This window comes from Pleurodeles waltl, chromosome 9 (genome assembly GCF_031143425.1).
Source record: "Pleurodeles waltl isolate 20211129_DDA chromosome 9, aPleWal1.hap1.20221129, whole genome shotgun sequence".
NCBI lineage: Eukaryota > Metazoa > Chordata > Amphibia > Caudata > Salamandridae > Pleurodeles > Pleurodeles waltl.
In genome coordinates, this window is record NC_090448.1 from 1,002,075,234 (window position 1) to 1,002,147,322 (window position 72,089).

General features: G+C 43.4%; 1 protein-coding gene across 1 annotated transcript; it reads right to left on the minus strand.

Annotated features, from left to right (window-relative positions):
- Window positions 1-20,780: 20,780 nt before the first annotated feature.
- On the minus strand, window positions 20,781-38,136 carry LOC138260263 (nipped-B-like protein B). The gene is made up of 3 exons (XM_069208588.1): window positions 38,063-38,136; window positions 33,722-33,738; window positions 20,781-21,967 (listed from the first exon to the last, which is right to left on the minus strand). Exons 1-3 carry the CDS (start codon window positions 38,070-38,072, stop codon window positions 20,993-20,995), a joined length of 1,002 nt encoding a protein of 333 aa, XP_069064689.1. The 5' UTR covers window positions 38,073-38,136; the 3' UTR covers window positions 20,781-20,992.
- Window positions 38,137-72,089: the final 33,953 nt, after the last annotated feature.

Sequence of the window (72,089 nt, forward strand, 5' to 3'; positions counted from 1 at the left end):
GCTAATTAATTCACTAGGCCTTAGTAAGCATGAGTCGAGGCCTAGCTGTCTGGTTTCATATTAAATGTGTTTTTCTAACATGCAGTGTGCTGACTTGCTGAAGGACATGTAGTTGTACTTTTCCAGAAGCTAGAAGATGAGTGTAACTGTAGTAGATTCATTCTCATGAAACTCGACTTGCTCAAGGAGACATTCTTGCCGAATGCAACAGTGTAAACTTGCAACAGGTACAAGGTTGCCTAAACTGGTATAGACCGTGGAACTACTGACTGAGTCTGTGAGAGGACCACAAGAACATAAAATCATACCGGACATTTTACCCGCTGGAGACGTCAATCACAGGAGCCAATAAACTACGTGAGAACTGTTATGAGGAGACAAATTTGATGGGGCAATCAGTAAACTATTGGATGGAGATGATGGTGCGCTAAAACTTGCCCAATTGGAAATTAGGGGACTGTACCACAAGATTGATATAAAAATGATGGACACAAGGGATTACCAGCCATTACAAGCCATTCAAAGCCAATCCATGCCGCCCTTTTGCCCTAGCCATTACGAGCTAATTTGCCATTGCATGCTGTCACTTTGTTACTCTGCCTAAAGACTTTGCTGATGATTCCTCAAACCATCCTTACTTTGCCTTGCCCGATTCTATACGTTTCCTCTTTATGAGGGAAGTATTCCCTTTTTCCCGATCTTGCTGAACTTTGCTGTGTTTCCTGGCCGATGGCGAATCAACTGCTGTCCTGAGGACGAAGACTGACTCTGTATGCTGACCCATTACGAGGGTAACTATATGATGATGAAATTATGATTGTCTATTTGCCTTTTCTTTCTAGGTTAAATTCATGTTGCCAAAATTGTTTTGCATGAAGCCTAACATGCTAATGCTAATTCGAGGTTAGTTAAGAGGGGTGCACGAAACAGACGCAAATAGACAAATGACTGAATCTATGCTTTGTTGAATAATGTACTAATGATACTCTGCTAAAATTAATCCATGTTGACGTTGTGCTATGTTCTAATATTCATGATTTTTGCTTTGCTGAAATCTTATTCGAGTTGCCATATTATGACAATGTTGATGTGCTTCTTGGTTTTGAGACTAATAAACTTGCTAGTAGGGGGTAATCAATAGGGAATAAACATCATAAACTTGCTCAAATCTGGCGTGGTTATTCATGCCTGAAAGGTCATGGTGGTGTTCGAGTCTTAATAATGTCATTGATTAATTTGATTGAATTGCTGCTGTGATTATTGATGAGGTTATTGATTATTAATTGGCATGTTGACTAGTTATCTCGTCTTAAGGAGGCTTCATTTAGGGTCAAAAGATTCATCGGCCTAAAATGAGTCCCAGAGTGAATAAATTATCTAGATTGGGACGCGTTAGCAGATCTGGTAGCAGAGGACAGTTTCGGCCCTTTGGGGCCCTAGGACGAGGGACCATTGTTTAAAATTGTTTTTGAGATAATGCAAATTGGAGGTATGATGTGCCCCTAAGTACCCAAATGACTTTTCCGGAATCTCTGAGCTTGCCTAAGTGAGTTGGGTATGTTCTCGGCGTTCTAGTGATAGTATGAGTGAAGTAGAAATTTGCGCTTGCTCTGCTTATGCATATTGCAGGTGAATTGTGAGGTATGTGAGAAATTAGGCCAGGCAATGTTTTAGTAGGAATGTGAGTACTCCGCAGTATGAGAGTAGGGAAGTCGGCGAACTTCATGTGATTGTGGCGCTTTGTGCTCGAAAAATTGTCCACGTGGTTGTTGGTGATGTACGGACCCGGCGTGGTCCAAGACTCCGGAGTATATTGATAAGTGTACGAGACACTTGGTTTATGTTGTAATTTGTGCAGTTTAATAGGTCAATCGGGCGTGGTTGACGAGTCGAGTTTGAGTCAAGAGGTGTGAGCGAAACTTTCGATGGAGATTTGGCAAGTTCTAAAGTGCTCTAGAACGAACCATTGACAAGTCGAGAGTAGGATTTGAGGGTCGAATTCTGCTTGCGAGTGAGGGATCTCAGAAGGAGAGAGTAGTGGCCGAGGCTTCAAGTGAAACCTCTGTAAAGTTCTGAAGCGATTGTGTTCCCCTTAATGTAGTAAACCGGCAAATTTGGTTTGTTGTTAAGGTGCTCGCCATATTGCATTAGTTTGTGTGTGAATATAAAGCAAGGAAGACAAGCCGCAAGACTTTGTCAGCTACATGAGTGTGACGTCATTGGAGCCGCGCTGGGATAGGTCAGTTGCCGAGAGGGGTCGCGTATGGATTGGCAGCCGTCCGTGAGAGGCAATTGGTTGAGAACGTAGGCGAAGAGTGTTCTGGGAATTAAAGTCACTTCCTGATTAGATTCTAAACAAAATAAAAGATGCAAAAATTAAGTTTTTCAGGGCGCTAAAGATTGCTTTGAGGGGAGATACATACATTGCAGCAAGTGTGGGGGAGCCTACACCGCCAGAGGATACTCCAGCTTATGTCGTCATGGAGAAGAAGGGAGTCGCGTCTTGTCTTTGGCTAAAACAGTGGTGCAAAGTCACAGAAAAGGAGCACGGAACGTTCAATATAAGGATCCTGGAAAATTTGTGGAGGGTGTTAAGTGTGCAGAAGCCGCCTCCGAGACCAGCCCTGTTTGAGGAGTTAGCAATTTCGGAACTGGCGGCAATTCAGAAAGAGCGACAAAAATCTGAGAGGAGAATGAAGAAAGCAGAGAAGACTCTAGTGGAGGCTAGATGGGATAGTGAGACCAGGATGTGGGGAAGGGAAATAATAGACGGAGTTAGGATGTTTCCGGCAATAACTCAAGAAGCCAAAACACAAGGGAGAAAGGCAACTTGTATAACAGACAAGGGGTCAAGTAAGCAAAAGGAGACTCAGAAATCTTGGGCAGATGCAGATGATGCAGATGACGATGAGTTTCTAAATCAATTGTTACATGATCGACCGCCACCATATGCCATAAATGACAATAGACCGAGTACTAGTACAGGTCCTGTAAATACGACACAGAATCAGGGAACTACAAGCGCAGCACAGCCAAATAATGTTACCGCATCAGCTCCGATACAGAATGGTGCTAGCGTATCCACTGCACCGGAGACACAGATACAGTTGCAGCCACCACCAATTCAGAGGCTCTACCCCGATGTCCCAGTACTAGAGACAACTACGAGTTTGACGGTGTCGCCTGATCCGGTATACACAAGATCAAATTTAGTGCAGATTGAGCCAACTCCGCAATTGTTGCCCCAGGCGCAGCAAAAGACAGTCCCGAATTATGCTCTGGTCACGGGACCGCAGTCAGTTACAGCACCCGTAATGAATCAAGCTATGGGAGTTAATGCTCCACCGGGATTGGGAAACGGACAGGCACCAGCTGCTATATCATTGCTGATTACTGTTGGTCCGCCAGTACCGCTATTTGTGCAGGCAAAACTTACTGTGTTCGATCAGGGAGTAATGACTCAAGGTGTGATAAGAGGAGGGTCTACGGGAAGTCCCCAAGGGATGACACAAGGAGAACAGACAGTCGAGGGATCTAGGTCGTTTTTAGACTTCAGTCCGATTGGGGTTCCTTTAGAGACAATGAGACAAGCAGGTTTGGGTATGCTGACTCCACAGGTAGTGAGTGCAAATACATCACAGACACCAACGATGCAGGCTGGAAATATCTTGTGGCAAGGCTTAACAGCGCAACAGTTGACTGAGTGGTTAGACAAACTTACACTCCGCAGACTACTCCTGTGACAACCGAGCGGTCAGAGAGAAAGGAATACCTGAATTTTGTAAGGTTGGGGGTGGAAGCAGCAGAGCTAGTTGAAGGGACCATGGGGGTGAACAGATTAGAATCATACACTGAAGCAGAATTGAGGTTTCTGTGCCCGAAAATAACCAAAGAAGTGAGTAAGGTACACCAGAGGTTAGCAAACGCAGCAAACAAATACGGCATAGACTTGGATAATACTAAGCATTTGAAGCGGAGTTATAGGTTAGACTTCGAACCTAAAGATTTTGACCATATGAGGACTACTGGGTTGAAGGCACACCTCAAAGAGATACTACAGAGTGCCCACGTTTGGGGAGCATGAGAGAAGTGGGAGGTAGATGGGCAAAGAAGAGAGATAAAGAGAAAGGTGTCTGCTCGGAAACCAAGCAGGCGAAAGCTGCACCAGACACGAGAACCATAAAAATGTTACCAATGAAAGAAACAGCTGGAGGAGTTTTAGTTCATGTACCATGGTCTAGAGGTGACATTTTGTCATTCACAAATGATTATCCCAGGTTGAGGGAAAAGCCAATAGAGTGGTATCAGCAGATGGACAGGTTTGTGAAGCTTGCAAAATGCCTTTGGGAAGACTTGAACACATTGTTTGAGATTATAGTTCCAGCTTATTTGTGGCTTGAATGCAAAAGGGGTGTGGACTGGCCGACAGAGTGAATTAATTATCTAGATTGGGACATGTTAGCACATGTCTAGGTGCAGCAGCCTATGGCAAGATAAGAACACAACTCTGGTAACTCAGTGGCTGTAGTGCAGTCCAACACTCTTTCAAGCAAGTATTCACCCACAGCACAGCATGCTATCTTGCTGATTATGCAATTCAACATCTTGTCTGGGAGATAGATAGAATATTGGATAAATGCAACCACAATTTGACAGGACTCCACATTTATAATGCAGCCTATTTCTGATCTATTTATCTATTTGTGAACGTTACAGAGTGCATGATTACCATATGATGTGTCATATTGAAGAGCCAAGTCTTTAATGCTTTAGGGGACTGAAGATGGCTGGGTGCTCAGTGAATGAATATATTTGGAAAGAGAAGTCTTGGTCTGGCAAGTCCGACAGGAGAAGGAATCACCACTCTATCAGACGTTCCTGATCCTATAAACTGTAATTGTGAAATAATTGGCAGAATGAAGCAACTAAGAAGATTGATTGAACTGAAAAAGACCAGCTATGAATTCTGGGCCAGAGCCATGTCGTGTTTTATGACCAGCACATAAACATTTGTCCGCCACTTTCTTCAATAGTAGTCAATGCAGAGTATGTAGGAGACCAGTGTGGTACATGAAGCAGAAGTCATGTGACACAGGTTTGGATGAGCTGCAGGCAGTAGTGGTTGAGACATTTTGATAACTAAGATATAAACAATTACAATAAACAATCCTGGATCTGACTGTGGCTTAGATAACAGTAACATGCGTGTCTTTTGGTAGAAAAGGCAAAACCTCCCTGAGTGTTTCTGAAGTAAAAAGCATCAGGAGGCAGTTTTTACCAGGTATGAGCTGCAAAAGAAAGTGAATCATTGAGGATGACACCCAGATTGTGAGTAGATCTGGTGGGATAATTTTCCCAACTCACAAGGCCACTGGGTATTTGACCGGCCTGAGAGTTAATCTGAATAACAGAACCTCTGTCTTGTTAGAAATGCCCTAAAAATGTAACCATCTTAACAGCTCTTCCATTTTGTGACAGAAAACATGCAGTTCTGAAAGTCAGACTTGAGAAATGACTCATTCTCATCAGTTTGTAGCACAATATGAATGTCATATGCATGGCATCTGAGAAAAATCTGAAGGAATGAATATGCTTTGTCATAGGTGCTACACTTAAGAGGAGCCCTGAGGAACCCAGCAGGTAAAAGCTCTGTATGAAGTGAAGTGAGAAATTATAACAGTCTGAATAAGACCTGCCAAAAATCTATGCTCTAGTCTATCCCTCGGCTTTTACAGGTGTTTCCACCTACATCCCACATTGTAGGATATCAATCCTTCCCCTCCATTTCCTTCAAACCTCAGAGGAACGACATCCCATGGGAACAGTGGAGGGAGAAGTTAAACCCTTATCTGAAGGCCATTGGTATCAAAGAAGAACGGTCTATTGATGCATTGACAGGGATCTGAAGGGCATAATATTTGTAAATATTTTACTCAGGTTTGAATGAGAAAGGGGGGATTGTGACTAACTATGATGATGAAGCTGTGAAGAGCTCTGTGCCACTTTTTTATAACCAAAATTTGCCTTGTTCCTGTGCATTACTCATTTTATGTTGGCTACCTGTGCAAAGGGAAACCAACACATGAATATATGCTTTCCCTACACCCATTGGCAGTGACTTGTCAATGTGGGCGATTTCTCCTTCAATTGATGGCCAAGGTGAACAACAGTAACGTGCAAGGGCTTTTGTGTTTTGCCAGTATTTCCACTGTACTGCAGAGTGTCACCATTGCACATGCTAAAGAACACTTTGTGTGTCTGTGAAGTTTTTTATTAGCATAAACAAGAATATGAGGCAGACCTACCTGCTATGCATAGAAATGTAAGCAAATATGGAGTGAATTGAAAAGGGTTAGAGTTTACAAATTGGTGATGAAACCCAATGCTGCTAAAAAGGAATGGTGTGGTAGTACAGGTCACCCTCCATGGCGCAGTGTCTTGCCAGAAAAGGAACTCAATGTTTTGCCACAAAGAGACACTATGAACACAGTTCACAAAGGTAACTTGCACTTTTGAGTAAGTTTACTAGTTTTCTGTATTCACAAACTACACTTTTGTAGTAACTTACACTTTTGAAGCAACTATACATTTGTAGTTGGAAAGGAGTTAGGAACTCAGGTGGTCCATGTAAAGGAGTTGATCTTGTTTGTCCTCTCTATAAATTTGATACTGACGAGGTCGTCAGATTTGATTGCTTTCAGTTCTGGGAAATGTTTAAGCAGTCTAAGGATATTTTGGTGATTGAGGATATCATATGGCCCTTGAGAGTGCTAGGTTGGGTATAAATCAGTAACCTTAGACGCTAAAGTAATTGAACCAAACTTCATGGAAGTGCTTGGAGTGGCGGGGTGAGAATATCCCCTCAGGAGAGAAGCGGAGATTTGAGAGATGTGCCCAGATAGGGTGCTGGTAGGGGAGCTGCGAAGCCACAGGGGTCCAGAAGTTTGAGTATTACAACCTAGGGTTATAATGATTGGTGTGCTTGATGAACAATTCTGACTGCTATTCCTGACGGAAGGACCGGGCCGATCAGACTCAACTGTGTCCTCAAGTTGGCATGTGTCAGCTGGAAAGACAGCGTGAAGATTATTGCAGGAATTTAGTAAGGTTTTTAAGAAAATTGTCAGACCATCAGCAATGGTTTTGGCTGAATCTGGTATCTAGCTGGCTGGCCGAGGAATCATCTGGTTGTTTGTGTCAGTGTCAGGCAACACAGGTGAGGCATAGGAGAGAATTTACTTGGCGTGGCTAGGTCCATGGCACACTGCAGAAGGCTCGGTTGGATTGTGTAGGTAGACTGTTAGCCCAATTAGTGTTGTTTAATGGTACCATGAGGGGGCTTGAAACACTATAGCTTGCTCTGCATTGACTAGTCAAGACTTAGCGGGTGAATTTTCCTCCTGTGAAATTTTGGCACGCTCATCATTGGTCAAGATCTGCTTCAAGTTACATATTAAAAATGTCTCCCTCCCTGCTGCCTTGTGCACTGTTGAGGGACTGAGGCTTTCATTGGTAATCCTGGTATGTTTTAATTCAGTTTCCTTAACTTTTTCAGACCGCCCTTACTCATGTATGTTCGGAAAGAACCGGATTCTTGCCCTTGATCTCTGTTCTCACCAGGGTCCCTTGTGATCACATCCCTTGGTGTAGCTGTATCTTTAATTCCCGACCTGCCCTTGTATCCATCTGAGATTGTGCTTTCCAGTAAGGCGCCTGTGGTAGGTGAATTAAACTTACTTAACCAAAATTGGTGGAGTGAAGCTTGTCTTATTATTGCAAAGTGTGTTGGAGTCAGGATGGAGTGAGGCCTTGTAGTAATTGTGATAGTTTGCTGGACACCCCTACCAGAAATCAACTGTTGTTGCCGAAAAGAAGTATCTGAGTTGGTCATAATGCAATAGAATTTTGTAGGAAGCAAGTGTGTGAGGTTGGAGTAACAAGGGCTGTAGGACTGCATTGTGCGATCTGTGTTCTCCACTGCTTTAATAATTTGTTGTAGTAGAGTTAAGTCTGAGCTAATGTTTTTTTAGATGCAGAACCTGCTTCTCTAGAGATGCTGATTGGTTCCTAGTGTGTTCCCTATTTTTACCAGAGTTGATCTGATGCCCCCATAGTGCTCAAAACTGGATAGGTAGGAGGAGTAGGATCTTCCTCCTCACTGTTATAAGGTGGTAGTTGAGGCTTAAAAGGAGTGTGTGTTGAATTTGATGAAGGTGAGGCCATCCAGCTTGGTTAATAGCTCTAAATTGTCAAATGAACTAGCCATTAATTCAGTACCAGAATGTTGTTTGTAGTTGGCAGTTGGCTTTGATTTTTCAAAATGGTCTGCCTCAGTATTTTCCTAACCAGAGATAGAATCAGAGTTGGATTTTGAGTTTGAGAAGGAGCACCGCTCCATAAGCCCGGAGCTCAGTGGTTTGATTTTAGCCCTGATTGTGGTGGTTGGTAAGATTGAAGTAGGTGCAATTTTTGAGGTGAAGGCATATGAGGGACATGGCTGTTCTGCTAGCTAATAGTTGGGCACCGTCAGTGTTGCTAAAGTATTTGAAGTGGCTTTCCAAGTGATTTGTGCTTGATTTGTTGGGGTATGTTGGCTTGTTAGGCCTCCCGAATCCTTAGGAGCAGTAGTTGAAGGGACCTTATTAAACTTGTTGACCTCACAGAAGCCTGAGACTGTTCTTTCTGTTGTTAGTGTAGAGGATATGAGACATATGGGTAATGTGAAGTAACACTGTAGAAGGCTATCTCCCAAAGTTGCAAGAATGGCCCCTATCAGACCCACAGGGATTTCTGATTGTCCTACGTTAGGTTGCAGCTCCAGGGTGCCAGCTGCATTGGATATTGGCTAAGGCTCATTGTTGTTTAAGATTAAGTTTAATCTTCTGCTGTGTTGGCGTGTTTTGATGATGTGCACTGGAATCTGGTGCACCCAGGGGTTAATGCTCAACTTCCCGCTGCACCCCAGCAGAATACAGACTACTTTTCTAGCTCAGTTTTTAGCCAAGTTTAGCTTAATTTGAGACTCAATACTGGTGCAGAAGAAGGAAGATGAAATCTCTGCAACTAACTGTGCTGCTGGACCCTTTATGCCTTAGGCCTTGAGTCATCTTGAACCACCACACCATACTGCACCATTGGCCTCAAGTGTCCTCACAAAAAAGAGCTTTGACCTCTCAGTGGATAGCCACAGTCAAGGAGATGGTGATGTAGTATGTACTAAGAGAGGTGCCGATGGAGGCTTGTGCTTTCGGCCAAGTCAATCTGCTCAAATTAAGAAAAGTGGCTGGTGGCATCCTACCCATAATAAATGGTAATTTCAGGGACTTTTGTTCTCAATTTTGTCCCTCATCTGGCTATTTTTTAACAGTCTTAATAGAGGCGCTGGATAAAAAAAGACTGGTAATTATCAACTTGTATATATCCTACTGAGCAAGCTCATGGGCTGGAAACATCCTGGCAGTTTTCCATAACAATGAAGTCATTACTGATTTCTATTGCAATGTTATCATCATAAAGACAGGGGATTTTAACTAGTACCTATTAGAATTAGGGATGCCTGATATTCCCGTTGAAAACTCACCTGAGGCTGCCTTTGACTTGCCACTCACAATGTGCCTCAAGTTTAAATAGAAAAGTTCCAAAAATGTATGATACATTCTTAAGTTACTAGATGAGCTGGGCATCAGAAAACTGAACGGTCGTTTCAACCATGACCAATCAGCAAAATTTACTTTAAAGATAAAGGCTGCCAAATCAACACTCGATTTCACTTTTCTCCACCACTCAAAATTTTCTTTTTGAAGGAAATTTGAAATAATTGCTAGAAAGGAGAGTGACCATAACTTACAGCAAATTTAGCTAGATTTCCAGCTCACAAGGTATGGTCATCTTCCACAACATCTTCCAGAGACTACCATCTTTAGTAGACAAAAAAGCTGATTTGGACCCAGCAGTCTAGATCAGAAATTATAGGTGCTAGAACTACAACCATTCATCACACCCAGTTACATAAAATTATCTTACTTGACTGGAAGAAGCACAACTAGCTACTCAACAGGAAATGGCTGGTTAAAGTAGCAGAAGTCTGCCCCTGAAAAGGACAAAAACGCACAGCTTCTTAAGTAACACAAAGTGACACCACAGGAAAAATCTAAGGAAAGCATTCCTTGCCCCATGCTAAACTGAATGAGACAAGTGTATCAAACAACTAAGCTACCACTACAAGCAACACAACTACGCCTGGATAAAATTCAGGAAATTTATAGGATTGCAGGACTCAAAAGCCTTTTGGTCACTGATAGGAACTGGTACGCTGTCATGCAAAGCAGCAAGTGATTATTGTATCCTGTACAACTATTTGGAGTCACATTTCAGCGAGCTGTATAGTAGCATATCACCGCTTAATTTTAAGCTGATAAGTAAGTTGTACCTAGCCTTAATATGGCTCAACTTGATATAATCACCTTGATTAAAATGGCTAAATCCTTGTGTGCTCCGGGCCCCAATGACCTCCCGATTGCACTGCTGAAAAATGGACAGATAACCCCATTGTCTACTTCAGCAACTCCAGCCCCCACACTTCCACACCCAAGATGACCAGAGCCCCTCACTGGAGGTGGAACAAAATCTTAGAGACCAGTTAGGCAGACGCCCTCAACACCTCCAACCCCGCTACTGTCAACCTCAAATAAGGAGTGAAAAACTTCAATGCCTGGATCATCAATTGTGCCAACAACATTGTCCTCATCAAGAGTAACATCCAGAGGAAATCCTCTAAAAAGGCCAGCTGGTACACCCAAGAACTCAGAACAGCGAAACGAGACAGCAAACAGCTGGAAAGGAGATGGCGTTCCAGCAAGGACACCTCCAACAGAGCAGCCTTCAAGACCACTCTCAACCTCTACCACCGCCGGCTGAGGGGAATAAAGAAGACAGCCATTGCTGCACGCATCGAAATCAGCGGCAGCAACACCAAGGAACTTTTCAACATTCTTAGGGAATTATCCAAGCTGACTGCCAGTGAAAACAACATCACACCCTCACAGGAGCTGTGCGACAACCTTGCCCACTTCTTCCACAACAGGATTGCAACCATATATGGAAACTGTGAACCCCAAACCACACCTACGGACCTCCTTGACAGATACGTCACCACCATAACCGACACGAACCACACACTGACCACCTGGAACATCCTCTTCACCCAGGACATCACCTCCACCATGAAACCCATCGACTCAGGAACTCCCACAGACCCATGCCCGCACCACATCTTCAATCTTGGAACCCAAAGGATCGGCCTGCAACTCACCACCCTGCTCAACATCTCTATCACCACTGCAACATTTGCCGATGCCTGGAATCACGCCAAAGTCAAACCACTACTCAAAAAAACCTTCACCGACCCTGAAAAAAACCAAAACTACCATCCAATGTCTCTGCTTTCATTCCCAGCAAAGGTACTGGAAAGGATTATCAACAAGCAACTCATGACATACCTGGAGCAGAACCAGCCACTCAACATCTCCTAATCCGGCTTCCGCAGCAATCACAGCACTGAAACTTCCCTGATCACAGCCACCGACGACATCTGAACCCCTCCTCAACAGAGGAGGAACAGTAGCTTTGAACCTCCTTGACCTCTCTGTGGCCTTCAACACCATATCCCACCACATGCTGATAGAAATACTCCACCACATCGGTATCCAAGGGGACGCACTCAGATGGATTACCTCTTCATCACCGGAAGAACCCAGAGGACCCAACACCACCGTCCACCTCCACCTCCATGTCCACCTCCAAACCCAAGGAGATCATCTGCCTTATCCCCCAGGGCTCATCCCTTAGCCCAGCGCTCTTCAATGCATATAAGACCCTAATGGCCAACATTGTAAGATCCCACGGTCTCAACATAATTTCCTACATGGACAACACCCACCTCATCCTCTCACTCACCGATGACCCCTCCACCACAGGACCAACTTCACAGATGCATGACAAGCGTCACTAACTGGATGAAGAACAAGTACCTCTTGCTGAACACAGACAAGACAGAAGTACGGATCTTTGTCAACAGCAGCAAGACATGGATCGACTCCTGGTAGCCATCAGACCTAAGACCCGCACCCACTTCCTCCGACCACGCCAGAAACCTCTGAATCATCATTGACAACAAACTCACCATGAATTCACAGATCAGGGCTGTCTCCTTCGCCTTCTTCCTCAGTTTGCACATGTGATGTAAGCTCTTCAAGTGGCTACCCCTACACATGAGACACAGCATGACACAGGCCCTCATCACCAGCTTACTCGACTACGGCAATGTCCTCTATGTAAGAATCACCGCACACCCGCTACAGAGACTTCAGGCCATGCAAAATGCAGCAACCAGACTCACCTTCGGCCTTTCCTAACGAACCACCATCACAGCCCACCTAAGGCAACTCCACTGGGTACCCATACAGTGGAGATGCCAATTCAAGCTGCTGACCCACGCACGCAAGGCTCTACACAACCAAGGACCCACATACATCTACCACTACCTGAACTTCTACTAATAATCGAGAAGACTACTCGCTGCCTCCCTTTCACTTGCCCATACTCCACACATCTACCAAAGCAGAAGGGGAGGACGCTCCTTCTCTCACATTGCAGCAAAAACCTGGAATAGCCTCCCCAAGCACATCCGGAAGATCACATCACTTCCAAAATTCTGAATGGCCCTCAAGACCTGGCTATTCCAATAAACCTCCTAGACCTACAAGTGCCCGTATACTCTATCAGGTGATTAGCCGTGCTTTATAAATCCTGACTGACTGAAATCCAGGGTTGTGAGCTACACTGCTTCTCAACCTATTTACTCAAATTCACTAAACAGGCCCGAGATGTGGGTCATGGAAGGGGTCTCTAACACAGCTTATTCATAAAAAGGGTTCAGTGAGTACCCCAAAAAAGTTTCGGCCCATTGCTCTGCTCGATGCCGAAGGCAAATTGTTTGTAAAAACTACTTCTGGACGAACTTACTGATTGGAGATGGAAAACAAACTCTTGTCAGTTAATCAGACCGCCTCTCACACTCGGAGGCTCCACAGCAGACAGCATCTCAGCCTTAACCTTGTTGGTGGAAAAACCAATTAAGACAAATAAATCACTGTATGTTTGCTTATTGAGTATAGCTCGGCATTCAATAAAATGAACCTACTCTGGAACAAACTTGATGACAAAGGTATAGATTTGTCTTTACTGCACTTGGTTATACATCTACACACCGACTTTTGGGCAAGGGTCATCATGTCTAGCTTGAAAGAAGATCCCCTCAAAGTACACACTGGTAATGGTGTAAAACAAGGTTGCATATTGGCTCACCTTCTTTTTTCGCGGAACAGCGCAGATTTATCAAACTACCTGAGTCTTTCAGAAGGCCTACCACCAAAACTGTGTGGCTTCCCTACCACCTACCTTGCCTATGCTGACAATTGGGTGGTCCTTTCCTTAATGCCTTTTGAGTCTTCAGACCCTCTATCGAACCTAAATGTATTCAGTCTCGCCAATGGCCTTACCCTTAATGCCTCTAAAACTAAAATTCCAGCATTTGGGAAGAAGTAGAAGCACTTAGGATGGAATATAGGGAAACATCCAAACGAACTAGTTATTACCTATCAGCATCTTGGTGCTACAATTGATTCCAAACTAAACTAGTCTACTCAGCTTAGCCAAATAAACAATAAAGCTCTCGTAGTCACCGAAGGGGTCAGACGCATTGACAGGCATGCAATCATGCTGTCACTTCTGGCAGTGAACACTAAAGTCTTTCCAACCCTTCTTTATGCTGCAATAGTATTTCCACCCAAATTGATCACGGATCTCAATACAATTAAGATGCAAAGTGTAAGGGCTCGTACCTAATCTACTCCTCAGTCAATAATATGTTTAGAATTGAATTTAAATACTGTAAACGATCTTCATCTAGCTTCTCTTAATTATGCAAGCAACTGTCAAACTGTACACGATGGATATTTAGGGAGCTCTCTAACAACCAGACAATCTGAATCTCCATTACATTGGAAAAGTCCAGACAGTGTACAACTTGCCCTCTATCGATGGCCTATCCATCCTCCAAAGAGGGCCCCTAAAGCACTTACTAAGAGCCACTTTTTTCTCTGCTAGGGCGCGACAAAGATATTAAAACATTTGTTAATCAGAAGCACCGTTATTTCGTTTTTGACAACTTCCAAAAAGGAAAACGATCTTCTCTTGATTCGGATTTAGAGGCGGTCTAGTTTTCGAATTAAAGGGCCCCTGGAATGCCACGCTGCGACCTAATGTTGGCTTCCGGCTGTGCGGCTACAGATCTGAAACCTTGCATCACATAGATTGTGTTTGCGCTAACGTGTTGGACCTGAGAAGAAAATATCTTTGTCAAACCGTTATTGATCAGTGAAGTAAAGAACAAAGAGATGCTTCTCACTACAGGCAAACTGTTCAATCAGTAAACTGGTGAAATATGTTGCCTTTTCATAGGAGAGGCTCGCCTCTACTGATTGAGAGTTTACCTGAAGAACTTTCACACTTGATTTGTTGTCTACGGTCTCTATGTGTCATGCGTTCTTTGTTCATAGACAAGTGCACTGTTTTTAAACCCTTTGTGGATTTTATAAGTGATTTATTTTAATACAACCATTATACTATTTCGACAAACGTACTGGATGTAGGTCTAATTGCAGCTCAACCAATGTAATTTAGTTGATCACATGTCCATGTGGTCTCTGTTTGTCATGCGTTCTTTGTTTATAGACAAGTGCACAGTTTTTAAACCCACTGTGGATTTTATAATTGATTGATTTAATACAATCATTATACTATTTCGACAAACGTACTGGATGTAGGTCTGATTGCAGCTCATCCAATGTAATTTAGTTGATCACATGTCCATGTGGTATACAATATGAAACATACTTATGACAAAGATGATCACTACTTTATCACTTTTGTTTGCAGTGTTGTTTGTCCCACCATATTTGTTAATTGGGCACACTGTGTGAAGTTGACATATTTGAACAGCCTATAATATCTCCCTCCTCCATGTTTATAAGAGGCAAAACAAGGAGTAAAGGGCTGACCTTGGGTATTTTTATTAATTATATATGCCCGAGAAGAAATATCGAAGTGCTCCATCAACTGAGGATAAGCCCTTCATGGTCCATAGGGACCAGAAGGAGAGCTCCCGATGAAGCATGACACTAAGAGAGTTGGTGAGGGTCTTACTACAAACAATAAATATATGCTAGGTTTCCATCACGTCACTTGCGTTTAGCTCAAAGATACCTTCTTGAATTAAGAGTATTCAGTATGTACCAGATGTATCGATTGCTGCCAGTTAAGGTGGCTATGTACTATGAGCCGCTCTAAAGCATGACTGAGGTGGGTCTAGAAGAAGCTTAAATTCTAGATTGCTGGTCAGTTATTCATTAGTGAGTTTTGAAAGCATTTTTGCCAGATTAATTAGCCATTTAATGGGTCTGCTGAGTGTTATTATAAGAGTGGAAGAACATTAGTGTGTTTCTATACAGTGCAGAGTTCCGCAGTACACACGGGGATATTAAACAGTGTGGTAAATGTCCTGCTAGACAGCTCTACGTGTGAGGCAAAGATAAAATCGGGGCAGGGATCATCAGGGGAGCCTGATCCAACTGTTTGTACAGCTTTAGCAACTGTGGGGGAATCTAATGGGGTGAAGCGAGTAAGAGAGTACCCCGTTGGCGACATAGCCAGGATGTTGAAAAAGTTCAAATGAAAATAAATTAAGTTTATCTTCTCCTGGAAGACTGTGCCTAGAGTGGAGCAAAGGGCCAGTGAAACATGGATGGTTTGTGATCATGCGTAAGAGCGTGAGAATTTTTTAACAATCTTCAAGATTTCAAGGGACAGGTTGTGGTTCGAGTCAATCTGATTGATCAAAAAATTTGGGATGTCAAACATATTTGTTTTGGTAAATCCTAAGAACAGATTTAAAACTGATTTTATCAGAATGTAGAATAATGAGTCTCCAAGTACATTCTAAGCACTTGAAATGTTAAGTTCTTGAGTTCTGTTTTGCCGAGGAGGTTTTGCGCTTGGAGCTGTATTCTCTGAAGAGAGCAATGGAAGCAAAAGCTTTCTTGATGAGGTTCTCAAAACTAGTGACAGTAGTGGTAATGTTGGAAACTTCCTCACAGGACAAGAGATTTAAAGCGTTTGCTAGCTGGTCCTTAGTAACTCCCCTTCATGATCTGTTTTTAAGGACAACCTGTGAGGAGGTATTATTGGGTTGCAGATGGCTGCAAGGGGTAGTGAAATTGATGAGATGGTGATATGTCCAGACCATGGGGAGTGGGATGCTATTGGCTTTAGTGAAATTGGGGACCAGAATATGGCTAGCTAGGTATGTGGGGCTAATGACTTTCTGCAGCAAGTCAACTACCATGAGACCATCAAGGAGAGGTTCGGAATTTAAGTCTAAAGTGTCATCAAGCTGAAAGTTGAAATCACTAAAAAAGTAGAAAATTATCAGGTTTGAGGTTATGCGGGGTTACTAGTTTTGACAACCTTGACTGAAGTCCCTTTTGGGGTCAGTGGGTCTATGTAAGAGGGTCCCATGAACAAGGAAGTGGGCATCAACAGCACTGTGAACAATTAAGTATTTCCACCAATCAGAGCAGTGTAACCTGGTTGTGACAGCCAAAAAGGAAGGGGGATGGGGGAGGTGGAGTTAGGGTTGGTTACCTGGTCAACAAGAGATAACCGACATGAAAAACAGCAGCAGCGCTGGAGGAGGCTTTGTAGTGTCTTGAATAGTCATGCTGTAGGTTAATATATTTTTCTTAGTGTCTGGTGTTGTCCGACACAGATAGAGTTGCCTTTCATGTGCCTTCAGCTTGCCAGCAGTGCACCCACTGTGTATCTGCATTGAGGTGCCATTTTAATGCCGGGGAAGGCAGTAGCAGGTGCTGACTAACAAGAGACACATAACAAAGTCAGGTGGGGTTCAGGTTCAATAGCAGTGGTGCAATAAAGGAAATACTAGCAAATAATATTAAGAGTAAAACATGATGAGTATCTTGGGTAGGGGCACCATTTTTTCCACATTCGACCTGTGATTTGCCTACCATCATGTTTTGCTAAACCTTTTCTTGAGTCTCACTACACTTATTATCATAGCGCAGGCTGATGGACTTAGCTTCATGTCTTCCAGTTTATTCTTGGTAGTATTGTTTATGCACCATTCATTTGCAATTAGCAGCAGGTGTTTTTTTAGGATGACATCCTGATGATCATATAGTATTGAAAAGGGGGATTTGAAGGTGTGGGAATGCAGTAGTCCACATGTTTAGTCTTGAAAAGGCAGAAATGCACATTTACCACTTTGTGGCAGACCACACAGGGAAACATATTTCTAGAGAGGAATTGCAGCAGATTAAAAAGAGAATAGTACTTAGTCTGCTCTTCCTTTATTCACCTAGTTTGCAAGCTACTGTGTTGGCGGCCATGGCCATCCCCAACCCCGATTTGACTGTGGTAACTTCCTATATTTTGGCACGGTTAAGAATCTATCATTTGTGCATGACGGTTTATCTTAAAAACTCATCTGGTAGATGAATTAAAATGTGAATATGCACTCTGCAAATAAATAAATAAATAACCTAAGACCTTCACTCCTTACTTAGCCTTTGGGCTGATGTAGTTGCAAGCATCTCATACAAATGTATGCCACATAAATGCTACCCACTGTATTTTCATCATTGTTTGTCTTAACTCCAGAAGAGGCGTTGCAACATCAACTGATGAGAGGTGTTGTATCGAAATTTAAAGTTTTTCTTCCTCCCAAAGATGGGAAGAGTCCTAGATCCCCAGCTATTGCCTTTTTGGAAGAACAAATAGCTGTCCACCCATAATAGAGAGGAGCACTCACTGCCATTACAGGCTAGACAAATGCTCAAGGTATGGGGACTTGAATGGAAGACAATTGTTTATGAAAGGCTTTCCAGGAGCCAGATGCATCTGTCCCAGTGGACTAAGACTAAACCTGAAGCATCGCTATAACAGCTGTTTCATGAAAACTTTCAACATGTGCCAGTGATATTGAACGACTGTAGCTGCTTTTGAGCCTACACTCCTGCCACGGTCTGCTGCCTGGGCACCCAACTCATTGGCTATTAGTGAGCACATTTACAAATGACCTAATGGTAGACATGAGTGTGGCCTGAAGGTGGTCTGCCAAAACCCTCTTGATTTTCTGAGAGCTAATATCACTCATTACTTTGATCAAAATGAGCTGTAGGAATTTCCCCTTTCTTATCAAATACCTACTGTTTGCTGAAGCTGGTCAAGTTGAACTCAGAAACTCTGGAAGTGTATCCCTATGGCTCATGACTTCCTATATATTCCTGTTCAAAGTACCAGTTGCACCCCAGTACTAAATGTGCATGGCACGTTTCCTCCTGTGTCTGCCAACGAGTCCTTTGGGATCCCCTTGACCTGTGGTTTCCAAAGCCACAGGACAACTTTGATTGTAACCAGCAGGTACCAGGAAATAGGAGAAACACATTTGGTGCTGCCATAAGGTATCAGTCTGTCTCCTGGTACCGGGAACCTCAGAGCCTGTTTCATTTTTACAGGTGTTGACTGTGCCAACTCAGCCTCTCTCCCAAGTGATGTGACTTCATTCAGTTAATTGTTCAAATCATTAGCAGCCCACTTTTTGCTTGGATTCTCATTTCACTTTTCGGGCAGCGGCCTAGTGGGTGGTTTAGCACTGAAGTTAGATTGTATCAGTTAATCAACTGGATTGTGTGAATGATTAATACGAGAGTATGGTTTACCAAATAATGAAAGTAGCATTAATTTTACCATATATATTTCGCCTGTGTCACGATAGTTTCTAAGCCCTAAAATAACATCTGGGCCATCGTGTACCCAAAGGTGCTTGAACATTTTTTCTCTATTGTTCCTTATTTTATTTACTGTACTTTTCCAACATTAATTGTAGACCTTTCCTTAGTTTAAATAGATCTAACCGGGACATTGATTGTACCTGGGGCATTACTGTGTCATGTTGTGTGCGAATTCCAAATATACTATCACCTATTTCAGTAACTCTTGACAACTCCCTGAATGAAATGTGCATAATCGAAGTATAACTACGTTGAGAGAAGGGAACATGCTCGGTACACGGCATGAAGTTCCACTGGTCTAAATTGACATGTTTTCTACAGTGTGATGTCGTTCATGGTTTAGGAGGATATCCTGTGGTACCACGATTCTGCCGGAACTCTTTTCAGATAAACATCTGTCATGACTTGAGGCATACTTGAGAAACTCCTCTACCACCCAGATCCACCTACCACTGACCAGTTCAGCTGAATCTACCTTAAAGGCATTTCAACTTGTGCTGGTCTTTCCACATGATGCTCCACAGAACAGCGGAGGCAGTCTGGAGAGAATTCCCTTCTTGAAAAGACGATGGTGCCGGTATTGAATAGCACGTTTGAGGACAGAACACCTTTTTATCCATCCGCTTCATCGACGGCATTATGAGTGTTTCACACCACATCCCATGTTTTTAGACAGTATAGGCAGAATTTCTAAGCGGGGTCAATAGGTTGGACGTGCTCCAGGCACAAGTGTGCATGTCTAACCCATATATGTCGATATTTTCAAACTGGTACTTAGTAAATTTTGGAAACAAATCAGAGGAATGTATTTTCCCCACAGGCCAATACTGAAACAAACCCAATTTTAGGTGGGAGACACCGAAAATAAAGCCATTTTTGGCCTAAAAAATCAGAAGTTTCCAACCTAAATCAGGCCTTTTTGCGTGCCTACCTACAAATTATCTTAAAATGGCTCAGGTGCACATCATACCATATCTCATGAGTACCAAAACAGAGATGGGATGGGAGCTGTCTCCCAGGGTGTGTGGGTCATTTTGCGGTTTTCACTATCCTTCACTGCCAGGTTTCACCCAATCATGACAGACAGTGAAAACTGGACATTCAATAGCCCATTCTAAATCGGATGGGTGGTCAAATGGCTGTTGTAATGGAGTGCCAAATTCTAAATCAGCCCCCTTTAGCACAGAATATGTGTTTGGAAGTTATTTAGCAAGTCTCTGTCCACTGTTGATGTCAATAATCTATAGGTCAAACACGAGTAAATATAGTGAGAAATGCACTAGGCAGGTGCATTTCTTACACCTCGTTACCTTCTTTTCTGTTGGTTCAACTTTCCCCCTTTGTAATCATTTCTTGTTATTTTTGCACATTTCCTTACATCTACCATTTGCTACTTTGTTCCTATCTCATCGCAACCTCTCCTGTATTATATCACACAATAAAGTTTGGGTGTAGAAGTCGGGGGAGTTACGTAAGGACACGCAGGCCTGCATGGCCCATGACTTTATACTTAAAGTATACCTAACCCCTATGATGGTGCAGAGGAGGTGGCACAATTACATTTCTCTCAGATTCAAATCATTGCCTTCCCAACAGCTCGAATGCAACCATGGTGTGGATAAAACTCACCAGTGCAGATGTGGTGTTCATGGGTTTTAGTTCACTGGGCTATTTCACTGGGTTATTGAAAGGGAGTTGAGCACATCTTTAAAAACCATGTCTATCAATCATATGAATAGTGTGCCATATGTTCCATGAGCAGGCAATGCGCTTTTTTTCTCCAATGCTAAATATTTGTAGAAAAAGCCAACAAATGAAATTGTATTTTTGGGATTGAATGCACTAGACAGGTTTAAATTGATTCGTGCCTTTATTTTAAATTATTCACTGCAAGTACATCAATTCTAACAATGTCAAATCTGAATATCGAGATAGAACTTGTGTGGTTTTAAGGCTGTTTAACTGAAGACATGTTTTTTAACACAGATGTGGTACTACATGCATTAGTGCAGGAAGGTTTCTTTTTCTCGGATTCCTTATCTTGTCGCCTTCCTGAAACTGAGTTACTTTCCCTCCTTTTGTCCCTTGTTTTTACCCTGGCACGTTCCTTCATGCCCCTGTTCTTTGCCCTCTTGAAGACCTTTTCCATGTTCTTGACTCTTCCCTTTGTCCTCTGCTTGGCCCTTTCCTGGTTTTTCTCCGTGGCCTTGCCACTGGTCCTGTCCCTTGCCGCCTGCTACTGGTTTTTCTTCAGCTTTTCCCTTACCATATTCTTGGCCATGTCCCTGGTCTTTTCCCTGTTCTTTTCCCTGGTCTTTTTCTTTTCCTTGACCACATCCACAGTCTTTTCCCTGGTCTTTTCCCTTATCTTTTCCATGGTCTTTCCCTTGGTCTTTTGTGTGGTCTTTAGTGTGGTCTTTCCCCTGGTCTTTTATCTGGTCTTTCCCCTGGTCTTTCCCCTGGTCTTTCCCTTGGTCTTTCGTCTGGTCTTTTGTCTGGTCCTTTATCTGGTCTTTCCCCTGGTCTTTCTTCTGGTCTTTTGTCTGGTCCTTTATCTGGTCTTTCCCCTGGTCTTTAGTCTGGTCTTTTGTCTGGTCCTTTATCTGGTCTTTCCCCTGGTCTTTTGTCTGGTCCTTTATCTGGTCTTTCCCCTGGCATTTTCCCTGGTCTTTTCCCTGGTCTTTTTGACCCTCATATCCTAGATTTTTATCCTGGTCTTTGCCCTGCCAATATCCCTTGTCTTTTCCCTGGTCTTTTGCCTGATCTTTTCCATGGTCCTTTCCCTCTCCTTTCCCCTGGGCTTGTGCCTGGTCTTTTCCCTGGTCCTTTGCTTCACCTTTTCCCGGTGCTACTCCAAAGCATGTTCCTTGAACTCCTTGTTTCCCAGGCTCCTGGCCATGACCCTGGCTTGTCCCACAGTCTTTTCCTTTGCCAGGACTGATTCCTTGTCCTTGTTGCTGATCTTTGCCCTTGTCCTGTCCTTTGTCTTGTGCTTGGTCTTGCTTTTGAACTCCGCACGTTCCTTCACTTTCTTTTCCCTGGTGAGAAAAGAACGAAAAGAATGTGGAGAAATTATCAATTTATTGTTCGCTAAAATGATTTAAAAAATCTGTTTAATGTAAGACGCAGTTACTTAACAAATAGAAGCATCCACAAAGATAAAGAATACTCATACACAATGCACATATTCAGCATACTTATGAGGTGATTAGTGAAGGAATGAGGTGCAGAGTACAGAACCTATAAAGAAGAACCATATGTGTCTCATTTGATCCACCCTAATGTCTGTACATTTTGGTAAATCCAGTGCAGGGATTCTCAGAGCCCAAGGCAAATTCATATTTTTCCACTTCGGGTCTTCTGTAGGGAAAAAATACATTGTTGTGGCAATTTGTAACAAACCGTTTCCCTCTTGTGGCTTCTTGTGGTGGCACAGTAAGGCTGCTACTCACTATGATAGATAAAGTAAGGCCAAAGTTGTCATTTTGGACTGAAGACCTTATAAAATCTTCCCCCAACAGTTCTTTGTTTATGGTGGCTGCAGTAGCTTCTACAATTACTGGCAATTTAACATACGAATGTAAAAGTATTGCATTTGTGTCTCTTCAATGATAGCATGTAGTACAATCACATTTAGTGGGACCCATTGAAATGTTACTATAGAATGGGCTGTTTGTGGGTTTCACTTAAGAAATTACTCATGGGTGGAGAGGTCACAACCTATATCTGGCCTTAGTGACTTGATGACTGATATGGAAGTGGACATTTAGCAAACCATTGCGGATGAGGTTTCTCATGCTTTTTGTTTTACAAGAGGAAAGTAGGCATCTGGTCTGACTTCACAGCCAACTGTTGCCAGCCATTATGTGATCAACTTAAAAAGAGCTTAAAGAACCACTACCAAAAGAGAGACTTTGGCTCCACCCGGCCATGAGTACATGCTTTGATTTGGCAGACGTTTTGTGCTTACACAAAAAAAGTGCTTGGCCTTCACACAGCTGTAATCATTTTGTTTATTTATCTAGCTGCCTAAGTTTGAAATTTCTCGGTACACACAACATTGTAATGCGCTTAAAATGTCTCAGATAACTCGATAATTTATGGTGCCAGCATAGATGAGAGGAGAGCAGTCATTAATTTTGGACTTCAGAGTGCAGTTCTATGTTTGAGGACCTCGGGCCACACTAATCTACATGGATGTTTAGGTCTGGTTGACAGTACAACTGCCATTAGGCCTTAACTGATCAACAAATAAGAGCATCCATAGGTCTACTGAGCGAGAGTTTTAGGTTCCAACGACATGTTGGTTCCATTGAGGGCAGAATTTGATTGAAAACTTATTACAAGATCAGTTAGAAATGGGGTCTTTGGTTGGCAGTCAGGTTACTTCCTGTCCAAACAAGGACCCTCCCTCTAGCCAGAACAAAGGAGAAACACATACGGTTAACCCCTGCTCACCCCCTTGGTAGCTTGGCACAAGCAGAAAGGCTTAACCCAGAGACAATGTGTAAAGTATTTGTACCAACACACACAGTAATGCAGTGTAACACTACAAAATGGATTCCACACAGGTTAAGAAAAATAGCCAATATTTATAGAAACAAAACAAGATCAAAACAACAAAAATCCCGCATACAGAAGTCAAGTTATTAATTTTTAAACATTAAACTTAAATATAGTGCTTAGAAACACAAATGCTTTGGTTAGGTGATATCACAACATGATAAAGTCGTTTTCAACAATCCGATGCTAGTGCGGCTGGTCACAGAGTCACATGGACCCCCATGTACAGTACCTTGTGAAAATGAGGATTATTTAATGTGGAAAGCAAATGGTTGAGCCAGCAGGCCTCGAACAAGGGATTGTTATACCATAATATTACGGGCTGTAGAACAGTATTTGGTTACATGTAATATCACAGATTACCATAGTAAACAAGGGTTTTATATTGGTCACCCATTCTGAGGAACCCTGGGAGTAGAATTTCACTGTGATGATTATTTTTAGGCCTTACTGAGAGAAGATGTATATTGTTTTGCCAACTGTAATTCTGTACTTATTTCTAATTTTATATCTGTATGCCTGATGGTTGCCAGTTTATGTGCAGTTCAGTAGGCCTGTGTTGTACATAGTGTTAAGCCATTAGTAACGACTGGGAAAAGTTATCAGATTCCTTAGGTGTGATCTATTTATTTAAAAAAGTTATGAAATAGCAAGTAGGACTTACTTATTGCGAAAAGCATGTGTTAAAGCAATAGGCTTTTATGGGTGGATTGTTACTACACTCTGCTAAAGCCTATAGGCAGGTACTTTGTTACATGAAATCTTGCAGATTACTTTAGTGGGCAAGGGTTTAAGGGTTTTGGTTTGATCCACCTGAGCAAACCATAGGGACCGACGATTTGCACTGCGGTAATCCTTACAAGGCTTTATTAGCAGGGATTTCATATTGTTTTGACAACAGTAGTTTGTACATATTTGTAATTTTACTATAGTATACCTTATGGATGCCTTTAAGGAAAGTTTATGAACCAACACAGTATGTCTGAGTTTGTTATGGTGACAAACCAATGATAAGGGTCTGATTGTTTATGAAGAAATATTACAATAAAGGCAGGAGGCCTGACATATTGATTGTGAAAATCATTTGTTATAGTCAGTAGGCATTTCAGGGTGGATTGTTATTACTCTGTATTAAAGTCTACTGCTAGGCATTTTGTTACATGAAATGTCACAGATTACCTTTGTGTGGAATGATTGGGGTTAGTTTATACCTTTGACCAACCCTAGGTGGCCAAGATGTGCAGCGTAATAATTCTTGCTTGAATCTCTTCTGCCGGTATCTTGTAATGAGAGGATCTTGTAATAACAAATATCTATCTATCTATCTATCTATAGTAGAGGGCTTTTGGGTCAGCTCTGTTCTGCCATTGGTCTGTCTGAGTGTCATTTACACTCTGCTTCCATCAATAAGATTAGAATGATTTCATTATTTTGACTTTTAAATTAAATATGTACATTCCCTAGTGGTGGTCACCACTAGGTAGTTATAGTTAGAGCTGTATTTCCATAGAAAAGGTGTTTTTTTTTACTTGCCTATATCTTTGGATCTGTCTGATGAATCCTCACAAACCTTTCCAGAAAAAGTGTGCATGTGATTCTTCTTGTGCATGGAAATCTTCAGGGTGATCCATCAAGCGGGTGCAGAGAAAAAGGAGGGGTCAAAAAAGTTGTGTTTCCCATGTGAATTCCCCTGGGACCTTTAGACAAGACTACAGCCCGAACCACTGAATGGAATTACACCAAATTTGGCAGGAAGCTAGCTTTCGGTATTCAAATTGTGCTTTCACTTATTTGGTATAAATCCATCCATGGACATAATAAAGGTAAAATAAATTTTTATATCTCTGACCGTAATGACTTTTCGAATAAAGGTAAGCTCTTGCAGGGAACTGCGCAGCTCTGATTGGCAGCCAACACTTCAAACTAGGAAGTGTTGGCAGCCATCTTGGGACCCGGCTTCAGCCAAGTCCCACAACAGAAAATGTAAAAAAAAAAAAAAAAAGGAAAAGGGGTCAGGGTAGAGTGACCTGACCTTTTAGCTCTGGTGTTGAGAGAACCAGAGACACACCCCGGGCATAAAAACACTTTAACAAAAATTTCACCACAATTTGCGACGGATCCAGGGGAAAAAACAAAACAAAAAAAACACCGGCTCCTGCACCTGTTTTATATACCGGCCCCGGGTGGACCAGGTCTTGCAGGCATTGCCTTTTTATTTTGGGTGTGGGGGGACGTCTGGCCCTCCAGCTGCCTTAGGGATCACCACCTCACGGGACAACACAAATTATGTTTGCGGGGGCCACCAAGATCCTGAAGTCCTGGGGACTGCCACCTCCCTGGGCCTTTACAGAAATATAAAGGGAGGCCACGCAGCCTCCTCCCACAGCCCTGGGGACCACCACCTCCCTCGGGCTATAATAAAAAGAATGAAGGCTGAACGCCGTGCGCAATGTGGCAATAGTGGTGCCCTCCCCATGCACTGCTAATTATCCCACAAATTACAGCACTCATTGCATCTTTGATTACATCACTGATATTATCAATGTAATTTTTGCAGTAAATATTTGAGCAAAACACTGCTTGGTGGGGGTGCGAGTTATAGTTACCTTAGGCCACAAGTTATTGTTACTTGAGATAACTTTAACTATAACAGGTGAATTTCTATGGTTTTGTACTTTTAAAATTTGAGCCTAGCTATAACATCCCTGTAGCCTTTGTTTTTTTCAGTGAATTTCTATGGTTCTTTAAATTATATTTCCTAATTGTAACATCCCTCTAACCTTTGGTTGGTTTTTCAGTGAATATGTATATATATAAATATATATATATATATATATATATATATATATATATATATATATATATATATATATATATATATATAAATATATATGTATACATACACGTATATATATATATATATATATATATATATATATATATATATATATATATTATTATTTTTTTCCACTGAAAAAAACAAAGGTACAGGAACGTTATAGTTAGGAAATATAATTAAAAACACATAGAAATTCCCTGAAAGAGACAAAGGTTACAGGGATGGTATAGTTAGCCTCGCATTTTAAAAGTACACAATCTTTATATATATATATATATATATTTATATATATGTACACATATATATGTACACATATATATGTACATATATATATGTACATATATATATGTAGGGCAGTGGTTCCCAACATGTGGTCCGGGGACCCCTCGGAGCCTCCTCAGGGGGTCTACAACTGCTTAGAAAATTAAATAACATTAATAGATTAGGTCCCCAGCTTTCAATAGTGACTTAGTGGGGGTCCACGAATTCCACTTCCAATAATGATTCGGGGGGGGGTCCCTTGGATCCAGTAATGATAACATGGGGGGCCACAGAAGTCAAAAGGTTGTGAACCACTCATTTAAGGTTTAAATCTATACCAACTAAAAATGTAATACTTTATTATTTTACAATTTAATAGTTAACCTTTGTAAGAAAAACGTTCATTGTTATTTTAAACTTTTATTGAAAAGTACAAACAATAGTTGTCCTTTATTAAACATATAATTGTAAATTAGCTGTACTAAATATTAAACACAAATACAAATGAATACAGGATTCACCAGGGCTAGGAGGAGCCCAGCAACACAGTTGCTAGCGCTTAAATCGAACTTTCTGTCCTGCATCCACCAGGCACTACGGCCTAACAGACTATCTTTCCCAGGACTCACCAGGGCAAGGAGGAGCTCTGCAGCACAACTGCTAGCACTTAAAGCGCATCTTGTGTCCTGTAATATGGGGGGAGCCACATCCGCCAGGCACCAGGGAGTCTGGTACTATCTGTCCCAGGACTCGCCAGGGCAAGGAGGAGCCCTGCAACACGGCTGCTAGCGCTTAAAGTGTGTCTTGTGTCCCGCGGCGTGGGGGGAACCGCATCCACCAGGGCGTTTAGGACTACCCGTCCCAGGACTCACCAGCGCAAGGTACAGCCCTGCAACACAGCAGCTAGCACATAAAGCGTGTCTTGTGTCCTGTGGTGTGTGGGAGCTGCATCCAAATAGGCACCAGGGCATAAAGGACTACCTGTCCCAGGACTCACCAGGGCAAGGAGGAGCCCTGCAACACAGGTGCTAGCACTTAAAGCTCGTCTTGTGTACTGTGAGGCCCGGGGGAGGCTAGGCTGGGCCACCCCCTTTTGAACTGTGGGCCCATAAATTTCAAGCCTTGATGAATGTGGCCCTTTTACAAGCTCGATGAAGTGGAAGCAGGGTGGAGGCAGCTCCATTCTGTCACCACCTTTCAAAGTTACTTCAATAGACAGGATGATCCAGCGAGCAGTGAGTGTGATAAGAAATGAAATCAATCTCACAGAACGCAGCCTCTCACTGGTGGTTCCAGCCTCCATTTCTCCACCTGTTCCTCCGCCAAGTCCTTAAGGATGCCCGCTGATACACATGATTCCACCAGATACCAATTGTTCTACATCGCTATCACTGCCGACTTTGTATAATCCATCTGTCATCCCGCGCACATCAGTGGTGGCAAAACGCCCAAATCGAACTGCTATGCCATGGTTAATGGTGGAAGTTGGCCTTATCAAACAGCAGTCAGTGTCCCATCTACCTGAGCCCTAGGAGATGGAAAAAATGATAGCCTTGCTGCGTATAGTCCTCAGCCTGGATTGCCTAAGCCAGAACCTTACTATCTGAACCCTAAGGAGTGTGAGGGCCCCTGCTTCTCTAGATACAATTCCCATGGTCGGGACAATATTGATGAAAGAAAGGTTGATCTACCGAGCAGATTATGAGATACAAACAATGTCGACCAGAGGGATGACCAAAATGTGTTAACGCACCCAGCCATTAATTTACCCCCAGCATCGGTTTCATATGTGGTGGTCCTGTCTGGAGTACTGACATTGAGGTCGGACCAAAGGGAGTCCCAGATGGAACTATATAACAAGACTTTGAACTGGCTGGACCGATATAAGAACTTTCCTACAGCTATGGCTAGTAACATTCTTTTAACAAGAAGGATGGGCTGGATTGGGGCAGGACCCAAGAATAGAGAGGGGGATTGTATCCTTTTAAATTTTAGGTCACCTTGTGTGGTGCAATATTTGCTTTTTTGGCCAGTCAAACAACCAGTGATCTAACAGTAGCATTTCCCTACTGCCCCTGGGCTACATTTATAGACCCTCAACCCATTTTGAGGGTGAAGGATCGAGGGGTGAGTATAGGGCCAAAGGGATGAGTGTTGGCCAAAGAAGTATGATCCTGAAGTACAATCGCTATAGTACTTTGGCTAGCATAGATTGACTTACCCTGCCCAAGCTTGAGGTGCTACAGGCAGATAAAGGTGTGGGCAGGTGTCAATATAGTGTTGAGGTGGTTCCATTTAGTTGGGCTGTTTTGGTGGAAGTGTGTCCTTAACAGGGGAGGAGTCTTCCCAGTAGGTAGTGCCCAGGAATGTGAGAATGGGGCTATGGAAGGCTTGGCCCCAGTGAATTTAGATGGCGGTGGGGGTGTAAGCGCAGTAATGGCTGATTCTAACTTCACAATTAAATTGATATTCTGGAATATGGCTGGACTTACATAAAAGTTGCCCTGTCCTGAGTGGGATACATTCATAGGTGAATTTGACATATGCTTGTTTCAAGAAACCTGGTCGACCAGTCCTGTGCATCACGCAGGATTTATGTCATTCACCAAGGAGGCTGTTGCTACAGGGAGAGGTAGGCCTAGGGAAGGGCTTGGTAATTTGGGTCAAGACAACCCTCTCTTGTTGTGTTAAGAAGACAAATCTGGATTGTTCAGATCTGTTGTGTATTGCCTTGACCCCACCAGCTATGGCTACACTCTACATTTACAATTGTTATTGTAGGCCAACTGCAAATAAGGTAGAATCTAATGTAAAACAAAAGTTGTTCACCCATTTGGTGGAACTTCCAGTAGACACTATTAAGATCACTGGGGGGGAATTTAATTGCCAGTTGGGGCTCCAGTCACTTGAGGAAGATCGATTATGATCTAAACCGGTATTGAAAATGGCCCCCCATAAAAAATGGTCTCCCCTTGCTTTACAATTAAACCCTGTTGTATTAAACCGGGGGCTGAGTGCATGTAACGGTAGGTCACAGTCAGATAAAGAAGGAAAGCATGCGTTTAATCGACTGCAGAGCTCAAGTCCTGTTGATTACATCCTGCTTGATGTTCGGCTATGGCTTAAACTGGTAGACATGGTGGTACTTTCTTGCCAGGAAAGCGACCATAATGCACTTGTATTGAATTTGAGGAGCTTAGTTCCGGTAGTGCAGCTAAGCTTCAACGAGCTCTTAGTTAGAAGATTAACCTTGTTCTCTAGTAGGCGAACGATTAAATGGAGCTCAATAGATTGTTTTAGGGAATCAGTAGCTGAAGTACATGGGGTAGCCACAGATGGCATAGGGGAGATGCTGGCTTTATTAAACCCATCCAGGGAGGAGGGTATGCCACTAGCTAAAATTTGTGAAATTCACACCAGAATGTTCCAGAAGTTGAGGGGTCATTTTTTTTATGAAGGCTTTTCATAATACTAAGAGGTCAACCATGCCCTCCTGATACAGTCATCAGTGTAAGGAGGCAAGAGGGGAATTGATTGGTGCCATAAGATCAATGACAGACAGCTGATCAAGCAAGCTAGACAGGAATACAAAAATGCCATATGGGTTGCAGGGTGCAATGGGGACTCTGGGAAATGGGATAGCTTGTTAGCAGCGGCTAAAGGTGGAGTCTCAAAAACCTTTTAGAATATAATTTCCACTGGCTCCTGTGAAGGGCTTTCTTCAGCTGATAACCATATTACAATGGCTGAATGGGTTGCCCACTTTACCAGCCTACACTCACAAGAAGAGCAGATTGCAGGACTGGGATTTGTTGGCTGCAACAAGATGCTGGATAACTTAGAAGAGTTGGAAACCACAATGGGGTCGACCATTATAGGCAGTGCCCCTCCAGAAGACACAAGTTTTAACTGTGGAGAAATAGCCATAACAAAATTGTGACAAGTAAAGCCCCAAGGTTGGATAAAATACCAGGCGACCTCTTTATGGATGAGGTGGATATATGGGCACCATACTATACCGTACTATTCAATGCCGTATTGAAAGGGGCATCTGTTCCTTCTACCTGGGCAGGTGCAGAGATTGTTCCTATTTTTAAAAAAGTATCTAGAAATCTTCCCTCTAACTATAGGCCAATGTGTTTTATTGATTGCACCCAAAAACTCTTTTGCAAGGGTTATCTTGGGGCGATTGTAAGATTGGGTGTCTGCTTCCAACATTCCGACTCCCCTGCAGGCAGGGTTTAGGGAGCACATTAGCACATTAGACCATGTCTTTTGCTTACAGTTACTGTACTGGTAGTTTGTTAAGCTAGGCCGTGGACGATTGTATGTGGTAATTGTCCATTTAATGGCAGCATTCAACCTCATTCCCCGTTTCAAGCTTTGGCAAACTCTTGTGGACATGGGAGTACCTCCTTGCCTATTAACTTTGGTAGTAAGGCTTCACAATCACCATTATGCCCAAGTAAGGTGTTTGCAGATGGGGGAACTGACTGACCAGTTACCTCCTAGCAGGGGAGTCAAGGAAGGGTGCGCCTTGGCCCCCACCTTGTTATTGCTTTTTATAAATGAATTGGTAGCGTATGTGGATCATGCTGAGTTAGATGCACCTTTCCCATCAAACGTTAGGATTCCTGCCCTGATTATTGCAGATGACACGTTGCTCGTTTCTTAGTCTCCCAACAAGACTGCAAACCATCTTGGATAAGTTTGATAGCTTCTGCAATGTGAGGGGCCTCAATATTAATTTAGCAAAAACTAAATATATGGTGTTTATTCCCTGTCGCTCCACTAGATATAATCCCATGTTGAGAGGGACTTCCTTGGAGCAAGTTCAGACTTTTGAATACCTGGGTATGATCCTGAATGAGCACTTTAACTGGCAGACCCACACCACTAGGTGCAAACGTAGGTTGGAGCAGGCTACTGGGGGTCTATTAAAGGTATCTAAAGCCTCCCAATTTTGCCATATCTTGGCTGCACTGCAGGTCTACACTTGTCAATCACTTGAATCTGCACAGTATGACTCAGAGCTTTGGGGCAATGTGGAGGCCACAGCTTTAGATATTTTTGAAATTCGATTTATGAGAAAACTAATTGGCCTTCCAACTAATACACCACCGATTCCCCTTCAGCTAGATCTTGAGCAAAACAAATATTACATAGGTAGCTAGGCTACTGCCCCTCCTGTTTTAGAGTAGGCTTTGGGCAGCTCCAGAATTGAGCCTCTACATGCAGTGAATTTCCAAATTTGTGTCCCTCACAGGCACAAGCAATCTTCCTTGCATCAGGTATGTGAGAGCAACTCTGGCGGACATTGGGTTTGACTATTTGTGGATGGCTCTGGAAAAGGTGTGTGCGATTCCCAAATAGGCTTATTACATCACCACCACAAAATGGGTTCTTTGACTTCAACTTTTTCAATGCTAAAGGATGATTTCCAAAAAGAATAGTTACTGGATGAAATAGAGTCCCCAAATTCCAGCAAGCTTTACCTGCAATTTAGGTACGGGACTTTACCTCGTTTACAGCTAGCTGAGGACAAATGGAAAAATCAAAAAACAATTATTGCCCTATTTATGTGTTTTGTCCCTGACACAATCGAGCATGGCCTGTTCTTTTGCCCTGATTGTCGTGGCATAAGAAATACGTGGATTGCACCACTTTGTCGAAATATTGGTGTCAGAGACTTCGGCGAAGCATACTGGGTTATTAAGTCTGACAGCAGGCAATTTGTGGTTTTTGCAGTCTCACGATTTTTAATGGTGATGCGGAGGACCAGGTTAAGAGTGCTTTAGAAGATGGATATGTATTGTCGTTAGCTAATTGGTCTTAATCTTTTTATCAGTTTTTATTAATTATGGTTATGCTATTTTATTGTTTTACAATTTTTACCATTCTTTTTAGCTTTTCATGTGAATGTATATCTATGATCTTTGATGGTGAAGATTCGCCGAATAAAGAGAATTTGTAAACTGTACCTTTGTAAATAGGTCCCACTGTTTCCAGTGGCCACGGAATGCATTCTGGTTGCTGTAGTCTTGTTTTGCTCCCATTAAACTATTTAGACTAACATAACTCAAATCAATGATTAGTTGAAATGTTCTGCAATATAAGCAGAGTTCATAACGACCCAGAGAGAGGTAGTGAATGTTATTGAAGAAGCAGTCGCAGTGCTTAATTTGTGCTGGTTGTTTCTGGTGCTGAGCACCGGCACTTATTTTTGCGGGCCGTCGCTTAACTTTCTGCCTCAAGCACTCACTGCGAGCAAAAGACACACATGGGAAAAACGGAGGGAGAGAAAAACGAAAGTCACTATGGGAGAAAGCAGAAAGCTGCAAGAGTGAGCTGAGGGGGCAGGGAGTATGTTAAAATGGATTGAAGAGGCCCGAGATGGGTTCAGGATTAGACTGCCTCAGTATTCCATGTTCGCACATTTAATTGCAGCAGCCGCGTATTTAAGAGGAGGGCTTTGAGCACGGCACCTGTTTATTTACAAATTAAGCACTGAAGCAGTGGAATATTTTAGGTTCAGGAAGAATGGTATAAGCCAAACATCTGAGAAAAGGAAAACATGTAAAAGTACATCGAAAATGAATAATTAGTATTGTAAATACTCAGACGTTTTTTCTGGGACATTTTCGGTTCATTACTTGGAAATACCAACTGGTCATAACATGATCTTGCGAACTGTAGAAGACTTTATCTAGTAGTGGACCTTACTCTGTAGTATTTGTGCATCCTACATACCCATTAATATGACAGTCTAGTAAGTGATGTCCCAATAGGTCTTAAAACCCAAGTAAACATTATCAAAGAAAGCAACATTCTAGATCTAGATACTGTTGGTGATTGCTAGTGATGTGGGACTGGGTAAAGAGAAAAGCTTTTTTTCTCTTATGGTTAGTCTATTTAAAATATATTGCATTATCATGGTAGGTTTTATTCACAGTCTCCTACACTAATCACCTGTGATGTCGAAATCTACTTTCATTTTGGATTATTGTACACACTGTGCCAACAACGAAAATGCACTCTTTGAATCACTTGGAATGTTCATATTGAGTAATTGATTTCTGCCACCAAATGCACACCCTCTTAGAAAGCATACTACATTTAAATGTCTTACCTGCTTCTGCTTTTGTGCTGTAAAGTAAAAAGACAACGTTGAATTGAATTAATATTTGAATTAATGTTGGGTTTTAACAAAAATCAAAATTTACAACATGTGTACATAATGCAGGTTTTCTTCAGTTATTGGACTGTGGGATAGCTGAAGTATTTTTATTGATCTAAGGTCAAATAAAAACGTGGTAGTGGGGATTCGCCACACCACGTAAAATCAATATGCGTATAGTTGACCAACAGCTTTTTGTACATCTACATCATGTTTTTTTTCCATATGAATACTTCATTTCCGCTCACACCACCTTGAAACATGGCGTGGTGGGGATTCTCTGAACACGTGCACACTTGCTGAAGCATCTGGTCCAGGTAAGTTGACTTATGGGTGGTTGGGTAAAATTAATACAAATGTTTGTAAATACCCAGAAAGTTTTGACTCTGTGTGAATGTTGATCTCACTTGCATGGCCATCTCCCCTGATGTTCCCCTTGGGATATTCGCCAAAATCAACATTTGCAGAAACATTTTTAGAAGTGGCTAAACATCCTCATTTGAAAGTCACATCTCAACATCCAAAGCTACGGCAAACTTGCATTTAGGATCGCGAAGGGCATTTTCCCTACAGTTTACATTTCATACATAAATGTGAATAAGAAGTGAAATCGTTTTTGAAATGGGGACATTTGCATTTCTCTTTTCCACTGTTGGAACGACTGTTCTCACCTTCTGCATCTTTCTGCAATACTTAGAAATAAACCAAGAGACCAGGAGCCCCAAGAGAGCAGGTAGGATGGCTGGACAGGTAGTAGAGTAAAGAAACGGAAGGTGATAAGTATGGATCATCTCCTCACCACATGATGAACCTTAAGAGTTCGATAGTTCACCTGTCTCCTTTTTTATCGGAACACCTGTTTCCATGTGTAAACTGAAGAGTTTTTCAACAGATGTACATCAAAGTTTAATACATATGTGATTGTACACCTTTGGTATTGGATTAAGTGAGTCTAGGAGAACCATTTGTTTAGACCAGGGACTTCCATAATTAGGGCTGATTCCATGTCAGATATTTGCCTTTCGGGCCTATTTATGTTACTGTTATTTTATGTAAATGTATCTTATTTTTTGAAGCTGTACCTCAGACACGGATGTTGGACACTGCAGGTTACACCTTTTCATAATTTGGCAACATTTGGAAACTCAAAAACATCATTACTGAGGCTCTGGCAGAATGGTGATTGCGCTATGTGACATTTTGGTTAAATAACCTATTTTTTGTCAAGCTGCCTTTTATGAAGTTTGAGTTTATTTTTGGTCAACAAAGACGAACATCTCAGTTCTACCCTTCATTGTGGATTGTAAACACAAAGCAAGGCCTTTTTCTGAATAAAGAACTTTCCGAATGCTGTAATCGTGATACGATGTTAACTGTCTGTTATGTAAACGTCTACACGCTCCTTATTCTATCAAAATTATCAACAAAGTACTTAATACATGCAATAGTATCTTTTAAACGAATTCTTAGTTTTTGCAGTTTTGAATAACTAAAATGTTCATAGATGGTTTTCTTAGAGCACAAACTGGTGGAAAGGGGCCTCTTATGAACATATAATTCCTTTAATTTCTCTGATATATTTGTTTCTTGTGATATATTTGCTTCAAGTGGCAGACTGTCTTTGCTTATAGGAATCGTATGAATATGACACTGGATTGGAAAAATATTCATCCATCTGCTTGTTGCTTGGTGTATAAGTTACCTGAGAATTCTGTGAAATCACAAACAAGTTCCCCTCTCTGCTCTGTCATTGAACCCATCAGGTAGTGTTTTACAATCAGACAGAATATAGTCACATGTAGTGTACTGGAGGGGCAGTAGAGTGGTATAATGAATGGATAATGGATAGAAAAAGTCTTGCCGGTGGAGCCACTCCGTTTTCCTGTCCATTTGCGGATGCTCCACAGACTTTGACGTTGTCAATCGTAATGTCAAAAAGGGGAATATTGGTGATACTGAGTAAGTTCCATCTACTACATGAGGCCACAAACACACAGGCCCTCATTACGAGTCTGGCAGTGGCATGACTGCCAGACTCGTGGTGGCAGTCCCATCGCAAACAGCCTGGTAGTGGGACCGCCACATTATGACCGTGGTGGAGTAGCAACAGTCAGATCACCAACACTGCCAGGATCTTGCAAGCCGGCAGCTGGGTGGTCCCGGTGGTTTTCATCCTCCAGGCAGCACTGCTTGCAGTGCTGTCCTGGGGATTACGAGTCCTCATACCACCAGCCTTTCCATGGCAGTTTATACCATGGAAAGGCTGGTGGAATGGTGGTTTCGGGGGGCCCCTGGGGGCCCCTGCACTGCCCATGCACTTGGCATAGGCAGTGCACGGACCCCCATGCACAGCCCCATTGCGCATTCCACTGCCTGAATTATGGGCAGTGGAATGCGTGACAGGTGCGCTGCACCCGCCGCACTGCCACATTGGCGCTGGTGACACAGCAGGGCCGGCGGGCGGAAACAATGTTTTTGTGTTGTGACTCCTAATAGGGCCGGCGGAGTTCGGCCTGAAGGCGGGAAGGGTTTGGCAGCCCCTGCCCGCAAACTCATAATGAGAGCCTTAATGTGTAATGCACTGAGTTCCGGAGTGCACTGTAACAGAGGCATGAGGCAAGAATGCGGTTTTTTACCCTTGTTTCTCAACCTACACCTGCAATCGGTAACCGAATTGTCTCAAGAACCACCAAACTGTGGGTCTGTTCCTGAATGTCGACTTACTTTCAGAGAAGACACAGTGCTTTTGGATTGATCGTTAGCGAGTCTTTGCTATGGTCTCCCTACCTGCACAGCATAACTCCGTCTTTAATCTAAAATCTTAAATCTATCTAGGATTATGATCGCATGCTTTGGGAAGTCCGTTTTTAATTTCTTCAGGGCACAAACCTGTAGAGATTTTCAGATTGCAAATATCCTGGTGTTGCAGTCAAATATTAACTCGTGCTTCCGCCCAGATTATTAGACTAAAAGGGCAAATGCTAAGAATACGGCTACTGATCTCTGTAGGTTTTTGAAAAGAGGTGCAGAGGTTATGCTACGGGACTAATCCTGAAGGTTTATGTGATGAAACAAGTCCCAACCATATCTCTGCAGTTGTGGTATGGTGATCTAAAAAAATACGTTGAAAGCTGGCATTCCGGTTTACTAACACTGCCTGATTGAAAAAAAGAGCCGACTCAATCTTTGTCCAATAAGGTACCTTGCTCTTGCACGTACCAACTTTTATGTTTAGGGCATCTGGGGCCTCGGTTAAAACACCACCATGCCTGAGTTTACACAAATAAATTGAACAGATTGACCCAAAAAAATAAATGATCAATTTTACTTCTATCTGCAAGGCTCATGTTAAAGTCTTTGATAGTGTTTAATTTGTAAATAAAAACATGCGGTGCCCAAAACTCTCCTCTGAAACCCACGGCTGCTTCAATTAAATGTGCGAGCACAGAATACTGAGGAAGTGTAATGCTGAAGCCATCTGGGGCCTCTTTAATCCATTTACAGCCACTCTCTGCCCCACCAGCTCACTCTTGCAGCTTTCTGCCTTTGTAACACTTTTTTGCGTTTCTCTTCCTCCGTCTTTCCCATGTGTGTCTTTTGTCCGCAGTAAATGCTTGAAGCAGAAAAATAAGTGGTCCTCAAAATTAAGTTCCAGTGCCCGGCCCGGAAACCACCGGCTCAAAGTAAGCACTGATTGTTCTGCCATTTTTGTGATATGACTGTAACCTGCAACTATTAAAAGCTAAAATTAAAGTCTAGTTAACTCTTTTTACCAGAAATCAGGATTTTGCTCTGAAGTGCGCTTACTTCAAAGGCCTAGCAGCCTCCAGGAACATTGATGTCGACCTGAAAGTTGCTTACGTTCCTACTCCCAAGTTGGTTTGGATCCTACAAATAGGTTTGACTGTGAATGGGCTGATCTTTTATGAAAGAAACGATTTATGTAGTTTCTCCGCTATACTTGTGCGTAAACACACTTGCACCTAACACTGCACTACTCACTCTAAGCCCTAGCTTGATACATCTGATATTCTTCTGTGACTGTATTTCAGATCAGTTAAGTACTGTTAAATTCTTGCTGGATTCTGATAATATAAAGATTATTAAATTAGGTTGTGATTATTTGGAACACTGTTATATTTTGAATGCATCTCATTTGAATTATTTTATTCTGTGTAACTAATTCGTGCTAACATGGTTTATTTATGTTGACAATAAACTATCAATAACCTGAAAGAACTCAGAGGTTATGATTGTTATGACAAGTAGAAATGAAGAGCAGCGATCACTTACATTGGTCCATGGCTTGGGGGGTGTTGTGGTCTGATGTTCCCAAAGGAGAAAGAAAGGTCTGTGAAGGAAAAAAAAAGTCTATCAGAGAAGTTAACACGAGGAACAGGAAACTTGATCTTTGTTCTATGACGATCTATTTATCAGTAATAACGTGCATTACTTGAGAGTACTTGTAGACATTTGTATAAATGTGCAGAGGCAAATCAGTTTAGTGGCTGAATTATCAGGTCAGATATGATAAAACCTGAATTCATATTACAGAAAATCATCTTAATCAGATTGTGTGAAACTGGGCAGTCACTGTGTCTCACATCTTCTCGAGAAGCCAGCGTGCCTACAGAAGATCACAAAAGTATCCAGAAGTCCATCCAGGGCTGGCCTTAGGGTGGCGTGACCAATGCCTTCACACCTGGCGCCAGATGGAGGAGGTTGTCTGCATTCAGAAACATTTTATGGGTTTAAAACATCTTCTTCTGAGTTCTTTGAGTGCCTGTGTGCCAGCAATTTTCTGGTTATAATAAACCTGTCATGATAACTCTGGTGATTAATCGATCTGCTAGAGAGATCCGAGTTTTGTCTAATAGCAGGTTGACTTATTATAAAGCAGTGTAGAAGATTAATGTGCCTGCTGCAAAGCGTGTGTAACATGTAGATCACAGAATTGTATTTTATGTAGCTAGCTCAGTGGGTTTCTGCTTTTGCCACAGAGATAGTTTTGTTACTCACAATTCATAAGTTACAAACCTTCTAATATAGCACAGCGAGCTACCAACTGGCAAAAGAACACTGCATGAAAAAGTCATAGGTTTGTCCTTCTCCAGATCAAGCACTCTTAAAATATACTATCACATTGGATGACATGTGATTCCTCCACCGTGTGGACCTTATTGTCTTATGTAACCTTTCCTTCACATTGATTTACCAACTTATATGATTATTTGTCTCTGTATATTGTGTGTGATGTAGTGATGTAAAACACTGCCCCTATATTGGTTTGTGGAGAAATTCATTACATGTGGGAGAAGAGCTATGGAGAGATGAGGGCCGCCCTTGGTGATGAGGGGATCTGTGATGAAGCATTGGGGGCACCAAGAGAGGCTTTCCCAGAGGGCCCAACCAGTTCAAAATCGGGCCCTGAGTCCACCAATAATGCTAGAAGAAGCCCACTCAGAAACCATCTACCCGCTACATGGGGCCAAAGGTAAGAAAATAATGTCTTCATGCTGCAAAGAATATGGGTTCTCCGGAGTATGGAGAAGTTAGCTAATGAGATGGAGAACCAGGAAAGGTAATTTCGAAAATGCTGGAGACCGGTACTTCGGTTTTTGGCAAAGGGTTACAGTAGTGGAACATGTCAGAGGAGTTCACAAGCCCTTACATTGATAGATGGCAGGATGCAACTATACTGTACTGGGCGCTCCAGACTCTAGTGATGAGGTGAAAATCTTAGATTAAAAGAATGACCATATTTTTACAATTAATTACTGTGGCAGCGATCTTACAGCATCTGTTTTCAAATCTATATAATTGAAAATATGCCAATACAAATATTTACAACTTGAAGAGGGTTTGAAAGGGTTTATCTCACAGGACAAAGACCGTTGACCAGTTTCTCTAGCAACATACATTTTCTTTTAGATTACACACAGAGCGCTAGTATAATAAATCAATTTAGAAAATCCAGTTTGCACTGATAGATATATATCGAAAACTTGTTAACGAGTACACCTGACTCTGAAATAATATATATATATATATATACCTATATTTGTGGAATTAAATCAACACATTGAAACGCACAGCCTGCTTGAGACATGCGCCCACATCACAGAGTTTCCACCAACCCAAACCACATTCCCAAAGCTCATCTCTTACCTGAATGGACGGTCAGTCGAGAATATGATAGCACTGCGGATAGACTGCCATTTATATGCAGTGCTGGCTGCGCGCTGTGCGCCGATTGGGCAAGACCCCACCCTATCAAAAACGTATTTGGAGAAGATCAGTTTGAATCACACAGTAATTTAATGCAGTCAGGTGTTGGCACATCACATCAGTATGAGCCAGATATAAGAATTTAAATTAGTTGAACGGAGAATGCTTATAATTATTTTTAATTATAATAATTATGTTCATTTTTCTGGACCTGAGACTTGGCCACGCATAGAGAGTCCAAGTGAAAGAGCAATGAACCAGAAGCAGGAATCACAAGCTGCAGAATGTCAAGGTCGTGACCCTATGTCTCCTGTGTCAGTGCTCCTTCCATGAAATATGATGAGTGAATTGTCAATGCACTTCACAGTATTATTAAATGAGCAAATTAATGCCACTCCCTCAGTGGCAGTTTTTGAAAAGGAACTGTGCAATTATTAAAAGGGCAGAATCTACCGCCTCATGCCAACTTTCTGCTGCATTTAATCATCTACATATTTGTATTCAATGACTCAGAATATTGATTGTGTATGGATACAACACCCATTAAAAACAAAAACAAAAGCATATATATATATATATATATATATATATATATATATATATATATATATATATATATAATAATGACTAGACATTTAGATAGTTATATATTTATAGCTGGGTAACAGCAATTTATGGGGATGTTTTTCATCGAGGGGGTTTCTCAGTGACATCAAATAGATAAGAGCGAAAGTCGAGTTGTCCATGATGTCACTCAGAATACCGAGGTTAAAAACATCACCGTAATTGGCTTTTTATCCATCTATAATTTTATGCTATGTATGGCCCCCACAATCATCTGCCTCTGCTTTCCACTGATAAGTTAGGGCAAAGGATTAGTGGGGGAGCCAAACGTACATGTCCTCTCCTTTCTGTCCCAAATTAAAAAATAATACTTGACTTCCTGACACCCCGCCCCAACCACTCTCTGTGCCTTACTTTCCTTTCCCTCTAGACAGTGTGTTCCCTGCTTTCCAGCGTTGCTCTGATAGGTTCCTTGAGAGCCCACCCTAGGAGCCTGGAATTCCTTTACGATATAGCAACAGTGGGAAACAAGTTCGGTTAAGCACCATTGCTATGCTAAAGCAGTGAATAACTGGATTTAGAATCCAGCCATTCATGCTAATGACTCTCCAGAGAGCCATGCTTATCATATAGAATTATAGATGGGCAAGAGTGATTTATGGGGGTGATTTTCACTGAGGCCTGAAAGTGACATGAAATACACAAGAACAGAGCTTGAGTTGTCCTCGATGTAACTTGGAACCCCTGGGCTAAAAACATGCCAGAAGTCCTCTATTTACTCATCCATGATTTTATGTTATGTATGACCACCCAAACACCTTCTTCTACTTTCAACTGCTAGGCAGGGTCAGAGGTGTAATGGGGAAGACATACATACCATGACCCCTCCTGTCTGTCTCAAATATTAAAGAAAAAAAAATACCCGACCGCCTGTTACCAACCCCTTCAGTATATGTGCCTTCCCTTCCATCACAGAAGCCGTGCTTCCTGCTTTCCAGATCTAACAGGCTCTGTGAGAGTCCTGAAAAAGCAGCCTGAAACACTTTTACAACATAGCAACAGTGAGTAATAACTTTTGATTACAGCCTTTAGTAGGTCATAACAGTACATTTCTAGATTTAGGGCTGAATTTAGAATGTGGATTAAGGGCAGCGCTTAATTTGAGCTTGACGTTTCCGGTTTGGAGCAGAGGCACCTATTTTTGAGGGCCTGCGCTTAATTTTCCTCAAACATCTATTGCGAGCAAAAGACACATTTGGGAAAGACGGAGGAAGAGAAAAACGAAAAAGCCTCACAAAGGGAGAGCAGAAAGTTGCAGGAGTGAGCTGAAGGGGTAGGGAGTGGCTGTAAATAGATTGAAGAGGCTCATGATGACTTCAGGATTACACTGCCTCAGTATTCTGTGTTCGCACATTTAATTGCAGCAGCCGCGTATTTAAGAGGAGGGCTTTGGGCACTGGCACGTTTTTATTTACAAATTAAGCACTGAGTAAGGGCACCATTCCTCCGTCACAGAGTAATTCATCTATCATTCAGGCTGATGGTATACGGTCTGTAACATTTAGAGTGTGGCCTTAATGGCTGCCAACTGTCATAACAAAGTTGTTTCCATCATTTGGTCCTGATGACTATGTTGTTGGCTATCACTCTGTTGATGCTGGTATCGCAGATATACGTCTGCCATATTTAGCGTTGCAAACCATCACAGGTCAATAGATGGACCAGCATTACAGAGTAATTTCAGCGCTGAAGAGTGTATATTTGGCATATGCTTTCAGCAAAATGGTGGCTCAAACTTTGGTTTGCGAGCATTAATATGAGGTACCTTCTTCACTCAACACTAACACCTGATTCTCATCACCTACTGTAAATTACCTTTGCCTAAAAACATAAAATACAAGGCTCTGCCCGGACTGCTCTTCACTTACTCTACCTTCAATAATTTTGTGTAGCAGGAGCACCATTTGTGCCTAGGCCATATTTGTATTTAGTTCTGTGAAATGTTTGTTTTTGAATTAGAAATGGCAGGGAGAAAAGCCCCTAGATTTTCAGAAAATGAATTGACTTATGGGCGATTAAATAGTGAGGATTAAGCCACATTTAGGAGGAGCTCTATTATACATAATAACCATGAGTCAGACAAGGCAAATGTGGGACAGAATAGTGGAGAAGGTCAAGGCAGTGGCAACCTGCAGGCGCTCACACAAAGACATTGGACGGTACTGGAATGGCCTGTTGGGGAGGGTATGTTTCCTTGCTTCATTTCAGGCGTAGTGGAAATATGTCAGTTTTCTGTTTGAGTCAAATTGTAATTATATGGAGCTATTTTATAAGTGTGTTTCCTTCATATATTTTTATGTATTTTTTTGTCTTACACATTTCTTCAATCAATCAATCAATCATAACATTTATAGAGCGCTCTATGTACCCGTTAGGGTTTCAAGGCGCTGAGGGGGGGGGGAGCTGCTATTGGTCGAAGAGCCAGGTCTTGAGGAGTCTCCTGAAGGTGAGGAGGTCCTAGGTCTGGCGCAGGGGGGTCGTGAGGGAGTTCCAGGTCTTGGCGGCGAGGTAGGAGAAGGATCTGCCGCCGGAGGTCTTGCGTTGGATTCGGGGAACGATGGCGAGGGAGAGGTTGGCAGAGCGGAGTTGGCGGGAGGGGACGTAGAATTTGAGGCTGTTGTTCAGGTAGGCGGGTCCGGTGTTGTGTAGTGCTTTGTGCGCGTGTGTGAGTAGTTTAAAGGTGATCCTCTTGTCCACGGGGAGCCAGTGGAGGTCCTTCAGGTGGTGGGAGATGTGGCATCGGCGAGGTATGTCGAGGATCAGGCGGGCGGATGCGTTCTGGATGCGTTGGAGTCGTTGGATGTCTTTTGCTGGGATGCCTGTGTAGAGAGCGTTGCCGTAGTCCAGTCTGCTACTGACGAGGGCCTGGGTCACCGTTTTTCCGGTTTCCGTCGGGATCCACTTGTAGATTCTACGGAGCATGCGAAGGGTGTTGAAGCAGAAGGAGGAGACTGCGTTGACCTGTTTGGACATGGTGAGGGGGGAGTCGAGGATGATGCCGAGGTTGCGTGCGTGGTTGGCTGGAGTAGGGGGGGGGTCCCAGTGCGGTGGGCCACCAGGAGTCGTCCCAGGCTGAGGGGGTGCATCCGAGGATGAGGACTTCCGTCTTGTCGGAGTTTAATTTTAGGCGGCTGTCTCTCATCCATTCGGCAATAGATTTCAATCCCTCATGGAGGTTGGCTTTGGCGGTGTGTGGGTCTTTGGTGAGGGAGAGGATGAGCTGGGTGTCGTCGGCGTAGGAGAGGATGCTGAGGTTGTGTTGACGGGCCAGTTGTGCGAGGGGTGCCATGTAGACGTTGAACAGCGTCAGGCTTAGCGAGGAGCCTTGGTGGGAAGCCGCAGATGAGGTTGGTGGCTTCGGAGCGGAAGGGTGAGAGTCGGACTCTCTGGGTTCTGCCGGAGAGGAAAGATGAGATCCAGTTGAGGGCTTTGTCTCGTATTCCGGCTTCGTGGAGACGAGTTAGTAGGGTGCGGTGGCAGACTGTATCGAAGGCCGCGGAGAGGTCTAGAAGGTTGAGGGCTGAAGTCTCGCTGCTGTCCATTTGCTGTCTGATGTCATCTGTGGCGGCGAGGAGCGCTGTTTCGGTGCTATGATTTCGTCTGAAGTCGGATTGGGAGGGGTCTAGGATGGAGTTGTCTTCGAGGTAGTGGGTGAGCTGCGCGTTGACGATCTTCTCGATGACCTTCGCTGGGAAGGGGAGGAGGGAGATCGGGCGGAAGTTTTTGAGGTCGTTGAGGTCAGCCTTGGGTTTCTTGAGGAGGGCTTGGATGTCGGCGTGTTTCCAGCTGTCCGGGAAGGTCGCAGTATCGAAGGATAGATTGATGATCTTGCGAAGATGGGGGGCGATGGTGGAGTCGGCTTTGTTGTAGACGTGGTGTGGGCAGGGATCTGAGGGGGATCCTGAGTGGATGGAGTTCATGGTCTTTCGGGTTTCGGCATCGTCTACGTGGGTCCAGGAGGTGAGACGGTTGGTGTTGGAGGAGTTGCCGGGGGCGGGTTCTGGCGGTTGTGTGGTGTTGAGGCTGTCGTGGATGGCCGCAATTTTCTGGTAAAAGAAGGTGGAGAGTGCGTCGCAGAGTTTCTGGGATGGTGGGACGTCGTTGACGTTGGCGCTGGGGTTGGAGAGCTCCTTCAAGATGCAGAAGAGCTCCTTGCTGTCGTGTGCGTTGTTGTTTAGGCGTTCTGTGAAATGGGAGCGTTTGGCGAGTCGGATCAGTTGATGGTGATTGCGGGTGGCTTCCTTGTGAGTTGCCAGGCAGTCGGGTGTGCGCTCGAGAAGCCATTTTTCTTAAGTTTCTGCTAACAATCAAACGTAGGAAGCTGGCCTGGTGTGTGGTGGGTACCTAAGGTACTTACACCTTATAGCAGGTCCAGATATCCCCTATCATTGTAGTGTAGGCAGTGTCTAGAAGCCAGGCTCCCTAGAGGTAGCTGTGGATGTGCAGCCAAGGCTTATCTAGGAGACATGCAAAGCTGATGCAATACCACTGTAGACACACAGCACTCACACCCGTGAAAGAAAACACTCAGTGTTACAAAAATAAAGGTACTTTATTTTACTGACACAATTACTAAAAAGTATTATAGAGGCAACCCTCCAATAGGAGGTAAGTAACGCACTAGATATATACACTAAGTGCAAATAGACAATGGTGACCCTACGGGGAGCCCAAACCATATACAAAAAAAATGGAATGCGAATGCAGGACCCCCACCTCGGTAAGTGGGATGTGTAGAGGGAACCTAGGGGAACTTTGAAACCCCAAGGTAAGTACAACAGTGCCCCCCAGGGACCAGGAAGAAAGTAGTAAGTTACTGGAGTTTCCCCAAACCACCCAAAAGGAAGGAAAAGAAGAAAATGCAACACCCAGACAAGATTGCAAGAAACTAGTGGTGGATTCCCGAAGAAGAATACCTGTGTTAGAAGGGGACCAAGTCCAGAAGTCACAGAAGAGTCCAGGACGAGCAGGAGCTACTACCCACCAGCTGTGGTTGCTGGAGTTGGTCGACTGTAGGACGAAGACGGTAAGTAATGCAGCCCTGGAGCAGGTGAAGAGTTACTAGAGGATGCAGTGGATGTCCCACAGCTGGATGGATGATTGAAGTTGGTCAGTGGAATGGAAAGGCTGCCAACAAGCCTTGGCAAAGACAGAAGTCACAGTGAAGCAAAAGTGAAGCTGCTTAGGACCAGCAAGGCCCTGGAAGACTGAACCCATGGGGGGGGGAGTTCTAGGGGGACCCTCAGCAAGGCAGGGAGTCCACAGAAGAAGAGGCAGCCCCCACAGGAGACCCACTGGAAAGAAACTTGGAGTCGCAGAGGAGCCCACGCAGCACAACTGGAGAAGGGTCCCATGCCGCAGGAGAAGCACGCAGAGGGCTGTGCGTCACAGGAAGGAGTACTGGGGGCTGGGGCTACACGGAGCCTGAAGCTCCCTTGGAGGAGATGCCAACATGCCTTGGTAGCTGCTAGAGACACGGTGTATGGGGTACTGTCCTATGTGGGAAGGCAAGAGCCTCCACCAAAGTTGGATAGCTGACAAAGAGGACCAAGAGAACTACTTTGGAACACCACCCAGGATGCAGGATTCATGCAGCCCAAGACGAGAGGAGATCCACGCAGCCGGTCATCGTTGCAGTTGGTTCTTGCGGATGCTGGGGAGTGACTCCTTCACTCCAAGGGAGATTTCTTCTTCCTTCTCATGCAGACTGACGACTTGCCACCCTCAGAGGATGCACAGCTGGGGAAATGTTGCAGAAGCTGGAAGGAGCCATGGAAACAATGTTGCAAGCAGTGTCTTTGTCGTGGATGCAGATTGTCGGTTCCTGGAGGGTCCAGTCGCAGTTCCAGTGGCTAGAAGTTGAAGTAGGGGATGCAGATGAGTCCTGCTGGAATCTTGCAAGCTGATTCTGAGGACCCACCTAAGAGAGAGACCCTAAAATAGCCCTGAAAGAGGGATTGGTCACCTAGCTAGGGGACCACTTATCAGGAGGTGGTTCTGACGTCACCTGCCTGACCTGGCCACTCAGATACTCCAGAGGTCCTTGCAACCTTGCATTCAAGATGGCAGAACCCAGGAACCTCCTGGAGGTGCTCAGGGCACCACCCCTGGGGAGATAATGGACAGGGGAGTGGTTACTCCCCTTTCCATTGACCAATTCCACGCCAAAGCAGGGACCGGGGGTTCCTGAACTGGTGTAGACTGCTTTATGCATGGAGGGCACCAAATGTGCCCTTCAAAGCATACCAGTGGCTTGGGGAGGCTACCCCTCCCAAGCCATGTAACACCTGTTTCCAAACAGAGAGGGTTTTACTCCCCTCTCCCAAAGGAAATCCTTTGTTCTGCCTTCCTGGGCTTGAGCTGTTCAAGCAGCAGGAGGGCAGACACCTGTCTGAGGGGAGGCAGCAGCTTGGGCTGCCCGGAAAACCCCAGAAGGCTGGTAGGAACACTGCTGGGGTCCTCTAAGGAGGCCCCAGAGTGCATGAATCATTACTGGCAACAGTATTGGGGTATGATTCTGACGTGTTTGATACCAAGGTTTGGAGTTATCATTATGTAGTTGGATATAGGTAGTGACCTATGTCCAGTACACACATAAACTGGCGTCCCAACACTCACGAAGTCCAGGAAAATGGAACTGGAGTTTGTGGGGGCACATCTGCTAGTACAGGGGTGCCCTCACACACAGGTACTTACAACCTGCGCTCTGGGTTAGGAGGGCCAGCCATAAGGGTGACTTACAGTGACCTGGCGCAGTAACCTGTAATGAAAAGGGTGCATGCACCCTTTCACGCAGGCTGCAGTGACAGGCCTGCAGATACACTTTACATGGGCTCCCCATGCATGGCATAATACATACTGCAGCCCATGGGTATCCCCTGGTACGCCAATGCCCGGGTACCTGGTTACCATATACTAGGGACTTACATGGGGGCACCTGTATGCCAAATGTGGGGTGTAAGTGTTTCAATTAAACAAGTTTGAAGGGACCAAGCATAATCACTGGGGTCCTGGCTGGCAGGATCCCAGTGAACAGAGTTAAAAACACTGACAACAGGCAGAAAGTGGGGGTAACCATGCTAATAAGAGGCTACTTTCCTACATGAAGCATATCATTAAGCATGTTCAATGTACGACTCATACTTTAACTATGTGTCCAAATAAACTGTCTTTTATGTTCCTTGTTGAAATGTACATTTAAATGTATTATTAGGCATATTTAGACTATAGCTTTTGTGCTTACTACTTTAACTTTTTAATCTGCCATCACAAGTAATTAGCTCTATCTTTACCTGTGTAATTTTTACAGGTATTGAATTACAGCTACCTCTGTAACCTGTGACGTCTGGCACACAGCACTCAGGCATAGCTTACATAATAATGCGATTTTTATTTCAGCAGTTCAAATGAAATTAATTATAATGTTACATTAATAACCTTTCTAACAATAATTGAAACTAACATAATAACATTTCATTTCTATATTTCTCCTAAATGTAAATTGTTAATAAAAGGCGTACTGGCAATATTAACTTATGTATGTAATATTGTATATGTTATTGAAAACACCAAGTATGCATAATATACATTGTTTAATGGATATTGCAAAATACATGCTTTTTATTTTTGGTGTTCCAAAAATGCATGTTATATCCAAGCAAATTTTATGTACTTATCACAAATGATAAATATAGATTTTGTGTCTTACTATGGCAATATAATGCATTAATCTATTTAGAGGACCTGATTTAGAAAGGTGAACTTACTCTTATATCATGTACCTGATACACATCTTTCTATTTAGGATGCTTGTACTGCACGTGTCTGGGCTATGTGTGAAAGTGGCAATGTTAAATCATTCATGGCTCCTCTCCTGTCACAGACAGCACGTTAAGTCCTCTTCTGATCTTACACACATCCATAAATTCTTCAGAGAAGCAAACTGTGAGTTGCACATCTATGCATGGCACCAGCCTGCGGATGAGGTAACCTCCTGCCAACTTTCTAACCAATGGGGGAGTACCAACAGGTAGCCATACATATTTTCCAGCATTTCCTGTGTACTTTACTGCAACAATTGCACTGTCTCCAGCTCTTTGAAGCAGAATAACATTTTCCCTGTGCAGAGCTCTTATTACCAGCCATAGCTGTGGGTATGTAAATGAGAAGCCCCATTTCTGTGGTTACTCTAAACCATTTCTGGGTGCTGCTTCCCCTACCACCACAGGGACTGGATACAGCCTGATTAGGGGGACGAAAGAAGGAGTCAGGCCCAGATGTTAGCTACATCTGCATTTGACAAGGTAAGCCTCTTTGAAGAAAATCATGTTCCTGGGCACAGGCCACTGGAGATTCTGTAAAGAGGAGTGCAACAATCAAATCATTTTGTCTCTGTCCTTGGACACATTCATACATTATCAAAGGGGGACAGTCAGGTGACACTTGGATTTTCTGCAGATGTGCCTCCAGAGACATCAGGGTTGTTAAAGATAAATTGAAAGGCATTTTCACTTAACATTAATTTAAAAATGGGGTGATGAAATGTTTTGAAAATATAACAACAGTTGTTTTAGCTGCTTAGAAACTGAAATGAGCATAATAAAATGTCATACAATGAACAATTATTTTAATGTGGAGCAACAACCTGGCTATTGTGGTTTATTCACTATAAGACATGTCTACCTGAAATGTTTAACATGTTACATGTTTTAATTCCATCCACCCTGCCTTATATGCAAACATGAGTAGAAGGTTTCTAAACTGTTTATGTGAGCTTACGACGTGTTAAAATGCATTATTTTTATTCAAAGAAGGTACATTGCAAAACTACAACAGCCAGGATACCTGAGGTGAGGCTACAGTCGGTTTGGGACTGCCACTGTACTGGTTGACACAATGAATGTTGCAGTCAAGCAGTGACATTTACCTTTCAGACCCTGAATACACTTTTTACCATCAAAAATTGATTTAGAGATAAGCAAGAAATTGCAATCTTGCTTATAAAAATTCAATCATGTTTAAAAGGTGAATGCATGTCTTTTAATACAGTTAACCAAGGGAAGGTGCACAGAAGTCTACGGACAAGACAAACTGTTAAAGATATAATGTGTGTAGACCACACTGTGAAGATATACATTACATCATGAAGAAATATGTAATGATTCTCAAAAAGAATAAAAAACTGAAAATTACTAAATATATCCCGAAATCTCTAGCCCCTGTCTTGGGAGCAGTTCACACCTCACCACAGAGGTGGCATTCAGTTTGTGGGTGACAGTTGAAGGTTTCAGATGAGCCTAGAAGATTTAGGTGCAGAAAATGTTGCTTTTTAAAATCATATTTACCTTACAATGTAAGCAAAAACTGTATTTATGCTTACATTATATTTAGAGTTACTATTAAAAGTTTCCATCAATTCTCTTTCAACCTTCTTCAACACCTAAAATACAATTATTATTTGTAATAATCTAAAATTGAGCAGCGCACCTGGCTTGCTACACAAAATATAGCTTTTAGTGTTTTTTCCATATAATGACATATGGAACATTTAACTTTTATATGTCCAACTTTTAAAAACCATGCACCCTGGCTTACGGGCAATAAGGGCTGGCTAGGGGTGACTTATCCATATTTTAAATGATGGTTTAGTCCATTCAAATGTGTTATTTTGACAATTTAAATTTGCTGTTTCCAAAATTCAGTCAGACTACAATGATATGCCTGGGGGCAGGTTTGCTGTGTCACTGCAGTAGGCAACACAATGGATGCTGCAGCCCTCTAGTGACATTTAAATGACAGGTCCTGCATACACTTTGTACCTTATACTAGGAACATATAGTTAAGTTAAATATGCCATTCAGGTGTATAACAATTCCATCATGTTGAAAGTGGAAGCACAAGCACTTTACTACGGGTTAGTAGCAAAGTGCACAGAGTCCTATAGTCAACACAACAAATGAATTGAAAGATCAGGGGTTACATCAATCAAAAGACGGTCATTTCCCACAGGTGTTGTAACAATTGTTTTTATTCAATATGTTACATATGCCTAATCCGGCTCAAATGTTTGTTGAAGCCTTTTTTTCATTGACACTGGGTTTGGTCACACAAAACCACTGCAGTTCAATAACTCGGATTTTTCTTTATGCCTAGTCTACTCCATATGTTTTGTAAATGTATGAAACAAATACAGTTAGAAACGTTAATATTTTTAAAAACATTTCTTCAGTAAGTCCACAACCGATACATCAATCAATACGTCTTCAAGTGTCCAATATGCTGTAGCAGCCAACTTTGAATGTCTTTAGTGGGAGTTATTGTCCTCACCATGGTGAAGACCTGGATTAACAGCCAAGCCTATTGGGTTTATCAAGACCAAGGGCCTGATTACAACTTTGGAGGAAGTGTTAATCCGTCCTAAAAGAGAAGGTAAAGTGACGGACATGCCACCAGCCATATTACGAGTCCATTATATCCTATGGAACTCGTAATACGGCTGGTGGTATATCCGTCACATTTGGGACGGATTAACACCTCCTCCAAAGTTGCAATCAGGCCCCAAGTGTTTTGTCAACCAGAACCAATCCTCTTACAACTGTGGAACCAGCAACCCAAATCCAGCCCTATTGCGCACTTCTGGGACACACATCCTGTCCTGTGTCCCCCACAACAACATCAACTGTGGCTACCCCTGTCCTGACACCAGCATGCATAATGCCATTTTTTAATGTTGTTCAGGCAGCGTAGATGACATCTGTAGCCACATATGGAAGGGCCCAGGGCGGAAACACTACTGGGGCAGAACTTGCTGCTGAGAGGAAGAGTGACGGGGTCTCAACCTTAGCTCATATAATGAGCTACAATCTGATGGGTGTCACTAGCCCTAAGGAGGAGCAATTGAGCCAGATACTTGAACTGGTAAAAGCCCAAAATGAACTGTTGAGAGCCCAAAATTACGGTGTTCGAAATGGGGTTTCTGGTTGGCTAGGGCATGCACCTCATCCAGGCAGAACCTACCCACTCTAGTCAGGGCTTGGGAGTTACACGTCCAAGATAACCCCTGCTCACCCCTTTGGTAGCTTGGCACGAGCAGTCAGGCTTAACCTGGAGGCAATGTGTAAAGCGTTTGCACAACACACAACACATGTGACGCAAAATACACACCACAAAGTAAACACAACACTGAGCTATGTAAAAATAATCTGTATTGCACAAAACATAATTAGACCAACATTACACGTAAGTAATACCCTGCTACCTTAGCAGTTGTCAGAGGGTTACACAAGTTACTAATACTCTGCACGAATATGCAGTTGTCACATTAGAACACGTAAGTACTCAGGATTCTGCAACATAAGCAGTAGTCAGGAATTAGAGTAAAAGATTTATGCACTTGTCATGAACAATTCCTAAATACCCATAAAAGGAACATTAGAGAATATACCATAAGTCATATAGATACATATCAGCTAGACATGCCTAGAAATAGGACATTAGCACATATATGCATAACCAGTAAACAGGTAGGAAATAGTAAACTGTTGTAAGTCTGTATCAGGCTCCTAGAGCCTAGTTTTCCCAAAGGGTACCTGGTTCCTGGTGGAAGAGGCACTTCCAGTGCCTAAGGAGGAGTATGGGGGCCCCCGGTGCTCCTAGGCGTGCAAAACGGGGGCCTTGCTGGTCTCCTGGGAGAGAGGGCGATCTGCACCCTCCCTACTGGGAAAAGGAATGGGCCCCTCTGGGGACCCGCGATCTTTGTGGCCCCCCCCCTGGCCTCTAGTGGCCCTCCCAGACAGGGGGGGCCCAGAGCACCAAAAAGATCCACAAAGGGGGGGCGACCTCACCCCTCGGGCAGTGACCGGGGAGAAGGGAACTCCCGTTTCTCCCCGTGTCCTGCGTGAAAAGGGGGGCAGCTGCCCTTGTCCATGGTGCGGCTGCCCGAAGGGGGTAGAGGGAGCAGGGGCCTTCGTTGAGGCTCCTGGTCTGCTCCCTTCTGCGGCCGCACCCGATCTGATGCGCGAGCCGCACTGCTGCCGTACCTCATCCTCGAGGGAGGCAGCTCCGAGAGTTGGGGCTGGTGTGTGCCCTCGGGGCACTCCGTAAAGTGCGCGTCACCCGGGGCACAATAGGAGCGGCCCAGCTCCTTTCTTTGGATTCAGGAAGTGCCCCGGGGGCACTGGAGGCAGCGCGATCCTCGCGCATCAGTCCGAAATGTGGCGCCTGGGCTGCAGCGGTGATTTTCACAGGCAGAGGCGCCGGGGGAGCGCTAGGGGCTCCAAATAAAGCGCTTCACACAGCGCTAGCTTAAATCAGCAGCCTGGGCTGCGGCGGTGAATTTTCTCTAGAAATAAAAAGAGCAACTTTGGAAAAACGCTGTGGGCAAAGTTGTAGAGAGGGTTTGCAAGGGTGAGGGGCCACAGCACCCTGCCCCCGGGAGCAAACCAAAACAAGAAGGTGCACCGGGCTGGTGGGCCCAGCTACAGGCCAGCACAAGGGGTGCAGATGGTGGCAGTTCCTCCTAGTGGCCAGGCAGGTCACAGGTCAACACAACAGCAGCAGTCCAAGGTGGTTTCCTGGTTAGTCCATTCATCAGAGTTCTGTGTAGTTTCAAGTTCCAAGAATGTTCAAATTGTGGGGAAAATTCCCCTGTACTTATAGTCAGTTCTTATAGTGTTTTTCAATGGTAGGGAGAGGAGGTTCCAGCCAGTTACAACTGGTTCTGGGAGGGCCCCCTCTCTCCTTTCAGCACAGGCTCCAAACATCAGTGGGGGGTTAACAACCCTATTGTGTGAGGCCAGGGCACAGCCTTTACAAATGCAGGTGTGCCCCGCCTCTCCCTTCTCTCAGCCCAGGAAGGCTTTGCAATATGTAGATGCACCTCTGTGTCACTTCCACCTTCCCTGTCTTCAGGCTGTCTGAGAAGTATGCACAAAGCCCCAACTGTCAGTCTGGCCAGACGTTGATTGGAGACAAGCTGAAAAACACCAAAGTCATAAGCACAGATAAATGCGCACTTTCTAGAAGTGGCATTTCTGTGATAGTAATAAAAAATACACCTACACTAGTAAGCAGCATTTCTTACAACTGTCACAACCATACCAAACATGCCTACGCTACCCCTCATAAATCAGACAATACCCCTTACACCTAAGGCAGGGCATTTCCAATGAAATCCTATGAGAGGGCAGCACTCACAGCAGAGAGACACCAAGTTAGGCTGTTTGTCACTACCAGGACAGGCCACGCAACATGGCACATGTCCTGCCTTCTACATACATGGCACCCTGCCCAAAGGGCGAGCTAGGGCGTACCTTAGGGGTGACTTACATGTAGTAAAAGGGGAGTTCTGGGCCTGGCAAGTAAATTTAGATGCCAGGTCCCTGTGGCAGAAAACTGCGCACACAGACTCTGCGCTAGCAGGCCTTAGATAGGTTTGACAGGCTACTTCAGTGGGTGGCGCAAGCAGCGCTGCAGGCCCACTAGTAGCATTTAATTTACAGGCCCTGGGTATAGGGATACCACTTTACAAGGGACTTATAGGTAAATTAAATATGCCAATTAGGTATAATCCAATCATACCAAATTTGTTAGAGAGAGCACATGCACTTTAGCACTGGTTAGCAGTGAAAAAGTGCTCAGAGTCAAAACGTCAGCCAACAAAGGTCAGAAAAATAAGGAGGCAAAAGCAAAAAGTCTGGGGAATGACCCTGTAAAAGGGCACTGTCCAACAGACGGCAATAGGGTCGACTTCCTGGAGCAGCATCTTTGCATATAAACTTAACATATTGGGGTGGTGTAGGATGTTGGTTAGTCTCTAGTGGCAGCAGTGTTGAGTTTGTCAGATTCTTTCCATGAGGGCGGATGAACTGATACTACAAATCCACTTACTTTTCCAGCTGGCACCTTCATGGAAAGGGGGAAACAGTGAAATCACCTTCCACCACCTTCTATGTAGCAAGCCAGGCTGCTCTAGTGGCGCTTAGGAGGAGTTGCTCATCTGGACCTGTTGTGGACACCACCAAACCAACCAATACAAAAGAGCCAACATATAAGGGGCTATTGTGAGTGGCAACAAAATACCTTCATCCACATTTTAAGGATCAAATCTGTTTATTGGTATTTAACATACAAAACAGTACAAGGCTCTGTATCAAAACCTCCAAATATTTCGAACATCGATATATCAAAAGTCCCAAATCGTTCATATTTAAGGGCTATTTCACAAGGTCACTGTTCTGCCGCTGGGAAGAACTTCCTTCCCTTGTCCACCCCCACTTATATAAAGATCGAAGTAGTCAAAGCACAACAGTCTGGATCTCTCAGAGCTAAACACATAATACAAAAAGAACATAATAATAACTGCACTTCCCCTCCAGAATGCTGCACCCCTCACTATCCACATTTTGTATCACATCTGCTAATGGACCTATTGTTATATGCTTGATTCATGAGCTTATCAGTATTGGCTCAACCTCCATTATTCTTTGAACATCCTTGTCACTTATTTCTCTGAAAAAAACATTTTCAATTTAAGTTTCTGAATTATACAATGCAACTGTGTTGTGACTATCTTAATTATATTGCATTTTAATGTATGTATGTCCTTGTAAGAAGTTATTAACATATCCTCCTTTGCACAGACACAGAAAAAAGGGAGAAAAGACATTCAAAGAACAATCTAAATGCTTGCCGATATGGATATAATTCTTAGAAACAACACACGAACAAACAACATAAAACCATTGTGTAATAGGGAAAAACGATGTCATCCTATTGTGAAAATTAAATAACAGCCCAGCATTCTTGGTAAACGTTTATCCCAAACACTATAATAAACTCCCAGTCATCAATCATACTTTTATACTGTGGTCATAATGTATTTGAGATGCTTGCCTAATATTATGAATGATTACATACCTTCCTTTGAAACCCTGATCAAAAGCAGACTTCTTTATTTTAGACTAGCAAACAAATGTGCCGGAAACTATATTAGGAATTTCTTACCATCAACATCAATACATGACCTAAAGGAAGAGCAGAGTTGACCTCAGATCACACAATAAATTGTAGTAGTTCAATTACCGGATGTCCACTGGTGTAAGCAAACTTGTGCCCCCAGCAAAGTAGATAGAGCCCCAGCTCAAGACTCACTAGGAGCTCTCGTGCAAGGGTACTGTGCTGAGGGGGCCCTTTAAGCTCGCCCCCCTGCACTGCAGGGGCTACGGGGGCCTTTGTTACACCACTGAATATGTCAACATGTTGAAGTTGTCAGTTTTCAATGTACCCACCTATGACTTGCCAGCGCTTCGGAAGATGACAGGATGGCATGAACTATATAATTAAATTTTTTTAGCAAATCAGTTATAACAATTCCTAAATTAATTGCATTTACTTTTAGAAGCACAAGTGTTTCATGTTTCAGAACATAGCAACATGAAATGTGGAACAGTAGAAGACTACTTTCAAATGTAACATGTAACATGTAGCCTTGCTATAGAGATAATAGTTTTTGTGTTATTAAACATGTAGGAACATGTGTGTTATTAGAGTGTTACATGTCACACAAATAAATTGCCATAACTTAATTTTTTTTCAATATTGTTTTTATTGAGTTTTTCTACATTACGTACCAATACATTTGTGACAACCTGTGTTACCACACAATTGTGGCATTGATGTTTTCCTCAGGCATGTTAAAGGAGTTCATCACGTGTCGCCCTCGAGCCTGAAGTTATGTTCTGGCATGTGACTGAAGCTTCTCAAACACAGGTTTCGGTGGCTTGCAGCGTACCAATCGGAACAGTGGCCAATATCAGCACACAATTGCGTAGCAGGTGCAGCGTGTGATACGTGTCACTAATGTAAACCAGAAAAGCAAAAATCAAACATTTCCTAAACAAAAGAACTCCCAATTACATCCATAGTTCCACTTGGCCTGGTAAATCAGTGCCTGTGCCCCTGACAGGTGTGCAGGTAGTATTCCTGCTGTCGACAACTTCCCCAGGTGTAAACGGCAAAGTATTCATGCTCCCCATATCACCTGTAGAATCCCTCGCCGACATGTTGGCGCATTTACTCCTCTGTTAGTAGTGGCTGATAACCAGTGAGCCTCATCTTTCAAGGGTGGGTGCGTGTCTGGATTCAACCTTTCTAAGTATGTATCCCACTGTGAGAATACAGTAATCTCAGCGTGCCTCCATTTCAGTGTGTCACTCCACCAGTCTCGGCTCGGGGGTGCAGCCACTTTCTTCCATGTCATGTCAATACGCCTTCTTGCTAAAGCAAGAGCGAGGTCAGGGAGGGAGTAGCAGTGTATGAGTGGCTTGTGGCATGTCATAATGCTCTTTAGGTATGCATCTCTCTCTTACTTAAGTCAAACTGTCGAGGACATTGCCCCAAAACACGGCTGTCAAGGAGCAGGACCACACCAGAGATAGAAAAGACGCCAGGCTGCATCATTATTTTGTAAATATGTCCCCTAGGATTTCGAGAGAGGTTTCTCATCAATCCCTCAGAGGCCCCACCCCTCGACCACCTGAATGTATCAGTGAAGAATATATAAAAGTGACCTCCTTCCTGCGTGCCCTGTATGTCAATACCACCTGGAGTGGTTGCAAGGGGGTGGGTCCCACTCTCTGGCATACCAAGGGGCGGCGTTTTCCGTACTGTTTCTCCATGTAACAGAAATTGGCCATGGACCACCCCGCATACCTTCTGTAAATGATCAAAGGTATGTGTGTGTTTGTCATCATATAAATCGCCCCATTTCTGTATGTCTGAGTCTGTTCACAGATGTACATCATGTGTCCTGACAAGGGCAGCCCAACCTGAGGGTGACCATAGGTAGAGGTCTGAGGCATATGGTGGGTTACCAAGCTTCCCATTAATATATGTTTTTCAGCTCAAATGTGCTACGCACAGTAAGATATTATTTCTCACATGTTTGGTGTTCCGCCACAGGAGCTATTCTACTATCGGTGGTGCCTGACAGCTGGTGGGTAATATCCTTTGTCTCAAGGACCTCTGCACCAGTGGTCCACCTGGTTTTTCATTTTAATTGAGCTGCGTCATTGTACAGTGCATAGTTGGGTGCCCCAGTCCACCCTCTTCTAACGTGGCATATAACATTTGAATTGCTACTCTCTGTCTACCATTGCCCAATACCACTGCACACAGCAGCTCCTAAAATGACATCTTAAGTATCACAGGAAAAGCAGCGAAAAAGTAAAGCAACCTCAACAAGATCAACATTTTGGTATCGCTACTGTGCCCATCATGGAAAGCGGGAGTGTGTTCCAAAAAAGCAATGAGGCTCTAATTGAAGCAATTGCCCTGCCAATGTTGTGATCAATTAAGGCACGCTTGTTATGGTGCACATGCACCCCTAGGAATTTTAGTAAGGTTGGTGTCATCCTCAGATCTGTAGTAGGTGAAGGAGAGTAGGTCCAATCCACCCACTTGTTAAGGGGAACTGGCAAGACTTGTCCCAGTTAACATGCAGTCCCGATATGCTGCTAAACATATCCAGGAGGGACATCAAGGGTCTTAAGGTGGTATGAGCATCTCTCAGGTAAATCAATGCATCATCTGTATACAAAAATGTTATATGGCACTCAGCATTTATCTGTATGCGCCAATCTGGACCTTGCAGACGTAGAGCGCACACAAATGGTTCTATAGCCAGTGTAAATATTATTGGTGAAAGAGGACAGCCCTGTCTGGTTCCTCTCCCTATCCGGACAGGTTCAGAGATCTCTTTCCTTGTGTGCACTTTAGCTACTGGCTCCCTACAGAGTAGGTGGGTCCAACTGAGGAAGTTGTTGCCTAATACCATACGTCGGAGGACTGCCACTAAAAAAAGTCCAGCTGAGAGTATCAAATACCTTCTTCAATGTCTAGTGCTACTCTCCAGATCTCCACCCCAGCAGCTTAGCCTCGTAAATAACTCGTAAGAATCTTCTTAAATGTAGGAATGCATTCTTGCCTGGGATGAATCCATTCTGGGCACTATGTATTACCCTCTGTGCCATGGGTATTATTCTTTTGGCCAACACTTTCCCCAGTTTTAGTAGTGACAACAGTCGCTATGAGCCATGCGGGTGTCCCCCCCTGGTTTTGAAAGTGCAGTTATGAGAGCCTCCTGTGTAGAGGTAGGAAGATGCCCCAAGTGTGTGATTCCTCGTATGTCTGCAGCAGCCATAGTGTCAGCCTGGCACTATTCAGAACATAAAATACTATCAGGAAGCCATTTGGCCCTAGCGTTTTAGCTCTTGCTTTTTCACAGATAGCTAATTGTATTGCCTGCTGTCAAATTGGTTCATCCAACTCAGGGCGTAGTTCAAAGTTCAGTACTGGGCCCTGATCTAGGTAGTGCTGTATCTCCTCTTTCGCTACTTCCTGTGGCACAGAATACAGGAGACCATAATAACTTTTAAAGACTGCATTTATCCTACTTTAAATGTTCACAATCGGTCCCTGGGCATCCCATATGGCTCCTTTCAAGGTTATAGGGATCTCAAATTTGAGTAGCCAGGCAAGCATATGACGTGTCTTATCTTTCTTAGCATGTTGTTTAACAGCATTCTCTTTACATTAGAGACTGCCCAAGCACGTCAATAACACACGGGGGCCTCATTACGACTTTGGCGGTCCTTTCATAGGACCGCCTAAGCCGCTGCATGCAAAAGACCGCCAGTACTGGAGGTCTTTTGCTTGCCATCTTCGGAGTGTTCCGCTGGGCCAGCGGACAAAAACAGCGTTTTCGCCTGCTGGCCCAGTGGAACACTCACCACAACATTGACGCCGACTCGTATTTGACCCGGCGGCAATGTTGTGGTGCGACGTAATTCGGGCAGTAAAATGCTCAATGGGGCTGTCCATGGGGGCCCCTGCACTGCCCATGCTAATTGCATGGGCAGTGCAGGGGCCCCCAGGGGCCCCCGAAACCCCAATTCCGTCAGCTTGTCCATGGCGGTGTTTACAGCCATGGAAAGACTGGTGGATGGGGACTCATAATCCCCAGGGCAGTGCTGTTTGCAGCGCTGCCCTTGCGGATTACAACCGCCGGGACCGTCAGGCTGCAGGCTGGCTGCAGCCTGGCGGTGTCGGCAGTTTGACCGTGGCTGCTGGGCCACAGTCATAATGGGGTGGTCGGACCACCCTGTCTGCGGCGGTCTGACCGCCATTGTGAGGCCTCGTAATGAGGCCCGCAGTATTTGATTCTTGTTTGCACCAGCGATAGGCACGCCCGCTCCTATAAAACTGATTTTATTTCCAGCATAGATATGCATTTGTCTAGTTGACCCACCTTGCGCCACAGTGTCAGTTTCACACCGTGATTTAAACAAATGTAGTGCCCCTCACCACCGCCTTAAATGTACCCCATGCAGCTAGATCGTTGGAGGCCATTCCTGTACTGTCAGTGAAGTAGCGTTCAACATGTTCTGCCATCAAGTCCATTAGCACTGGATTATGTTGAAGCCCTAGTGGGAGTCACCATGTGGGTATGCAAGGGAATGTATAGCCCCAGTGCAGTGTCATTTTGAGGTGATTATGATCTGGTATGGTGCGCCCCAACTATTTCAAATTACTAACTCTCATCACTGCCTCTGCATTAGGTAGAACAAATCTATGGGTGTATGTAAGTGGTGTACCCCTTAGTAGAACAAATACTGGATGCAAAGCACGCCACACATTCGTTACCACTGAATTTTTCACCCACTGTACCAGATGTCACGTTGCTAGGAAGGACTGTGCTCCCGGCAGCGATGGGGTTGACCTATCTAAATTCACATTCAGTGACACTCTTGAAATTTTGCCCCTCACACACATGGCGTGTCCAGGCTAGAAAGTAGAGCCAGAGAAAGAGCAGTTAAAAATACTGCCTAGTTAGTGTTGGGGCAAATACTGAAATCACAGAGAACCATTCTCCATCGAGAAGACCCTCCAGTGTCACATAGTTGCCTTCCCTATCTAAGTGAATGTAGGTGTGAAGGGAACTCCTGGTAGAACCGTCATGAGGACACCTCTGGCCTAATTAGAATATGTTGTCCCTACCACAATGACTCACCATTTCTTGTGTATTTTGCTTGAATCTGTGGCTGGCAGGTGCGTTTCCTGTAAACAGTCAATATATGCATTCAGAAATTTGAGGTATGCTTTTATTCTATATCTCTTGATGGGTGTGACCATGCCTTGAATGTTCCAGGTAATAATAAATTTACTGGAGGGCATCATAAGTCATTCAGCTATCAGTACAGTATGAACAAAAAACACTGGTATTGTGCCATCCCCACCAGTGTCTGCCTTACATGTCAGATTCTAAAAATACAATGCATAGGAATTTGTGTAATTGCTTCACTAACTTTAAAACGCCCTACGCCTGTCCCAGGTCAATGTCTGGAAAGCTGCCTTGTCAACAATCCAGCAATGCAAAATTGTGCCTTATGCTGTGTCCATCTCTGTGTGTAGGGGCGGTCTAAGTGAGCGGACAGGTGCAAAATTGAGTCCACGTGAGATCCCCATCACTACAAGAAAGAGATATAGGTCCCACCCCCTCCCTGTGTAAGGCATGAGTGGGTGCATCTAGCATAACTTCACATCCCCATAGGAGCCCATATTAAGGCATCTAAAGGATACACCTAGATAGTGTCCTTGAAACAAATCCGCTGTCATCAGGATGATGTCTGACTTCTACTGTAGTTCAAGTTCTATCTCAGTCAGATTGTATGTGTGATGCTCGTCCTGGGAGCCTTTGTCATTCTGTGACACATTTGCAATCACAGCAGATTGTTCTTCCATCTCTTCCAACACCATAGCACGTTCTTTTGCTGCCTATTCATGGGATGGGTGATTGTCCAGTCTACGGTTGCCCCTGTGTTTCCATCTTTGGGTTTGCCAGGGATCAATCTTTGTTCCTTGTGCCCTCACGGCTGTCTCTCCCTTCAATCCTAGCCATATGCTCACCTCGGCTGGTGTTGAGAAGCAGCATATGTGGTCCCCTTTGATGATGCACAATTTAGCAGGATATAATAGGGAGTAACAGAGGCTCAGTTGCTGCAAATGTTAATCGACAGGGAGGAATGAGGCCCTCTGCTGCTGCACCTCCAACGTGTAGTCCAGGAATATATTCACAGTGCAGTTTTCCACTGTCCATGGGCCTTTGCTCCAGAAGGCCGGCAGGACATGATCCCTATCACTGTTGTTAAACACGCGTGCCGCCACTGGCCTAGGAGGGGCACTTGGCACACAGGTGTGGCCCGGGACGTTGTGCGCCCATTCCACTGAGAAAAATGGCAACTGGTTGCTAGCCAATACCGTGTCCACAAGCCATTTATCAAAGTACAATTCCAGGTTGTGGCCCTGCAAACGTTCCTGCAAATATTATTCCTACATGATCTACTGTCAGTATCACTGACCTTTAATTTCAGCAGGGTGGAAGGGCAAGTCAAATGTGCAAGGATGGGGCTCACTGTGTCTCACACATCCGGTGAGTGCACCACTGTGTGGGACCTCACCACCTGGTGATGGTCTCCTGGCCTGCTCATGGCACCCAAGGTGAGTCACTGACCACATGCAGGATTCATGAAGCCACTACAGTACTTTAGTCACCAAAGGTTGGCGAGGGATACACTCATCCCTGCAGGAGGCACCCTCTTTCCTACTGAACAGCAGTGCCTCTCTCGTCGCAGGTTCCCAAAACACACAGCAGTCACAGGTGCAAAGATCTTGGTATAGGTGGCCCCCCAGCATTCGCCACAGACTGGGGTCACCTGTTGCTAGCATACTTCGCATGAGGGTCCATCTCAGGCACCCCTGATCCCCCCCAGGCTCCTGAGGCAGCTCCACCTCTCCTACTCAGGCTACAATGGTCATCACAGGTGAGTGCATCGTCCTCGGTTAGGCCCCACCCAACTTGGCTGCTCCACAGGTGCAAGCCAGCGAGGAAAGCAGTCATCCACCTCTTGGTTCTGGGTTAGCACAGACAGCAGTTCCCTCAGTGAAGCAACGACTTCTCAAGCCCTCCCCAGTAGGGCAGTCACTGGTCAGCACGCCACTTTTCTCAGGCTCCGTGTATGCCATCCAAGACTCACAGGAGCAGGCCAGCAACGAAAAGCAAACTCCTCCTGGGGGGGGAGCTCAAGTTCATGGCCTGTCTAATGGCAGCTGCAGTCGCACCTCCCCCATCTGACCCTCAGTCACGTCTCCTGGCTGCAGTTGGTTCTAGTGGCCGTAAGGACTGATTTGGTCACCGGTATACCAAAAAGGAGTGATACTACAGTCCATGATAACTAATAATGACAAAAGTCACAGAACTCACTTTCTGTGTATCCTACATAGCTGTATACTTGTCTTAACTTTTATTAATGGAGAATATGGACTAATTAGGTGTCAATTTGGTAACATTTTTTAAAAAGCTACTGACCTGCAATAATTTTGATTTTTTCACAGTTAAAATGGCTATTTTATCCTAAATGCAGGTTTGCAAGAAATGTGTAAATTGTACTGCGTTATGCAATAGGAAATTAGTGCCTGGCACAATGGGTGATGAAGTACACAAGTTTCACAATTAGAAAAATGTCAGCTTTTCTAAATTCAATAAAGTATGCCATCATATTCTTAAGATATATGTCCTACAAGGAAGGGAAGTATGTGGGACATGGACTACAGGCCCCAGAAACACTGCTAGTGAGAGATTGCCCACAGCTGCTGTGTGCCCGGAGGCACTTGATTTAAAACCAACCTGGTGCTCCCGCAGAGCGGCACAAGAAGGGGCCCATCTGCGCCCGTTCACGGCCAGTCGAGGCTGGGCCACCCCATTAAAATCCTTGGGCCAACGATGATTGTGTTTATATATTTTTAGATTTGAGCAGCCACTCTAATATATCATTTAAAACTCGCTGGCTTGTGCCCAGTCCGCTTTTTGTTTATTTCCTTATGTGTGGTGTGGCTTACAGAGCGGGACTTATGGGCCACAGCCTGTTACCCCACCCCTGAAACCTACATCTATAGATCGGATGTTGAAGGGGGCAATAGGGGTTGTTTCAAGAGAAATTGAATTGACTGAGAGAAGGCTGTCCCTGGATACCGGAACAAACCAGCAACAGCATTTACCAACCAACCTACATGACCCAGCTTTTGCTATTGTCTTCCCTGAGGTTGCCCCTAGTGTCCTTGTGATTACTGGGGTTCATGATCAATTGCCCAGTGTTTGTAATGTGGCACTTCCATCTGATCTCTGTCCTCTGGATTGCCAACAAAAAGGTATTCCTTAGGCTGCATCTAGTGTGTCTAATGCTCAGTGTTTCTAATGTAGAACTTTCTCCTGATGCATGTCCTCCAGAGTGTCAACCAAACACAACCTAGGAAGCCACTGTGGCTCAAACCCCAGCAGCCTAGTGCTCAAGTTGCCATTTCTCCAAATACCTCAGCGGCCGACCTGCCCTTTGGTAATTCTGGAAAGGGTACTGCCTCTTAACAATGCAGGATGGCCCAATTAGTGGATGATGTAGGTGATATGGTTAATGGCATCCTGATCACTGAACTTTCACCAATATTGGCTCGACTCGCTGCAATTGAGCAAATGCTTAAAGATACTTTAAATATGCATCCACAATCCCAATAGGCTATGGGCTGCACCAATATAGTTGGGTAAGGGGCTTCATCAAGCACCTTTACTTCGCCTCATAAACACACTGCTCAGAACTGTGCTAATAAAGGTTCTCCTCCTGTTGTACCTTTACCACTATCTAGGACCAGCCTGAGAGAAGGGAGTCCCCGATGGGAACAATCAATGCCGATGAGAAGAAGCAATGGATTGCATAAGACTACTGGCACTGCCCAAAGCCAGAAACACCAGTTTATTAACTTTCCCCCTGCGTCCTGCCCCTATGTGATTGTCCTTTGGGAGTCCCAAAGCTGCATGAAGGACAGAAAGAAATGCATGAGGACCTTGCCAACAAATGTTTGCACTGGCTCATTAGAAATAAGAACTTCTCTACCAAAATGGCGCACAATATACTTTTTAAACACAGGGTGCAGTGAATTGGGCTAGGTTGGGTAGATCGTTCTGCGGATTGTGTAATTGTTGATTTTAAATATCCCTGTCTGGTTCGAAAGTTGTTGAGTGATGGGGTGCAGAGACAGGACGGGATGTTGAAAATTGTCCTTTTGCCCTTGGGTTACTTTTAAAAACCTGCTTACGTTACCAGGCAGACCCATTCTTTGCCAATGTTAGGGTCTCAGTCTAGCTCAAAACCTGTCAATGTTGCAGTGGGTTTTATAATGTACTTGTCCATAACTGCTTCAAAGTATTGGAGGAAGTCGATTACTATCCCACTACTGTTGTCACACTAGTCCTGGCATAAGGGAGGGTGGGATTGAGATACATTTCTTCGACCCTTTGTCCAATAAGAGGGCCACAGTCAACCAATGCATCCATGAGTAGTTTTTTGACACAAGATTGGTTTTGTCTCAGAGAGAGATATATTTGTGCCAGATGTTAATTTAACAGGGATATTGAATAAAAATCATATTTCCCCTAATACTGTGCAAACTAGTCTTTCCATGCCAGAAGGTTTCCCACCAACAGTACAGCTGACAGAAATGTATCTTCGCCCTAGGAAAGTTCAGCTGCAACTGCCAAAACCACTATGGGCACTATGGTGGGCATCCTGAGCTGGAATATTGTGGGGATTGAGTCCAAATTAAACAATCCATCATGGGGGAAATTTATTGATTAGTGCCAAATATGCCTGCTCCAGGAAACATGGGCGTTGGATCCAATCTATAGGAATGGATCTAAGAGTTTTTTGATCCCAGCAAGTGGGTCTGTAATGGGGCAACGTTTGGGTGATTTACTCATATGGATAAGTATGGCACTCCACTGTATTTGAACTTAGTTTAGGATCTAGTGACATCCAAGCGTTGTTGCTTTTCTTGGAAAGGGTGGTTTCCATATTGCTAATTAACCTGTTGTATAGCCATTTTACTATTGTCTCTGGGCACTTTATTTTAACAACTAGGCCTGCAGCTTGTGCCCTTTAGTCTAGTAACATTTTTATTCTACATCATTTTATTATTTTAGAATTGGCCATATTTGTAGTGATGTTTTCTTTTCTTTATCTAGTTGTCCTTTCATCTAGGAAAGAATTACGTTTCTTAGAAATTCTTTCACTCTGTGCCTACCTCAAGGCTGCAGCAAGGTAGGATTGTCGGCACATGTGGTACACTGCGTCTCTAACTTTCACAGTAACACACATAGTTTTACGAAGGGACATTTTCTCAGAACATCCCCTGTTTCATTATAAAAACATTTTCCTGTCCTGTGCACTTCAGAGGGAGGTTCCAGTCAGTTGACCACAACTGCATGCTGGTTGACTTTACAGCTGCTTGCCGAGACCACTGGTTCCCTGGCCTACATGGGGATGGTGTCTCTATAGACAGCAGCCGTCCTTGCTACTGTCATACTCAGGTATGGGGGATGATGTCTCCCCAGGTAGGAATTCTATAGGGTGGATTAGGACTTATCATGCTGTGCTCTAACATAACTTAGGTAAGAATCACATTTATTGTGCATAGTGACAGTAAGGTGGAACTTTTCCTGTGTTTCACTTTCCTTGTCACCATTTTGCTTCTACCATGTTTCTTCATTCTAATTATTGCATTTCATGCCATTTTATCTAAGACACAGCTGATTCAATACATCCTATTGAACCGTTTTCTGCCTCTGTTTGTCTATGCATGTGTGAGACTAATGTAACTGAGAGAAAAGTACAAGAGCTGATCTACCACAATTTCCCTGTGAAGTCATCTTGTAATGCGCCTGGTTGCCACAAATCATCCCTGCTTTTAGGCAGAGATGAGGTGCTGATAGTTGGCCAGAAACAGATTAGGCCAACAGTTGTCATACAGTGTTGGATTGGACTCAGTTCCCCACAATTCAGGTGATGCTGCCGCTCAAATCAGCAGCCTCATTAGGTTAATGAGAGCCCCCGTGCCATGGCATCGCCAGCAAAGAACATGAATACCCAGTTCCAGGAAACACATTGCCTATTGAACAATTCCAAAAATTATGTACACTGATGGCTCAGCCCTACCTGCCGCAGGCATTAAACGTCAATATTCTGCTGCCTATGCAGTCGTGAATGGTTATATGAAAGATGGTGAATTCCATCCACAACAGACTTACACACAGACCCTAGGGGACTGCACTGCACTGCACGACTAGCAGAGCTCAAGGCTCTGTTGATGGCACAGGAACACACAGATCCCAGACAGCTAATATTAATCATCTGTGATTTGTATTACCGTGTTCAGTCTTCCTGGCGCAACATTGGGTTCAGAGATTGAAAAAGTAACACCATTAAACACAAATTACTTGTGGGGGGGAAGTAGCGGATCTGAAAGAAACACTACCCAATGTCCATGTAGTTCATAAATTGGGACATCAATGTGTTGGAATACATGTTGATGGCAATACCTTGGCTGATGAAGGTCAGCAGTAGCTCCAGCTTCTGTTGCTGCAATAACTCTTTCACGGACGAGGTTGGATGATGAAACATTGGCTGCTGTGAAAACTTTGGGCGAAGGCAAGCCCATGCTAAGGGCATACACTGGCAAATATTTCTACAGCATATCTAGCCTCAATACTGCAATAGTAGCAATACTAGGAGTGGGTGATCGCGTGATCCCCAACAAAGATTAAAGACCTGAGTTGATTAAAGTAGCGCATGAGGCAGTTGCTTCTGCCCATGTTAGTGTGGCAATTACTATTTCTCTGTTACAAGCATGCTACTGGTGTCCAGGTCTATACAAACAGACTAAGCAGTATGTCCTTTGCTGTGACATCTGTCAGCAAATAAAAGGGTCCACCGTCAAATGCCTACCGCAGATACAAGATTTGCAGGTCTTTATTGTCACATATGCAGTTGCTGCTTTCCATTCGGACCAGGACCCTGCTTTCACCTCAAGGGCATTCAGGGACACCATGGCTTTGTTAGGGGTCCAACTGCATTATTTGTCTCCATATTATCCAGAGGGAAACAATGTTGTGGAGCGAAGAAACTGGGATTAAAAGCAACCATTAACGGCCATTATTCACCTGTATGGAGTCCACAGAACACTTAATAATCTGCCCAGAAGGTCCCTGGAAGGGTGTACCCCATATGAATGCATGTTCAGAGCTCAAATGTATGTTCCAGATCTTGATGTTCCTGCTACAGAGGCGGCAAAAACACCTTTAGACATAAATGAATGCGTCACTGTTTTGCAGGCCTTACAACAGTTCCGTGACAACAATACTTCTGCCAGTGCTGCCTCTTTGGGATTAGGGGATGTACCAATAACACCAATTGGCTGGACCAAAAGTTCTAATGCGAGCAAAGATTGCTGTGAAAAAGGATTTTGGTCCTTCCTCTTGTGCACCAGTTCCAATCCTGGGAATACCAGAACTGTCATTCTACCACCATTGCCTGGTTCTAAAGACAAACGCTTTGTCTCCATCGAAAATGTCAAGCTACACCATATGGCTGATCTTGTACAGCAGACCTAGTGGACTCCTGGGTAGTACCCGACTCACACTCACTATAGACCAGGGTGTTCCTCTGCAGGTTTTGAGCAGCAACACTGACACCTCTCTGAGCTTGGGGAGGGTGGAAAATGATCTTTCATTGTTCCCATTAACTTATTCTATGACATGTAATGTCAACACTATTGAAAAATGTCCAAACAAATTCAACTCAAATGGATGAATCTTCTACTATGAACCACCAAGGGTTACTTCTGCCAGTTCTCCCCTTCGAAATGCGGTTCCAGTTTTTGCACAAACTGCTTCTTAATACTTTGCTGACGTCAATGACTCTTTCACCGGCTCATCTGTCTCTTCTGCAACAAGACTGTCAAGTGCAAGTTAGCTGATATATTAGCTTAAAAATAACTTTTTCATTTTTCCATGGAACCATTTGTGACTCTTATTAACTGTACTTGCCTTACTTCTTTGGATTGGGTTTTTCATCGTCTTTTTCTTACTAATACATGGTCATTACCTTCCTGAATGCTTTACAGTTGAACTGGTAGATGAGGTCCTATAACCACATTTTTGCTCCCATAGGGTTCACAGAGACTTATCCCCAGTAAACATTTTAGCTATGCCAATTCCTTGTGGGATTATTTAGGATAATGTGTATTTAGATATATATGGCTCAACCAAGGTTATTCAAATTCCATATGTATTTAATCTTTCAAAGAATGATGCAATAACACCTGGAGTTGTTTCTGATGATTGGGATGTAAAACAGTTGATATTATGTTATCTGAATTAGAATATTTTACTGTATTTGAAAGTGAAGATGTTTATCAATCTAAAGTAAACTATTGGGCTATGTTCTGTTATTATTACTATGGACATCATTATATTCACAGAGCACGTTCCCCAAAACCTATTTTTAATTATACATAATGGGAATATTGTCCAATTCCTCCAACAGGAAGGTCAAAAACATATTCTGAAAAGTTTGATTTTTCTGAGCACGATGGTAAAAATGCTGAGTCGTAATATTGTAAATTGCCAAAGATCGAAATGCACCCTGTTTTATTAATTGAAACAAAACTGATTTATTCTGATTCCCTTGTTTCCCGGTTGGCTATAAAAGGGTATGAATATTGGCTGAAGTTGATTGATTTGAAGTGTTTGAGTAGCTAAAAATTGGCAAATAAGGGGAAAGGACGCTCTATTTAGAGCATGCCTGATACCTGTTCAAATGATATTTTTTAATGAAACTGTACAACATGCAAGTTGTTTAGGCTTGGCAAAAATTCAGGATTTGAAAGCACCCCTGCTAAAGTCCACAAATGGCAAAAATAAATTTATACAAATGAAGATCAGCTCAATTAGTGGGTCCAAAATGGAACATTTAACATACCAATTTCAAGTCCTGGTGGGTGGTTACTGTGGTCTGTAGACCCAAATGGTTGTCATGCACGGGTTTTTTAGAAACAATAGGCCAGACCCTCGCTATGTGTCATCAGAACATTCGGGTATAGTAACAGCATACAGGGTAGAAAAATTATGCCAGCAATGGTTAACGACTTTCTCAGTGTAAGCTGTTAAAGAACACCCCAATCTACTGTCTAATAACACAGACTTGCAGAACTTGCAGAATTTCCTGTGAGTCCCCATAAGACAATGTAAAAAGTTTTTCTTATATTCAATTTATAATGAAATTTGGAAACTTTCTCAACAAGAAGCTGCTGCCGGGTTAAGGCAAATAGATCAGGAAAATGTACAGAAAGCATTAGAAGTTGTAGATAATGGGATTAACACCTTGTCCGACAGCATATACACTTTAAATAACATAGTTTCATCTGCAATAGGCATTGTGCAAAGTGACTTGTCATTTTTACAACACAGACAGAGTCAGCTAAGGTCCATTATGCAGCTGGGTTGGACACTACAAACACTGAAATCTGGTTGCATTCACTGGCAACATGTTAGTGCGAGGGATATATTTTCAGCATTTCATTTGACATGGCAGCAACAAATAATGTCTGAAAAGGAAGCACCCTATGTCATGTTAAACATTGATCAATTAGAAAAGTTGCCTTTTACTGTGGCTGAAATACCATCTGCTGAATGGTTGATAACAGGGTTATTTATCTGCCTATTTCATCATTGAAATTCAGGTTCTGCTTGAAACACATTTCACTAAGCAGATATGAAAGGCTGAGAGATAGTTACATTCATGAGGTGTGGGAGCTTCCCTTCTCGCATAAATGTCTCAATTGCATGAAAGAAGTATTTCTTAGCAGCAGTAAATGCAAGACTTCTGTGAGCCATTCAATGGTTTGTAAGCAGCTGTCCTTGCACAGGGCGTGTGTTTTACTTCACCAATGACTGAGCTGAAACACTCATGCACTGACAAAAATCTCTGGAATGCGCTTCTTAGTCCAAAGAAGACATTTATTATTTCACTACGCAAGGTTCCTAAAAGGAGATTAGCATGCTGAAAGCACACATTCAAAAATGGTCACAGCAGTGAAATGAAAGAATGTACAAATGACTCTTCACTGCAATCTACACAGCAAATATATGTATCAATATTATACTGCAAAGCAAATAATGAATTAAAAAGTATGCATCATCATGACAAAAGGGCATCACTGCTTCATCTCCCTCCTATTCAGCATTTCATTTCCCAGTGCACAATGGTGTTGGTGGCCACATTTTATTTCCCCAGTACACAATGGTGTTGGTGGCCACATGTGGATGTATCACGGTTAACATTTGCATAAGGGCAGTTTCATCATTTTGTAATGGTCTGTTATTCAGAATCTGGAGGGCTTCAGTGAAATGCTCCCTCCAGTTTTTCAAAGTCCCATCAGATAACCTTTTACTCCAGAACCCCAGGGACACTTCTGTTCTTCTCTGCTCTTGCCGCCTGTTCCAATCTACATATTGTCCCTGGATAGTGACATGCAGCACAATGTCGTCTTCCTGCACTGTCTACAAGTCTAAAGCCTGTTGAATTATTTCTTTTGCCAAATCAAAAGCACACTGCTGCACTTCACCCTATTCAAACTCATGTTTTTTTCTTGTCACTTTGTACCAAAGGGTTAGGATTTTACTCAGATGAGGGTCATGCTGTCTCCAAAAATCAAGCAATCTCATGAATCGCGGTGTCTCTTGCTTAGTGTGAGAAGTAACAAACTCCAAAATCTTTTGTTTTACCTGTAGCAACATCTCTTTATGTCCTGGCCACATTTTACTCTGCAAAAACTCTGTGAATATATTGTTAACATCTTTAACTTCTTGCTGGGTGTAATCTTTTAAAGAATGCATTTCAACTCCTGCCAATTTCTGGGGGCTACTCCGTATTTTTCGCCTAAATATTGGCTGTGCACAAACTAAGTTCTGCTCATGTAGCTCACACTGGCCCCCACCTTTTTTAACCTCCTCATTACTGGAATGTGACATTCAGATTTCCTTGTGATGGCTTGGTAGATATCAGCCTTATCTTGTAATAACTTACTCTGACAAGACAGTTTAACAAACTGTTTCTTTAATTTCTGATTTTCATATTCTAACTGTTTACATCTCTCATGCACTTTTCTGTAAGCAGACAAAAGTACCCAAACCCTCCTGTCAAGAACAAAAGGGACATCATTCCGTTCAAAAAGCACCTTTTTTAAACATCTAAGTTCAGTTATTAATACTGCATTTTCAGTAAAGGTTTGCAGTGCTTCCTTTAACTCTCTAAATAAAAACATATTTTTACTTATAAATTGTACACTTTCAACTTCCAACCTCCCTTCAGACTGCAGGCTGCACAAAAATGTTTTGCTTCACTAATGACCAAGCTGAAACACTCATGCACTGACAAAAATCTCTGTAATGAGCTTCTTAGTCCAAAGAAGACATTTATTATTTCACTACGCAAGGTTCCTAAAAGGAGATTAGCATGCTGAAAGCACA